This window comes from Aethalodelphis obliquidens, unplaced genomic scaffold, assembly GCF_003676395.1.
Source record: "Aethalodelphis obliquidens isolate GAN/ISIS:26980383/991018 unplaced genomic scaffold, ASM367639v1 scaffold55, whole genome shotgun sequence".
NCBI lineage: Eukaryota > Metazoa > Chordata > Mammalia > Artiodactyla > Delphinidae > Aethalodelphis > Aethalodelphis obliquidens.
Window position 1 is genome coordinate 379009 of NW_020837999.1, and position 61261 is coordinate 440269.

Sequence of the window (61261 nt, forward strand, 5' to 3'; positions counted from 1 at the left end):
TCTATTTCTCATTCCACCTATTATCGAAGTGCCAAGCGTCCACATCCAGAGGTGCTGTGATATTGTGGAAAAGCCGCGGACTGTAAGCTAAAAGACCTGCATGTACTTCAGACTCTGCTCGTTATGTGAGCTGAGTCCACCTCTCTAGGCCTGGGTCTCCTCATCTGGAAATGGGAATATTTTCTTAGCCTGCCACAAGGGTCAGTTAGACCATTACATGAAAGATTATGTTTAGGGGATACTGTGGTCATATTATTAGAGAGTTCTTTGAGGATTAAATACAGGTAATATATAGGCTTTTTACATTCTAGAAATATCACTCCTTTCCTCTTTTTATCCTCTGTCTCTTACCCTCACCCTCAATCTTTCCCATTTCTGACTTGAACGGTAGGACTTTTTCTGGATTAAGTTTCTATAGAAGCAGGACCTTTGTCTGTCTTGTTCATGGTCATGTCCCCATAAGTGCTGTCACACAGTAGGTCATCAACCAACATTTGTATAATTAACACACAGATGATTTGAAAGAGCTCCTTCCTGTCATGCTCGTGAATCACTGCCTATGGTGGTGGCCCAGACTGAGATGGAGACATTGCCCGGCAGCCATCTGGGAGTGCTGGCCCCTCGCTGGGAAAGCAGTTGCTTAGGGCAGAGAAGCCTGGTGCTTCCAGCCCACAGGTCTTTTGGTGTATTGCAGGCAACAGAAAGCAACTGCTTCCCCAGTAACATAGGCTCCCTAAACAATGAAAAACTCCTTCTACTCAGTTGATGTCTCTTACACCTAGTAAACAAGTCCAGAACCATGGTTTTATCTTTCTGGGATCTTGTGTTACAGGTTGGGATTGTGGTGAAGAGGAAAAACAGGTAAACCTGAACAATGGATCTGCTCAGCTGTTTAATGGCCCTGAAACTCTGACCACATCCTAATGAGACTTACCAAGCTAGTAGAGAGGAAAAACAAAAGTAAAAGAAAAAACGTGAACAGAAAAGAAAGGGAGCAATGCTCAGAAGGGAAGTAGGAAGTGAGGAAGTTACCCAGAGGGTCTTTCCGGAATGGCTTCCAACCCCTCAGAAGGCAGGTGACATCAAAATCCTACACACGTGAACTGGAAAACTGTACAGCTAGTCCAACCCTCTGACAAGTCCTGGGTTTAATAAACACAATTTTCTGCCCCTGGCTTCTTAATCATCTCACCAGAAGTTTTAGGAAGACAAGCTCTTTCCCTGAGGCTGCCTCGGCTGAGGAGTTCAGAGCAAAGAGAACTTGGGGTGCTCACGAGCATCACTGTGCATCACTGCTAATGCAATGATGAGAAGTAACAGGAGCACCATCAGCCCCTCTAGAATCCTTCTCTTTCCGATTCTTTTAACCAAAACACTGACAGATCCCTGCTGATCTTTCAAGAACCTATACTCTACCAGCTCTTGAGTGATTCAGCAACTGAGTGACACTCAGCGTTCTCTCCCAGTAAAAACAGGGGAAATAGTTAGTGTCATCAGATGCTAGGTAGAATAGAGAGAGAGAGGGAAAACAAAAGCACTGCCTGCTTTCGGCAGTGGCCTTTAAACCTTTGTTGGTCTCAGACACTGCTTGCTTTTTGCTGTTCCTGTCTTGACCCTGTTCCCAACTTTCGAATATTTATGGAACACAATTATGGGAAAGACACAAGGAACACAAAGAGTAATCATATCTGGTCCCCCAGGAGGCTCAAAATAAAAAGAAGTCTTTGCTTATTCCCTGGAGCTTAGAGTTCTCCCAAGGTCCATGAGAAAGAGTCACACAAAGTTCCCAGGACTTGCCCTGGCTTCCTATAATGCTTCAGTCCTTATGTCTGATATAATACGTATCATGTAGACTGTCCTGACATTTTTAGCTTAGGCCTATCTTCCCTGCTGCTCTAGCACCCAGCCCAATAGCTCAAAAAAATGCTCGTTGAATAAAGGAGAGGTAGAAAAAAGCCTAAAAGAAGATCCTGAGGGGCAGCTGTTGCTTGATTAGCAAACCTCAGCGCCAAGCCACGGCTGCATTGTCATCACGAGAGCACGGAGGAGTTGGGAGACAGAAGCTTAAGCTAGTTCAGGGAGTTGGAGGACAGGCCCAGACAAGAAAGAGGAAGTAGGAGTAAGTGGGAGAGATGAGTGGAGGCAAGGCCACCAGGCAGGCTGGCTTCAGCTCCGGCTCAGGGACCGGGGCTCGCATCCCGGCTACTGGACCTTGCGCAGAATCCCAAATTGTGCTGAGGCTCAGTTTCCTCAACTTTAGAAACAAATCCTGGCATGTATTTCACAAGGCTTGTTGAAGAATTAGATGAGGCTCTGTTTACAATGTACCAGATAGGTAGGAGAACATACTAGTTTCCTTCTGCAGCAGGCTGAATAATGCCCCCATCCTCACCCCAAAGATCTCCACATCCTAATCTCCAGAACGTGTGAATATCTTACCTTACGTGGCAAAAGGGACTTAGCAGATAAGATTAAATTAAAAATCATGAGATGCGGAGATTATCCAGGCTTATCTGGTGGGTCCCATCACAAGGATCTTATAAGAGGGAGGCAAACAGTGTCTAGAACTGGAAACAGAAGGAACAGATTCTCCACTAGAGCCTCCAGAAGAAATGCAACCCTGCCATCACTTTATTTATTTATTTTAACATCTTTATTGGAGTATAATTGCTTTACAGTGGTGTGTTAGTTTCTGCTTTATAACAAATTGAATCAGCTATACGTATACATATATCCCCATATCCCCTCCCTCTTACGTCTCCCTCCCACCCTGCCTATCCCACCTCTCTAGGTGGTCACAAAGCACCGAGCTGATCTCCCTGTGCTATCCTGCCATCACGTTAATTTTAGCCCATGAGACCCACTTTTGGACTTCTGACCCCCAGAATTATAAGAGAATAAATTTATGATGTTTTAGGGCACTTAGTTTGTAGTAATTTTGTTATAGCAGCAACAGGAAACTATACATCTTCCATTTCCCAAAAGAAAAAAAGAAGACAATAATGAAATTAATATTTGACACCTTCTCAGCATCTCCTAGCACCTTCTCTTCTCAGATCTTTGTATTTCTTTCTTCCTTTCTTTCCTCTTTCACTTCTTTGTTCTTCCCTTAACTCTTGTGCCACTCCCAGAGACCCCAATAGTCCCAGAGATCTCTCACTAGCACTGGAATTCCATGGCAGTGTATTTATTTGTTCCTTTGAATTTCTGTTCTTATCTTGTTCCAAAACTGCATACTGTACTGCAGTCTGCAGCATTTACATTAAAAAGTGGGCATGATGACCACACTTTTTAAAGTCATATTATCTTAAGTGCAAATTAGCAAAAACCATCCAGAAGGGAATTCCCTGGCAGTCCAGTGGTTAGGACTCAGCCCTTTCACTCCTGAGGCCCCGGTTCAATCCCTGGTTTGGGAAGTATGATCTCACAAGCTGGGCTGAGTGGCCAAAAATAAATAAATAAAATAATAATAATAATAAATAAGAAACAAACAAAATCCAGAAAACTTCAAAATACACCAAAAACTCAGAGTACTAAGATAAAAATCACTCCTCAGAGAAAGCCACTGTTAACATTTTAGTATGTGTCTTTTCAGTGCTTTTGCTATGACTATATATGTACGTATACAAACACACTTTGGGAGGTTCATTTTACCAAAACAAGGTTTCACATCCTAACATTATTTGGTAATTTATTTTTCACTTAACAATTTCCCAATACCAACTTGCAATTTTTTTTTTTTTTTTTTGGTACGCGGGCCTCTCACTGTTGGGGCCTCTCCCGTTGCAGAGCACAGGCTCCGGACGCGCAGGCTCAGCGGCCATGGCTCACGGGCCCAGCCGCTCCGCGGCACGTGGGATCTTCCCGGACCGGGGCACGAACCCGTGTCCCCTGCATCGGCAGGCGGACTCTCAACCACTGCGCCACCAGGGAAGCCCCAACATGCATTTTTTATGGTATAGCTTTAATAGTCCTTAAGTTTTTAAATAAATAGATTTGATAACAGTCAAGATCTTAAAGGACAAGTGAAGACTGCTCGACTAAGCTGGGAAGCATTGAAGTGGGGAGCATCCTGTGCACGCTCCTTGGGAACTAGCTCTACCTCTGAGCAGCTGACTATCCTTGAATCTCAAGTTGTATTTTTCAGAGTGGCTTGTGTTTATCTTGTTTACTACGGATCCCTCTAATTATGTCTTTGGCTTTTTAATACCTGCTTTATTATATATATCTTAAGGCCCTTCTGAAGAATCTGACCCATTTGCAAATGGAACAAGTCATCCTCAAAAACCAAAAGACAAATTATTAAGTTAGCAAAAGGGTCTTATTTGTTAAATATATTGTTTTCAATATACCGTAATTTTTTTTATCATGTTCAATAAGTAGTTTCCTCTGGGCTGTTTTAAAAAATTCAGTAGGGGTGTGTGTGTGTGTGTGTGTGTGTGTGTGTGTGCGCGCACTTATGTGCACATGCATGTCTGTGAAATCTGATTTGAGCCACTTTCTGTGCTTAGGTAAAATCCATTCACCAGGGCTTCCTGGAGCCTGTGCTCCACGATGGGAGAGGCCACAACAGTGAGAGGCCCACGTACCGCAAAAAAAAAAAAAATCCATTCACCAATTTGGGGGCAAGGCTAGCCCTTATACAAATCGGCAGGAGAGTACTGTAACAAAGAACATGGGTTTAGGAGTCAGACAAACTTATTTTCAAATAGGGCTCTCACTGCCTGCCTATGAGACCTTGGGCAAATTATTAACCTCTCTAAGCCTCAGATTTCTTGTGGAAAATGGGGATAAGAAGCAGAGCTGTTGTGAGGATTCAATGAAATCAGCAGTGGTGGAACCAAGAGGTGACTTTTCACTTGGGACTTTAGAGCACCACTATCATGCACATATAATCATGGTCCCAAATAAACCCCAAATTTAAGAAAATACAGTGGGTCTGCCATGCAACCTCAGTTCAAGCCTCCTAGCCCTGTTGTCCAAACAAGTTACATTCTAAAACCTGCCCCATGTAGAAATTTTGGAGCCACTTCTGAAGAGTATGCATGTATGTTACTTAGCATAGTGTATATTACTTAGCACAGTGTATATTGCTTAGCACACTGTATATTGCTTAGCAGAAACTTACATAGTAAGTAAATACTAGCAATTGCTATTACTATTATCGTTATTCACTAGTTTACCAAGAGAAATTGTGATTTTTCCTCCCCTGTGCACTAACAAATTCATAGAGGAGGGTAAAGTCATACCTGCCCTTCTACGATGGTTCAAATTCACTGTTATGTCAAGAAGTTCACTGAATTCCAATAGAGTATTTTAACTTTTAGTACTCACTAATATCCATTCATTCATACACTTCTAACTTGAGTTATTCTAAAAAGGATTTAAAATTGCTAACCTTTGATGTACTTTTGCATATGTCGTCACTTGGCTTTCTCACTTATCTTTCTTCAATTTTTCTTTTCTTTTTTACTTTTTATATTTCTGATTATCCAAGTAAATAGTCCATTGTAGAAAACAGCCAAACTTTAAGTACATTTTCTTTTTCCTATGTATAAAAAATTTCTATGCATAAAACTGTTTCTATATATAAAAATGAACAGAATTGAAATCATATATATACAATATTGTCTTGCTACTTTCAATACACGTCATTACACACTTTTAAACAGTTTTAGTGACCATCAGATGAATGTCCCATAAATTTTTAGTCACTTCCTTGTGTTGGATATATAGATTGACTAAAATTGGTTTATTTTAATCCAGTGTGTAGATAAGGGTGGAGGTGATGGTAACAACTAAGGCAAAGAGAGAAAACATGACCAGTATGTGGATATTTCCTGTGGCTGGTGCTGGGAAATGTAGACAGCCATGGCCAAGTCAATGGATGCCAACAAGAGCAAGTGTCTTCTGGAGTGTTCCAGGAAAGAACATGTATCTCAGGGCTTTTAAAAGATTGGGATAATAATTCACCATGTCCCCAGATTTTGCCTCTAAAGTATTTCTCAAATGTATCCCTCCTTTCCGTCCTCCAGTGAGCTTATTTCAGGACACCCTCATCCCTCCTCTGGATGATGACCTCCTAGCTGACCTTTCAGCCATTGCTGCACCTGTGTCAAATGCCAGTATTATCCTGTCAATTCCCTCAGCTGCCATGATCTATAGTACAGTGTCCACAATTCTTAACAGCACAATCAAGGACCCCCCAATAAACTGGCCCTGCCCTTTTCCAGCCTTAGTTCCTGTGGCCACAGTCCCATTCCTTCCATTCCGGCAATGCCCCCTGCTGTGGCTCGCCCCCCCCCCCCCCCCCCGCCCCCCCCCCCCCCCCCCCCCCAGGCTGCCCTGCTGTCTCCAGGCTGGGTTGTTTCTGTGGCAACATTGTGTAACTGGCTTGGCTCTCCCACCAGTCTGAGAGCTCCTTGAAGTCAAGGACCAAGCCTGTATATCTCTGTGTCCTCAGTGCCTAGCACACAGTAAGAATACAACACGTGCCAGCACTGTTCTAAGCACTTCTCAGACACTGATTCATTTAATCCTGATGACACTCTCTATGAGGAAGGTGTTATTATAGTATCCATTTCATAGTTGAGGACAATGAGAAACTAAGCTTGCCCAAGACACAACAGTCAGGAAGTAGCAGAATTAGGATTTGAACTCAGGTAATCTGTCTGCAACTATGGCTCTTAATCACAACTCTCATCTTCTCGATTTCTGTGTGTTTATTGAATGAATGAAAGATGATCCCTTTTCAGTTCCCCAACTCAATATGTTCAGAACCAAAACAGTTCTCTTCCAACAGCTTCTTTGTTCCCCCATACCTGACCTCCACTGCTCCTCCAGGGTCTCAGAGAAGACTGGAGTCTTTGGCTTTCACCTCTCTCCTCCTTAACCCTATTCAGTCTTTCGTCATGTCTAGGTGTTTTGTTTTTCCTTGGAAACATCTATCAGATTCTCCCCACAATTGCTGTCATCCTAGTCTGGTTTTCACCCCTTCAGACTAGATGACCACAGTAGCTTCTGGACTGGTTTCCCTGACTTCACTGCCTCACTCTGCTGGGGCTTTGGGGTTTCCATGCATTTCAAATTAACCTTCACAACAGTCCATGAGCTAAATATTATGATCCATGTTTTATATATGAGGAATAATAGAATAATAGAACTCAGGTTCAAACAGGGTTTGTCTGGCTTTGAGCACTCTCCCATCTCCAAAAAGACTGGTGACTTTAAGCAAGTCACTTAACATTCCAAGAGCTTCAGACTTCTCACTCGTAAAATGGGGATAACAACAGTAATTACCTCATTGTGAGTGCAACGGAATAACTTAGCACAGTGCTTGACATACAGGAAGTGCTCAATGATAATCAGCAATTAAAGTTCAAAAACCCCACAGCATATCTAGCATATACGTTTGATAACTGTTCTGACCAAAATGCTTTCTGGAATCGCTTTTGAACCATTTAGCCTGGAAGAGGTTGCTATACCTGGCCCTTTCTTTGTCCGTCAAAAGTTCTCTCTCTTGGGAAGCACCGTATGCTGTATGAAAAGAACGCACAGCAAAAGAAAACACACCCCAGTCTGGTAGACAGTGCACAGATTCTCTGGCTCTGCCCTGTCCAGGTTGTGTGAGCACAGGAAATCTTGAAACCTCTCTGAAATTCTCCCATCTACTAAATGGGAATGGTAATACCGCCCCCCCCCAAGAATATTGAGATAATGCACATACAGCCTTCAGCGCATTGCTGGATATGGTAAGACCTTCATAAAGGAGTTGTTCAATATTATCATAGTCAGATAATGTATACGAGCACGCTTTATTGTAAGTCGAGGACGAGATGGATTTCTAAATCAACATGTTATCAAAAATCAAGTATCAAAAGTAGAGGAAAGGTGAAAGGATTGTGCAAAGCAGGTACTACGGCGTATCTAGGAAACCCGACAGCCTTTCCCGCAAGGGAACAAGCAGCTCCTCCCCCTTGAATCCTGAGGGGCGAGGCGAGAGAAGACCCGCCCTCCCCCACCACCCCCAGAGCCCCGTCTCCAGGGTCTTGTGACAAGGTGCCCATGCCCCGCCGACAAGGGGCGGGGCCGGGTCTGGTCACGTGAGCATGGGTGCGGAAGTGGTGCGGCGGACGGCGTTCGTGACTGGCGGAGGCTGAGCAACCCGGGGGCGGAGCCAGGCGGCCGGACGCGCTGGGAGGAGCCGGGGGAGGGGGCGGCCGCGGGGCCGGGCAATAGAGTCAGGGATTCGGTCTGCGGTGCCGACCAAGTGCTGGACCCGCGGCGGGCCAGTGCACCCCGGCCTGCGCGCGCAGAGGCTCCGGGTCCCTCAGGCCGAGGCGCCGGCGGCCGCGCGAGGCGGGTGGGGTGGGCAGCGTTCGCCGGGCGCGCTGTGCGCGGAGCAAGCGTGAGGCGGCCGGGGGCCGGGACGCCATGTCCATGGAGGACCCCTTCTTTGTGGTAAAAGGGTGAGTGTCGCCGAGGGCTCCACTGGAGGAGGAGGTGGCCGTGCTGCCTGCCCGCACCTCCCCGCTCTCCTCGCTGTAGGGGGATGGGAGGCAGGTAGAGTCTGGCGAGGGGACAGTGGGGACGACTTAGCCTTGAGGGCCATGATCAAGCGTCCAGAGACATCCCCTCCCCGTCCTACCTGGACTTTGAAACCCGTGACCCCAATTAAGCCCCTGGGTAGGGGGTCCCCGTTGGCCTGTGCGCTGCCCTACAACTTATTTGGAGGGGTGGAGGGGTTCAGCAGCTCTGCAGGTGGGAAGGGAGACAGGCGTCCCAGACCAAACTACAGCTGTAGTGGAGAACGGGGCCCTGCTTCGAAGGGGGAAAAACAGCATCTGGGCAGGAAAAGGGAAATGGCCCTCCTGAGCTTTGTAGTTGGCGTGCACGGGGGTGAGCTCCCATTGTCCATTGAGTCGGAGCGCTGGCCCGCGGACTGGTGAGACCACAACATACCCAGAGGCGTCTGAGCACGTTTGCAGGCTGGGAGGCGGGGGCGCGAGGCTCCGGAAGACAACTCAATTCAGTGGGGGAGTTTTTACCGAGTAATGGGAGGGGAGGAAAGCAGCCGTTCAAACTCAGTGATGATATTGGAAGGAAAACAAAATGAAATCAGCCAAACCAAACTTTCCTTAGCTTTCTGTTAGCACCGGGATTTTCCCACAGTGCTAAAGGAAATGAGTGGTTTCTTTTTAACTCCCTGATTTCATCCAGGCTATTTGACAGGTTTCCCCCGTTTCTTCTGCCTTTCAGACTAGAACAGCCTTAACTTATTTTTCCCTATGAGCTGTCGTGACTCCATCTTTGATTGCTCAGTCGTTTGGAGATAGAAACTTTATTTGCACCGTTACATAGGCTTTATAGCCATTAAACAAATTCAGGAAAGATCGATTCTGTTGTTGTTATAACTTGTCAGCTTTTTTAAAAAATGTCAAACAAACGTTAAAATTCTGAGAACTGCAAAGTTCCGGAAAGATCAGTGCTGATAACCATATAAGTGTCCCTTTGCTTTAAACTAGTTGCTGCTAGCTTCCTATTTTTGTAGGGATAAAAGCTGACCAGTTGCTTGAGTGTGTGTGTGTGTGTGTGTGTGTGTGTGTGTGTGTGTTTTAAGGGTTCCTCTCAGAAAATTTAAGTGGTACTTTAGGTGAAATACTTTATTATGAATGATACAGTAAGATATATATTTTTTAACATTTCCCTAAAAAGATTTTCCTTCACCTGACTTTAATTTAGATAGGAAAATGCTGAGTTTAGATTATTAGTAATATGTGGCTCTCTATCTGGAAAATGTGTTGCTTATTAGGAGGATTCATTTTTAGGGGTTGTTTTTTTTTGCGGTACGCGGGCCTCTCACTGTTGTGGCCTCTCCCGTTGCGGAGCACAGGCTGCGGACGCGCAGGCCCAGCGGCCATGGCTCACGGGCCCAGCCGCTCCGCGGCATGTGGGATTTTCCCGGACCGGGGCACGAACCCATGTCCCCTGCATCGGCAGGCAGACTCTCAACCACTGCGCCACCAGGGAAGCCCTAGGGGTTGATTTTTAAGTGTGAAAGCTGTGTGTTTTTTCCCTTGAATGAATGTTCTTAATGCTTAGGGTGCAAAGGTTATCTCTGGCAGTGGAGGCCATAGATAATCAGAATTTTTGGTTTGATTTTTAATGGAATTTGTGAAAATGCTAAATTGCTCTGCCATCTTGACTTTTTTTTTCTTGCTAGTATCCAATACAGTTTGCCAAGGCTTGCTCACTGATTAGATATCACTGCTTTATTGGAACATTGGCCTGGAGTGTTGGTTGACTTTTACATGGTTTTAGCTCATGTCGTTAAGATGTCAAAACCTTCTGCTGAGGAAAAGTAAAATTAGCTATACGAGTATCTCCAGATTATGTGACGGAATATATGGGGAGCCATTCATGTAGTTCTGTTTATTAAAAGTTTTGAAGAAACGAAATTGAGCTATCTGTAATGAGGTGGATAGACCTAGAGTCTGTCATACAGAGTGAAGTAAGTCAGAAAGAAAGACAAATACCGTATGCTAACACATATATATGGAATTTAAGGAAAAAAATGTCATGAAGAGCCTAGGGGTAAGATGGGAATAAAGACACAGACCTACTAGAGAATGGACTTGAGGATATGGGGAGCGGGAAGGGTAAGCTGTGACAAAGCGAGAGAGAGAGGCATGGACATATATACACTACGAAACGTAAGGTAGATAGCTAGTGGGAAGCAGCCGCATAGCACAGAGAGATCAGCTCGGTGCTCGCCTAGAGGGGTGGGAGGGAGGGAGACGCAAGAGGGAAGGGATATGGGAACATATGTATATGTATAACTGATTCACTTTGTTATGAAGCAGAAACTAACACACCATTGTAAAGCAATTATGCTCCAATAAAGAAGTAAAAAAAAAGTTTTGAAAGTGCACTGCACAGTGGAAAAATTAAAGATGCCTAAATTGTGGCACTTAGCCTAGGAGCTGATAGTCTAATCTGAGAAACAGCTCACCCCAGAATTAAGTAGAAATGACAGGTGGAAATGATTTAAGTGCCGAAGTGAATCCTACAGATGATTAACTCCCCCAGTAGTTCAGAAAAAGGCATCTCATTAGGAACAGTTACAACTGGAACAGCTTTGGAGGTAGTAGTAGGTCTTGAATTAAGTTTCGAAGGTGGGGAGCATTTAGATAATTCAGGCCTGTGTCTCTTCTGGACTCATCAAGGAGAGTCTCTTATTGGTCTTCCTGCTTCCAGTCTCTTTCCTCTTGCATCTGCCTTGGTTCTGTTGGATGAGTGCTCTCCAGAATGCAGGGTGAGCCACACATTCCATTTTACATTTCCTAGTAGACACAGTAAAAAGTAAAAAACAGGTGAAGTTAATTTTAATGTCATCGTTAACCTAGTATAGTGAAAATATTTCAAAGTGTGATTAATCTAAAGATTATTAAATAAGATTTTACCCTTTTTGTACTGTCTTCAAAATCTGGTGTGTATTTTTCACTTACAGCACATCTCAATTTGGATGCTAAATTTTCATCAGGAACACTTTTTTTTTTTTTTTTTTTTTTGGCGGTACACGGGCTTCTCACTGTTGTGGCCTCTCCCGTTGTGGAGCACAGGCTCCGGACGCGCAGGCTCAGCGGCCATGGCTCACGGGCCCAGCTGCTCCGCGGCATGTGGGATCTTCCCGGACTGGGGCACGAACCCGTGTCCCCTGCATCGGCAGGCGGACTCTCAACCACTGCGCCACCAGCGAAGCCCCATCAGGAACACTTGATCTGTATTTAGAGTTCATTAAACTTACAGTTGAAAAAGTATTCAATAGATTCACATACCCAAATTGTTCCAAATATACTTCAAAAATTTTCGGTAACTGAATTGCGTATCAGTTTTTAAATTTAAATTAATTAAAATTTAGTTCCACAGTCACACTAGCACGGTTCAGTAGTCACATGTGGCATCCATATTGGGCAGCACAGGTGTAGCTTTTCTAGAACCCAAGCAGGAGTTCCCTACTTAACATCACTGAGTGGCTGCCTGTTGCCTACAGAATAAAATCTCAGCACTTCCTGACCTCCTTGACATAGTCTTCCTCTACCCTCCGCTCACTCTGCCTGCCCTTAGCACAGAGCTCCGGCTTCACCAGACTCAGTACAGTGACGGTGGCCGCAGGACTGGATGCTCTTACTCTACATGCATCCACTCTGCCTGATGCACCCACTTAGCTTTCAGGACTCAGTGTCAGCATCTCCACTGCCTCCAGGAAGTGCTTCCTGTGGCACCTGTAACACATTATTGCACCTCTTCCTCTGGCTGTCTTTCATTACTTGATTGTGAGCTCTGAAGGTTGGAGAACTGTTTGTTTTTCCTGTATTTCCAGCCCAGCACCTTGAATATATAGCATAAATGTTGAATAAATTCTCTTTGGTGGTTGTGGTTAAGGAGTGGTGGTTCGTGGGTGGGAACCCTACCAGCAACGGCGGGCATTGTGTGTTTAGAAATCATCAAGGAGAGCATCCCAGGTGCAGTAGGAAGTTTATTTGGAAAAGTAATAATAATAATAGCTAACATTTAAAGGATGCAACTCCTATGTCAGGCGTCACGTGCTAAGTAAGCACTTTATAAGAATTTTCACTTTATAAGAACAGTTTTGTGGTGTGGGTATTAGCCCCATTTTACACATGAGGAGCTGAGGGAGCACAGAGGGGTTGAATTACTTCCCCAGGCTCACCCAGCTAATAGGTAATGGACCCAGGATTCAAAATTCAGCTGCCTAGTTCTACTCACACTGTTAACACTTCTACAGGTACATCCACAGGTACAGGTAGAATAGGGTCAAGAAGAGTCTCTAAGAGGCCATTGGAGATTTTTAAAGCAGGGAAATGACATGAAATTAGGGTTTCGGGAATATTGATTTGGTAATAGTGTTGGATGCATCAGTGTGTAGAAAGATTAAAAAGGAGACCAGGGCTTCCCTGGTGGTGCAGTGGTTAAGAATCCGCCTTCCAATGTAGGGGACACAGGTTCGAGCCCTGGTCCGGGGAGATCCCACGTGCCTCGGAGCAGCTAAGCCCGTGCGCCACAACTGCTGAGGCTGCGTTCTGGAGCGTGCGAGCCACAACTACTGAAGCCCGTGGGCTTAGAGCCTGGGCTCCGCAGCAAGAGAAGCCACTGCAATGAGAAGCCCACGCACTGCAATGAAGACCCAACGCGGCCAAAAATAAATAAATAAAAATTAAAAAGGAGACCAGTTCGAAAGCTGTTTTAATTTAAATATGCAGTGATTAGTGCCTGAGTGTTTGAAGCTCGTCTTGTGAGGTTTTGACACTCTCGATGTTTTCTTGTTCAGAGCAGAATCCCAGAACACGGGAGAAAACTACCACAGTTGGGCAGATGTGGCCCTACCTGGCACAGACATTCACAGTGGTATTTTCACTACCAGAACCCCTAGCTCTACTGAATCAACTCAGGCCTGCCCCTAAGTTGTAGTTTGTCTAGTTGACCCTCTCCTGTGTGTTCTCACTGGGTGAGCTTGATTATTCCCATTGTGTCAGGTGGTCCCTGTTTATCTGTGCATGTCCTGCACCCCCGTCACTCTGACCCAACTCTCTCCTGTGTGTTTTTCTGTGTTTTCTACTAATTGTTTGACCTCCCCCATGCTATGGGGTGGATATCTTCCCCTTTTTTTCTTTTCCTTCACCCTCCTTAAAAATGCCTGCCTCTTCTTAGCCCTCTTTACTCCTGTCTCCTCACAGCCCTTCGGTCGCATGTCCACTTGGTCACCGGGGCCCATCAGTGCATCCCCTGGATCTCTCTGGAATCCTCTCTTCCTCTCTGGTTTTGGTTCCTCCACCCTAGTTCATGTCCTTGTTCTCTCGCACCTGAACTCTTCTAAGCAGCTTCTTCACCAAGCTTCATTTGCACTGCTGCCAGACGTGACCTCGGAGACACGTTCAGGTCACAGCTCTATTCGGAATCCTTCCTTCTGAAATACTTACTGAGTGTCTGTTTTCTGTGTGCCAGGGGCTGAGGGGACAGCAATGAACAAATGACATCCCTGTCCTTACGAAGCTTATATTCTAGAGACAGACAGTAAACAAATGAACGAATATATGGTATGTCAGGTGGTGATAACTTCTGTAAGAAGAACAAAGCTGGGCGTAAAGGGAAAGGAAATGCATGTTCTGGGTGTAATTTTTCTTTTTATTTGACTTCCGGAGGCAGTGAGGTTTGGTGAAAGAACTGAGCTTTGTTAATCAAGCTGACCCAAGGTTGGGATCTCACTTCTGTCAATTACTTGGTGTAAGTTGTGGCACATTAGTTATCCTCTCTGAACCTGTTTCTTTATGTACAAAATTGGCTTAACAATGCCTGCTTTATCGGTTATGAGGATTAAATGAGTTAATGCATGTAAGTTGCCTCAGCACAGTTTGGAGTATGTATCAAGTGCTCAGTAAACATTCTCTTTTAACTGTCTATATATGTCTCCATCCAAACAGGCTGCCCTTTCTGAGAGGAAAGACCATGTCTTACTGGTTTTTTTTTTTTGGAGTAACATTTAAAGTGATATATGCTCATTTTAGAAAACTTAGGAAGTAAAAATATAAAAAAGGATTAAAAATTCATTGAAATACCACCATCCAGAAATAGTTACAATTTTGGTGTTTTTTTAATCTGTTTCTATTAACAGTTTTATGTAATACTATCCATCAGTTTTTGATCTCTTTTTTTTTTTGATATAAATATATCAGTCACTGTCCTGAGAACATGACAGAGATTGTCTTTTTAATCCTTATGAAGTAGGTACTAGTATTATTATCATCTTACAAATGGAGAAAATGAAACTTAGAGAGTAAAAAAAAAACAAACTTACAATTCATAAGCCTGTAATTGGAAAGGCCAGGATTTATATAAATGGGTATTATTGTTGTTATTAATCATTAAGAAATTGTGATCATACTGTCTCAAATCTTTTCATCTGTATTTTTTTATATCCTTAAAATGCTTTTGGTGGGGAGGCTTTTTAATCACTGTATTGTATTTTGTTATATAAATGTGATATAACTTATCACCCAGGACAAGGTTTATGATGTACCTAAATTTTTCACTGTTACAGTTAATATAGTGGCAAGCCTGCTTGTCACAGGTCTTCATTGCTGCTCCTGATTATTTCCATAGCCTGTAGTCCTGTAGCAGGTTTGCTAATTTAGAGGGGGTGCACATTTTCAGAGCTTCTGATGCATGTTGCCAAATTGCCCTCTAGGATACACCCCTAACTCCACTCGACTCACTACCCCAACCCCCAAAAGTTTGATGGGCCCATTTCCCTTGACCCCTTGCCTGTACTGAGTCTCCTTTTAAGAAATCTTAATTAATTTGCTAGGTGAAACATACCATATTTGAATCATGTTGTTTTCATCATTATGTTCAGTAGGTGTTACATAGTATTTGTTTGATGAGTGAGCCCATATTGAGTTTTGGGTTCTGTAGTTTTTTTCCCTCTCTTGTTTGCAATTTCTAATCAGAATAAGCCACTAAGAAATTGAGTGGTGGAATATGAGAGTACTTTGGTACCAAGTGAGCCTCTCCTATAGGTAAAAGGCATGAATGTTGTGGTTCTTTAATATTTTGCTGATTTGGAGGCGTTGTGTGCCCGAACAAGGACAGTTTTATTTCCAGATTCTTAGCTGTGGATCTGTGTTGAAATAAAGGCGTAAGTAAGCAGATGAGCAAGATAGTGTATGTTACATTGTATTATTCTCTAACCATCTCTGGTCTGTGTGTACAGCCTTTTAAACACTAGATTATGAGCTCCTTGAAGGCAAGCATTGTGCATTTTAGTCACACTGTTGAAAAAACTGTTTATTGGTATAGTCACTATGAAAAAATTATCCTTATTTAGCGAGTAATTTTATCCAGTAAAATTGAATGTAAGTCAGGTCTCATTTTCTACTTTTTAAAAATCAACCAGATGTTTCTTTCTTTTTTTTTTTTTTTGGCTGTGCTGTGTGGCTCATGGGATCTTAGTTCCCTGACCAGGAATCGAACCCGGGTCCTCAGCAGAGCGTGGAGTCCTGACCACTGTACCATCAGGGAATTCCCCAATCAGATGTTTCACTGTAAAAACCACTTTGCAGATATTTGTTATATTAAATTAGGCATTTATTGAATGCCTAATAACTCTATTTGGCTCCTGAAATTATAGTCTGGTTTGGAGAACACTGTGCAGATATGTGAAACAGTGTAGGTGAAAGACAATATGCTTTGCGTGTAAGAGTTTGGAATAGAGCTGAGATACTGTGGAGACTGAAAAAACTTGGAAAGACCCCCAGGGGGAATGTTGGTCAGTGACACTTTAGTGAAGCAAGTAGGGCCTCAATCTGGGCCTTGAAGGAAATATCTGCTTTTCATTTGCAGAGGTGTAAGGACTCTTCCAGCTGGGGAAGCAGTGAGTGAAAGTAGAGCCAGGAATGAGGAAAGGGAGGATGAGAAGAAGACCTGCCAAGTGAAACAGATTTTGTTTCAGTGAGAAATCAGGTTGGAGATTAAAATCGGCCAGTTTTGGGGTGGAGGAGGCGTGGAATACCCAGCTGAGAAGTTTAAAGTTAATGTTTCCTATCGTAAATTCTTAATCAGGAGGTGGTTTTAACTAGCAGTTACTATGCACTTGCCTATGGTCAAACAACTTCTGAGGGCTCAAACCCAGGTCTTCTGATTCCACAAAGAAAATAGATTTGTCTGGAGCCTTTGCAGAGATGGGATTGAATAGGTACCGGAAGACCCCTCATGCTCTGGGTCAGCAGAACTAGAGGCCAGAAGACAAGAATTCTGAGCCCCCGTTCTCTTATTTGTTTAATGAGTGCAGACTAGTTATCATGAAAGTTCCTTCTAGATCTAAAATCCAGTGATGCAACTTAAGTAGAGGTTGTGCAAGGTGAGAAGTAAGAGGAAGAGTCAAAGATGATGCTTGTCTAGACAAGTATCAAATCTTGGAAAATAGTGTCCCTGTTGACTAAAATGAGGAAGTTAGAGAAGGAAGCTTTTTTTTTTCTGTTTCATTTTGTTGTATGAATATTTACTGTTTTGTAGGGAGGCTACGATTGCTTTGGTTTTAGGCAAATGGAATGATCCTGTAGGCAGCTAAAAATTTAGGAATTAGTCCTGGGTGAGAGGTTAGGGTTGGAAATGCAGTGGGGAGTCCTCAGCTTCAAGGAATCTTTTGAACCTGCTAGTATTGGTGAGCACCTAGAAGCTATAAAAATAGTGCTGAGAAATACTGGGACCAAGTGGAGGAAGAGGAAAGAGAAAATTAGTAGAAGCTAGAAGAGCACAATGTCACAAAAACAAGGAAGTGAGAGTTTCAAGAAAATAGGCTGTGGTGTCAAGTACACTGGAAATGAGGACGAGTTCAAGTCACCCATGACTTTGACCTGCAGTGTCATTGGTGGCAGTAGTGGTATCCCAGAGGCTTTGTGAAAGCAGCAGCAAGTTGAAGTCAAAATTGTATATAACTATAGGAAACTAAGTGAAGACTTTTTTTTCCCTCCAGGAGAATTATTGCGAAAGATATTATCACAGTGAAGTTGAATTTGGAAATGGCAGTAAGGTCAAGTGCAGGGTATGTGTGTTTTTCCCCTTAAATACAAACGATGTGAGTGTGGAAGTCAAGCAGTAAAAAGAGCTTCTCACCTAGCCCAAGGGGTTGGTGGTAGAACAGGTTGGTGGGATATGGGGTAGAAGGGTGATAGGGTTGCAGAGGTTTGCCCAGCCTAGGTTTTTCAGGTTTCATTAGTAGAGTGGAAACCATCTGCCTTCACTAGCCTCTCAGGGTGTTGATGAAACAGGGACCCCACTGTAAAGAGACATGCAGGATGGGTGCTGCCCCAGGTATAGGTGTTGTGGCTTATTGTGTTTTTCCAAAGGTGGCCGCCCCAATATATATCCTGTCCTATTTGCTTTTCTTAACTTGTGAAGCTGGCATTCTTCTATCAAGCTGGGGTCCTCATTCCTTTTCTTTGAACCCAGGCAGACCTTTGTAACTGCCTCGACTGACAGAATGAGGCAGAAATGACACTGCTTGACTCCTGAAGCTTTCGTCACAAAAGACAACCAACCAATTCAGCTTTCACCTGCATCTTTCTGACTTGGGACATAAGTCCAGCTCTACTGAAGCCACTCTGCTGGAGCACGCACGTGGAGAGACAACGCAGACACAGAGATACTACCGAGGAGCACCTGCTTCTGCGGCCCCAGCCTGGCAGTCTTTCAGCTGAGGCCCCAGACATTGTGGAGCGGAGACAAGCCGTCTCTTCTGCGTTCGGCATGAATTCCTGACCCACAGACTCCCCATAAGAAATGGTCGTTTGATGCCATTAAGTTTTGGGGTAACTGTTATACAACCACAGTAACTGGAACGGATGCCAGTTCAGAGCCTATTAGCATGGTTAGAGAAGAAAGGAGAAATCAAAAGGCTGATGGAGGCTGCAGCTATGGTTATCCTGCAATTCGTTGGCCCAATTGAATGACAGATTCCAGGAAACAAAAGCTCCCTAATGGCTAAAATACTTCTTCCTCCCATCTTACCAACAAATTTAGTGAGATCCAGATAAGAAATTATTTTATGGACACCTGGATGTATTGCCTGAAGCCCTAAGGGTTGGTTGGGATGGTGAGCCTTTTACCATGGTGGAACAGACTGGAATGTTATATGGCAGGGGCTCAACTAGCAGTGACCAGGGGTTAGTGCTGGGCTGGCTTCAAAAACAAACTGGGGGGGCTTCCCTGGTGCAGTGGTTGAGAGTCCGCCTGCCGATGCAGGGGACACGGGTTCATGCCCCGGTCTGGGAGGATCCCACATGCCGCGGAGCGGCTGGGCCCGTGAGTCATGGCCGCTGAGCCTGCGCGTCCGGAGCCTGTGCTCCGCAACGGGAGAGGCCACAACAGTGAGAGGCCCGCGTACTGCAAAAAAAAAAACAAACAAACTGGGGGACTTCTGTGGTGGTCCAGTGGTTAAGATTTCGTGCTTCCAATGCAGGGGATGCGGGTTCGATTCCTGGTCGGGGAACTAAGATCTCACATGCCACATGGCGTGGCAAAAAACAAAACTGGATTGGTTAGTCCTGCCAGTGTCAACTCTTTATTTATAAGGAATGGAAGAATCTGGTTTTGAAAGCTTAGATGAAAGCTTTATTTTTGCCTGAAAGATACATTCTTCAAAGATGTGGACTGTGTTTTCATTTTTGACAGTTGCTTACTGGGAAAGAAGCTCTGTGTTACAGGTGGTCCCATGGGCACTGGCATGGCTTGCAGTGAAGGACCTTCATTCTGGTGGTCATAAGGAGTTCATATCCATGAGGATATGATGGGTCCCATCATTTTGATGGGCCGTTTGGTGGACAGCAAGGGAAAGAGGCTCATCTGTAGTATTTCCAATGCTGTGACTCTTGTTACTCATGAAACGTGTAAGACAAAACTGACTTTGGAAGCATCTGCAACAGATATAGGAGCAGAACATCTGCTTGACTGTTGTAGGAGATAGCCATCTCTCTCCTTCAGTGGACTGAAAGATTTCTCTGGGTCAGGAGCTAAACCTGTAATTCCTAGGAAAGCAATTAGCAAGTTTTTGGTGAAATGGTGTCAGACATGATACCCAAAGCTGTCTGTGAGCAGATTATTATTTACCAAGAAGATTGCTAAACTGAAGAGCTCCAAAAATTCAAGGTATACATGATCCCTCATAGAAAGTTGTGAGTGTCAGACTTTAATCATTCCCATTACGCACTTGGAAGAAAAACCTGGAAAGAGCTGCACCTAACTCTACAGGAAATAGGCAATATCTTGTGATTTTGACCTTTCTGGAGAGCACAGATGAAAGTGGATCACTGTTGACTAAGGAGTCGGCGGCTGCAGCTCTGCCCACAGCGTGCAGCGTGCTCACGTGGGCTCACTGTGTGGTGAGCACTAACTGTGGAGTAGATGATGCTGGGCCTGCCTGTGTGGGAAGTGCTTAACTAGCCAATTCATGCAGAAACAACTCCCTTACCTTTCCAGGGAAAGTAGGTGAAGAAAATTCCACCAGCTCTTCTCTGTTGAAACCCTCACAAATATCAAACAGCTGTCGTGGTTATATACTCCTCTGTCCTATTCATCTGTTTCCTTGGAATGACAGGTGATTCTAAATATTTAGTCCCAGATATTTACAAATAGTTCTGAATTGAGCAGGTTATCTCACTAGGTAGGGTCTTGTACATTATTACATTGTGTCTTGTATTTCTTGAAACTATTCAGAAATTCTAAGTTCTTTGGTATATTCTGGTTACCATTAATATTTGGCTTAAAAATGGGTTTTGTCTGTGACACACGTTTTCTCTTCATTCATGCCTTCTTTTTCAGGGTAATGCTATGCTGAGTTGATATTGGAAGAAGAAAAATTGGGAGATGTTTTAAACTTTGAGGGACCCCGTTAGTTGCTTTTAAGATAGATTCCTTGACACACTGCGTGTTCTGGCTTTTCAAGATCTGAACCATTCCTGACAGTTCCCACCTTTGTGATCCCTTAAAACGTGTCTTAGAAATGTAAACTAAGACTACTTTGATTTTCTCATGTCTGTGCTATTACATGAAAACTAAAAATGAAACCTCTTTTAAAAATAAGAGATTGAGAGTGGAATAAGCCAGGTCACTGGCCAGGCCTGTTGGGTTTTGAATGTCGTCCTGGGAATGCTTTGCAGCATTTTTCTAATTCCTGCCATTTCTTTCATTTCTTCTTTAGGACATGCACAAGTTCTTGCATGCTTAAGGACTCCTTGATTTCACTCTGTGCTGCAAGAATTGAGTCTACCCACCTGCCCCTCCTCCCCCTCAAGTCTGAAAGTGTGGCCCTTGGATCCCAAGGGGGTCTCAATATCCTTTCATAGAAGAGCCCCTCAGCTTAAACTGCTTTTCATGATACTACTCAGATGTTATTTGCTTTTTTTCATCATGTTGACAATAACACTGATGGTGCAAACTGCTGGTGCCTTAGCCTAAATCAGGGCAGTGGCACCAAACTGTACTAGTAGCCATTGTATTCCTCCCTCACAGAGGAAAAGAAAAATGAGAATCATATTCCTTCAAGAATGTTCTTCATGAAACAGTTAAAAAAAAAAAAATTTACCAAATCTTGAGTCCCAAGAACACCTTTCCTCATTTTTTAAAAAGTTATAATTTACCTACAGTAAAATTGACCCTTTTTAGTGTATACTTCTGTGAAATTTGACAAATGTGTATGGTCAGTAGCGACCACCTCCACAAATAAATTTCAGGACAGATCCATCACCCCTAAAAGTTTCTGTGTCCCCCTTCCCCCATGCCCAGCATCTGGCAACTACTGATCTATTTTCTGTCCCTATAGTTCTGCCTTCTCCAGAATGTTACAGAAATGAAATCATACATTGTGTGGCCTTCTAACTTCTCACATTTTGCATAATGCATTTGAGATTTGTCCATATTGTTGCGTGTATTTGTGGTTTGTTTCTTTTTATTGCTGAGTAGTATTCCATTGTTCAGATATACCACAGTTTTCCATTCCTTAGTTGAAGGACATTCGGGTTGTTTTCAATTTTTGGCTGTTACGACTAAAGCTACTATAAGAATTTGCAGGTTGTTGTATGAACCTGTGTGTTTTTGTATCACCTTGAAGTGGGGTTGTTGGGTCATAATGGTAAGTGTATGTTTTGTATGTTTTTTTTGTTTTTGTTTTCTATAAATTTATTTTATTTTTGGCTGCGTTGGGTCTTCGTTGCTACGTGCGGGCCTTCTCCAGTAGCTGCAAGCAGGGGCTACTCTTTGTTGCTGTGTGTGGGCTTCTTATCGCGGTGGCTTCTCTTGCTGCGGAGCACGGGCTCTAGGTGCGCGGGCTTCAGTAGTTGTGGCTCATGGGCTCTAGAGCGCAGGCTCAGTAGTTGTGGCACACGGGCTTAGTTGCTTCACGGCACGTGGGATCTTCCCGGACCAGGGCTTGAACCTGTGTGCCCTGCACTGGCAGGAGGATTCTTAACCACTGCGCCACCAGGGAAGCCCCTGTATGTTTAATTTTAAGAAACAGCCACACTGTTTTCCAAAGTAGCAGTACAGTTTTGCATTTCCACCAGTAATGAATGAGAGTTCCAGTTACTCCACCACCTGGTCAGCACTTGGCATTGTCAATCGGTTGGTTAGTTGTGTGAAGCCATTCTAAGTTTGTAGTGGTATCTCATTGTGGATTTAGTTTGCATTTTTCTGATGACTAATGATATTAGGCATCTTTTCATGTGCTAGTTGTCATTTGTATGTTGTCTCTAGTGAAGTGACTGTTCAGATCTTTTGTCCATTTTTAAATTGAGTTTTCTTAAGTTTTGAGAGTTTTTTTAAAAAAAATATATTGTAGATACAAGTCATTAATCAGACATGTAATGCACAAATGTTTTCTCCCAGCCTTAGTACACATTTTAATACTCTGTGGGACGAAATGAGAGAGTGCATGAAACACTTTGGCTGTATTGTGAGCTAAGATGGTGACTCCAGGGAAAGCACTTCTGTGATCCAGCTGTGAGCTGAAATAGCTCGTTTTCTCCTCCATAGAATCTTATTTTTTCTTAAAAGAATGACTCGCAAACTGGTTATTGAGATTTGCATATGTTCACAAATCTCAAAATGATCTTGAGATTTTCTCAAAAATGAATGAGGTGAACCTGTCACTTCTCAGAAAACAACTGACAGTATTTTTGTGGATGATGAAATTAGAGCCTTTTTTAAAAAAACAGAATTTTGGAAAGCTCGTATCAACTGCTATCATCTTACAGATTCCCAGTAGTTAAGTTTTTCTGATGGAATTGGTGGTGATATTATTATATGATTTTGGATATTGTATAATGAAATGAGTCAGCATTTGGAAGATCTTTGATGCTCAGTAAACTAATACTTTACAAATGACCAGTACGTGATGCTGTAAAATCATATGTGGGTAGAACATCCCTTCACAATACAAGATGGAGCAGTGGGTTGTAATGTATGAGAATATACAGCGTCTTTGGTACAGTTTCAGCTTCCACGTTGCAGCTAACCTTTAAGAAACTGCCACTTGTTGAGTTTTTGTATTGTGTCAAGAAAGAATATCCACAATTATCTGAAAAGACTGTTAAAATACTCCTCCCTTTTCCAACTACCTATCTGTATGAGGCTGGATTTCCATCATATACTTCAACCAAAACGTGTGTCAACAGACTGAATGTAGAAGCAGATGTGAGAATCCACCTGTCTACTGTTAAACCAGATATTAAAGAGATTTGCAAAAATGTGAATCAGTGCCACTCTTCTTACTAAATATTGTTGTTTTAGAAATTTTTGGCGAAAACATTAACATATCATAATTTCATCATTATGTTTAATTGGTAAATATTTTTAAATATCTGTTTGAATTTCTAATACAGTGAGTGGCAATAGATAGAGTCCACATTAATCTGAGTTCTTTGGAGTCTTCAGTAATTTTGAAAAGCGCAAAAGAGTCCTGAGACCAAAAAAGTTTATGGATCACTGCTTAAGAGTTTAATTCCGGCATCCTAGTTGTCTACTGGTGTGGAGAACGTGGTATACCCTAGCCTGAGGCTTCTAGTTCTCGAAAAGGAATTCAGATTTCCTTTACAGAACTGATAATTTTCATATTCTTTAGAATGAGATATCATTTTAGATACCTTTTTAACTCTGTCTTCTGTTGTCATAGAGGACATTCAACACTTACAAATAAACCAAGTACTTCATATTATGGCAAAATGTATACCTCTTTCTTTACCAAATCAGCCAGAAACCTCAGTATAGAGTAAAAATAGCAGATTGACATCTCACTTACTTAGTCCTTCTTCTTTTTGTCTCAATAGAGTTTCTCTTTGGCGCTAAAAGCATAAGACTGATGTGAGAGGAAAAATGAGGGGACTTGCCTAACCCGTGAACTGGTTATGAACATAACCTTGGTAGATTCATTGTTGGCTGCGTAGCTCAGTGATTTATTCAGCTAGTCCCAATGGCTGTATTCTCTATTTAACATTCAGCTTTTTAGCTCTCATCAGTATTCACAGTTCAAGATTTTGTAAGTCACCTTTCTTCATGTTGTTAGTGCTGTCTCCTCTGGTACTTGAAATGTCAGAGGGAATAGGATGCGTGCAATTTCTGTTTTAAAGCAATAGGTAACGAACACACTGATTGAACACCCAGAAGAACTGGTTAAGAAATCATAGAAGGATCAAAACAGATCTCTTAGTTTAGGAGCATGAAGGTTATAATCTTTGTACACAAGAGACCATGATTATAAAATGAGTCCTTTATGGCTTTTATATGTGGTAGTGTTAGATTATAATATTTAAATGGTGGATACTGGCCCAATGGCAGGGGCAGGCGAGGAGTTTTTAAGACCTTGTGACTGTATCTAATCTAAAAGCAAAATAGGCCGTCGCTCTTAATGGCCTAGTCTCACTCCCTAAACATGAAGCACACGAATCTGCTGTACAGAGTTGCTTAATCCAGGAAAGTAGATAAATTTAAAGCTAATAATGTTTAGGAATCTTCTAATGAGATGTTGGATTTTAAAATGTCTCAGATTAAAATAGTTGCCTTCTAAAAGACTAGCTGTGTAAGAGTAACCTTTCCTTCTATCCTTTTTTACCCCTCTTCCACACGAACCTCCCCAGGAAAAGGAAAGTTGTTTTAGAACCTTTTCTTCTGAATATAAATTACTTCACTCCAACTGGCAACATGTGTGAATGTTAACGGCCCTTTAGTTAATTTATATTATAGCTTCTTAGACTACTTTTAAGGACAGTCCGTTAGAAAAATTAAATTTTGTCCTTCACAAACAGACTTGGTAATTATAGCTGCTTAAGTAGAGGCTGTTTTATTTTGAAATGAGCTGAGAATATAATACTCAGCCTATTATTTTAAAGTTTTGAACTTTGATATTTGTCCATGAAGAGCCTTCTGTAACGACTTAAAAACACTTTGGGGAATGGTGGTTGCTGAGGATGGTGTCTGATCGTAAAGGTTCACCTAAGTCTTATAAGTTGCTCATGGAACATGCTGTCTCATATCTCTCCTTTCCCTTCACCTGAATACAGAGAGGTACAGAAAGCAGTCAACACTGCACAGGGATTGTTTCAGAGATGGACAGAGCTCCTCCAGGACCCATCCACAGCCACGAGGGAAGAAATCGACTGGACCACCAACGAGCTGAGAAACAACCTCCGGAGCATAGAATGGGATCTAGAGGACCTTGACGAAACCATCAATATCCTTTTCTGCAGTGTCTGTGCCACATGAGGCAAGCAGACAGATGGACAAGTTTCATCTAGATGTCTCAAGTACATAGATTAGATATTGCCTTTTATCGTTGATTGATGTTGCCCTTATTCGTACCATGACGCACTTAAAATCGTTGACCAGTAATCTAAGGTAGAGTAGTCAAATCCTGCAACGTGAAGGTGGCATAGTGCAGTGATTTTGAGCTTGGACCCTGGAGTCAGACTGGATGTGGAGTCCATAATTTCTATTAATCACAATGACCCCGGGGCACCTTTTAAATTATTAAAAGACAAATGTGTTCTCTAAAACTAGTGGAAGAAAATATGTGAGGGAGTGGGATCAAAAGCACAGTTACAGGGAGATATGTCTTCCCTCGAGGTAGGAGGGATGAGAAAAAGATTGGGGGAGATAGAGAAATTGTGAGATAAGAGGACAAAAGTTTTAATAGATATTCGTCATTCAGCAATAGTTATTGAGTGTGCTATGTGCTGGACATTTTGTTAGTTACTGAGATTGGATTGATAAGCAAAACTATACCAGCCCTTGTAGAATTTACCGTGGGAGTATAGAGGGACTTGGGGGCGGGAGAAACAGACATTAGTCAAATATTGACACAAGTGTATACTTGCAGATGATAAGAGATAAGTACAGAGAGCCATGTGAGTGACACGGGGCAGCAGAACCAAGCTGGGGGTGAGGAGAGCAGGAAAGCTTCACAAAAGAAGCCTTGATCTCTAGGTTAAGAAGCAGAGTTAGCTTCTTGACAGAAGTGGAATGAGTTGGAATGGCAAATGAAAACACCTTGCTGTTTCCCAGGACAAAAGCTGTCCTGGGAAAGGTGATCTGGAGTCAAAAAACGTGCTGGCAGGCATCTGGAAGAGCCCAGCTCAGCTGTGGTCAGACACCCATGGGTTTGCAGTGAACCCAGGCAGGTCATCTCTGCCTCAGGGCACAAGGATCCTCATCTGGCTGTGGGCAGAGAAAGTTTGAGAATGATTAGTGCCAAGTTGACTATGTGTTCAGAAACGCTGGGCCAGATTTTATTGCTGTGAGAGATTCTGTGGTTTCACATGATGTTGGTTGTTAGGTTTTCGATGATGAAATTGCTTTACCTTGACTTTTTGACCCACGCATAGTCGAAGCAAATCCTAGGAAATTCAACCTCGATGCAACCGAATTGAGTATAAGAAAAGCTTTCATCACAAGTACTCGGCAAGTCGTCAGGGTAAGGGATGTGATCTTACTGTGTAATTTGTGCAAGAAATAGCCAGACTTCTCTGAACTCTTCCCTTTAATTTAAACTAATAGGTCAACTCTGAAACTCCTTTTTAATATGAATTAAATGCCAGTTTTCTACATATTTCTCTGATTGAAAAGAAATCTGTTTTTAGTATCGGTCAGCCTTTTTTCTCAGAGCAAAAATGAGAGAGTAGGCTGCTGGCTTTGGGAAGGTTACTGTAATCTTCCTGTCCATACCTCTCATTCCTCCAAAGCAGTTATCTTTTTTCCTCTTTACTTCTTAGTATACTGTATTTCTAGACAAAAAGAAGAACTGCTATTGTAGAAACCATTTGCTTTCCTGATTGATTGGTAATCCCTTTGCATTGTGAAGGGTACTCTTACTGGGTTTGGATGGCGGCCTCTTCCACCATCTGAATTGCTTCTGGAACTCTTGCAACCCATTTACTGACATTTCCATATACAACGGCTTGACAGCCTTTCGGGAGTTATCCAGAGCAAGTAAGCATCTATCAGCGTGTAAAAAATCAGTCCAAGGGAACAAATCTGCAGTCTCAAATTATTTAGATAATAACCTATTATTAAAAAAACCTAAGAGAAAATAGCATTTAAGTGAAATCTTGTATCGTTAAGATATGTTTGTATTTTGAAACTATATGGCTAAGCCAGTTGATTAGCATAACTAGATGTAGGAGAACCACCTGTCTTTAACATATGTACTAGAAAGCAGCTTCCTTGAATAAAAAGACTTGGGATCATACCAGTGCTAACATATGGCTTTTTAAGAGTCATCTTAGGCGGGAACCTTGGTGTGTGCTTGCCAAAGACTCCATGTCATGTGATTTCCTTTTGAAATTATTTCAGATGGTAGGTTATCACTGCACTTTAAATATTCTTGTTCCTTTACTCATTAGTTGCCTTTCTGTATCCATGTACCTAAATTGTTTAGAAATAAACCCACATTGTAATGGGGGCAGTAACCTTTTTGGACCTAGGTGCCCCATCTATACGATGAACATTTGGATTAGACGCTCCTAGTCTCTAGCCAGTTCAGAGGCTATTCTGATAAGGAAGCCCTGTTGTTGGGTGATGTATTTTTTTGGTAAGGTAAATAATTTCCCAACTCCTTATTTTATAAATGTAGTATGTGCTTTTTAAATTTTTTGTGATAGATTTTTCTGAAAATGGCTTCTGTAGATGTTGGTATTTAAATGGTGCCTTGCAGTGAAGCGTATATTCTTGACTTTAACCATTATATTTGTTTTTCTGCAAGGTAGTACTTGTAAATTCTGCAAATTGAAATTCAGAGGTCAACATAGTAAAAGTTAAGTGAGTTGGTGTAATTGGAAGTATAATCCAAAGTTCATTTTATAATAATTGAAAAGCTTTTTAAAGTACATTCTTTGAAAGAAGTATTCCAAATCAAGTCCATACTTCATAATGTTGCAGTCCTTTTATAGTTGAGATCTAAACTGTACTCAACTGTGTGACCCAACTGAATGTTTTAGAGTTTTTAATCATTCTTCTAATTTATGACTCCTTTTTGAAAGCTGTTACTATTTGCTGGTGATGGGTTAATAGTACCTAACTGAGTTTTTGCTCATCTGATTTTAATAAATTCTAATTGAGGTTTTGTAGAAGAGAAGTGGTAATTGATGCTAACTTGATTTTTTTTAAAAACATTGTGTTGATTCAATATTATTGCATTCAGCTGAACAGTATTTGTATCCAGAACTCTCTGGGTTCCACTTGGAGGACACTGATATTATGGGATCAGAGAGTTAGCAATTTGGGGAAATGAAACACAAGACCAAGCCCAGATTAGGAATTTGTACATCACAAGTTTATGTAAGCTCCTGCTACTATTATCAGTGGGTTTTCATTTAGTTGCTTAAAGGAATACCTTTTGATCCACAGTGTATGCCAATTGTGCTTTCTCCGTCTTAGGGCATTATACATCTGTTGTTGCTGTTCTGCCTGAAGAACTAAATCTTTCTCTTGTGTTTGTTCTCAATTAACGTCCACTGTTTTTGCTTTTTAATAAGTTACTTTTGTTTATCTTCTCAATGTCCACTGTGTTTTAATAAGTCATTTTTGTTTAAAAAGTTTTGTATATGTTTTTCAAAACGTCTTTTAAGTTCGTACAGTTTTTATTAAGTTTTGCTGGCAGTTTTTACTAAAGAAAGCAAAACATTCTTGTTTTTGTTTATATAACCTTGGTATTTTTGAGGTCATCATTTTTACATTTGTGGAGTCACGTATACATCAGAGTTTTCGCTTGTGAAATGTTCGTGTTATGGAAATCTATTGCAGAAGTGACGTGGGGTTAATTTAGTAGTGAAAGGTTTTGCAGTGAATGGCAGAACAGTGAGAGAGGTGAGGAGACCTGAGTTCTAGGCTCAGCTGAGACCTTAATACATTTTCAGCGTGGCAAGTCATTTAGCCTCTCTGGATCTCAGTTTTATCAATTAAATGATCCTCACTAACATTCTCCAACTTTGTTTAAACTTTCAAAGGCAGTCAGAACTATAGCACCGCCTCCCCAAAATCCAACCTCTTAAAACCCAAGAATTGTTGGTAGTCAGTTATAAGTCAAGATAGAAATGGCTTTGGTTAATCAAAAAGGGTGAGTCATACTCTGTGGTTACAAATGACACTGGGATGGGACTCCTCTGAGTGGGAAGCACTGGGATTTACAGTGTGCCGTTCACTCAGCTTGGAAGATGGCATAAAATGGGAACAGGAGCATAAACAACCGGGACCGTTGTTGTTCTTTTGGCAGGTGAGCCATTTTTTATCGATGCTAACTGCTGTCTTGACTGCTTGTTCTAAACTTCTTGTATTAGAAAGAAGATGAGGAAATTCCCTGGCGGTCCAGTGGTTAGGACTCCACGCTGTCACTGCCAAGGGCCCGGGTTCGATCCCTGGTCGGGGAACTACCCACAAGCTGCACAGTGTGGCCAAAACAACAACAAATAACTGTTTTTTTTTTTTAAAAAAAAGATGAGTAATTATGTTTTTGGCATGACAGGTGGTTAAAAAATGCTCAAAACTGTTTAGTGACATAGTTTAAAATTCCATATCCTAATAAGAAGGTAATCTGTGGTATGGTATCTGGCAACTTTTACACTACATAAAAAAAGTACCATCCTGAAAGTGAAGGCCATAGCTCTTTACCATCTGCCATGGCCCCAAACAGGATGCGTACCACACAGCTGTTGAGTTCACTGACCATCAGAGCTAACATATACCCCCACACACATATTTTATTAAACAGAAAATTTTTAAACTGGAACTTTAAACCGTGTATTTCATTAAAGTAACGCGTGCTCATTTCAAAGAAAATTAGAAAAATTTTACAAGAGGAAAAAATAGAAAAACCTAAACTCAAAATAAGAAACGTAAACACAAAACTTTGTTGTGTTTTTTTTTTATTTTTATTTTTGTTGTGTTTTTTACGTAGTTGTGATCATACTATTATGCAGTCATAAGCATTTTTTATTTTAATTTTTAAAATTAAAAGTAATTCATACTATTTTTAAAATGCAGATAATTTTGATTAAGAAAGGTGAAATGTCCCTCCATTCTGTAATTCCACTCCCTAAAAAAAAATCACAATTTTAAGTATTTTTTCTAGCCATTTTGTAGACATTGAAGTACACTTTTAAAAGAAATGACATTAGTCTGTAATTTTTTTCTATGAAAAAATATTGTGGACATAGTCTTATGTCAGTACAGATATATCTAGACCAGTGCTGTCCAATAGAAATACTAAAATGCAAGCTATCTTTAATTTTCTAGTAGTCATATTTTAAAAGTAAAAAGAAACAGTGAATTTAATGTATTTTTTAACTTAGTATATCCAGAAGATTATTATTTAAACATATAATCAATATAAAAGTAATAGAGATTTTTTGTTAAATTTTTAAAACTTTTTTTTACTAAAACTTCTAAGTCTGGCATATATTTTACGCTTAAGGATATGTCAATTCAGAAGTGAACTTTTCATTGGGGATACTTCATCGCATTTAGAGTTTATAATACAGTTGAAAAGGTTGATTTGCACACCATGTATTTTCCAGACATGTGAAAGTTTTCCAGTAATTGAATTTAAATCCAAATTAATTAAAATTAAATAAAATTAAAAATTTAATTCCTCAGTTACACTGACTTCATTTCATGATCTCAATACGTAACCGTAATTGGCTAATAGTTATTGGATAGAGTAGATTTAGATTATCCTTGTTAATGGTTGCATACTTTATCAGTCCCCACAATGACCCTATAAAATATTATACAGAAGAAACAGGCACTTAGAAAAATTGAGTAATTTGCACAACTTTGCATAGTTACTAAAAAGCGTAACTAAGCTTGAACCCAGGTCTTTGGCATGAAAGACTATGCTCTCAACCTCTTCTCTAACCTGGTTCTATTATGATCTGTTTGATCATTGACCCTATTGGTAGATATTAGGTGGTTGTTAATTTTTGGCAATTGCAAATCATACTTCAGGAACCATCTTTGTGAGCATACCCTGAATATTTAAGTACTAAAAAGTTGAATGAAAATGCACATTTAAAACATTGGTTAATATTTTCTAAGTATCCTGCAAAGAGACCTTATCAATGATATTTCTAAAAGCAGAGTGCAGATTCCGTGTTCCTTAATACCTATATCAACACTAAGTAGTGTTCATCTTTTTCATCTTTCCCAATCTAACTGGGAAAAATATCCTTTAACTTGCACTTCTTTGATTATTAATGGTTAGTGCATCTTTTCATGTTTGATCATTTGTGTTTTTCTGTGAATTGTCTGTTCACCGAACTCTCTTCCTAAGTGTAATGTCTAGTGCACGATATTACATTGTGTATAGGTTTACCGTAAGTTACTATTCCCTTGTTTGGATATGATGCTTATTTCTACTTTTCTTTCATGTTGTAAATAACACTGCAGTTTACATCTTTCCATATCTATTTCAGTTTATATTTTCTATCATTTCCTTAAAATAAGTCCTATTAGAAAATATCAAAGCTCTTAATGCAAAATGCCAAATTTATTTTCAAAGGGTTGGTCTAGTTTACCTTCCAGCCATTGTTCAAGAGCAGTAGTTTTCTTTTAAACATTTTTATTAAGTTATAATAGTACAGAAAAGTGCATGCACCCCAAATATACAGTTTAAAGAGTTTATAAACTGATCCCAACCATGGAAGCAGACCCAGAAGCATTCCAGAGCATTCCCAGCACCCCCCAGAAGCCCCCTTGTGTGCTTTTACAGTCATTACTGCCCCCCTCACTGTCCTACCTTCTAACAGCAAAAGCACATTCTACAGACAGTGTTCAAAGTTCAACTGGAACTTCAAAGTCACTTTTCCCATACATGTGGGCTGATATTTTTATTATGCAAGTAATGTTCATTATTTTTTAAAAGGCTACTGTAAAATGTATTAAATGCATTTTTAAAAAGCATATATTATCCCACTAGTGAACAATTCAGATATTTGCTTTGTGTAGTTATTAATATATATTAAATAAATGGGATTGTACTATTCATATTGTTTGAATATCAGAATATCATCTTAAACTCCAATTTAATTGATAATTAGAAAAGGAATCCTGCAGTCCAGGAGATAACAGCATAATGGTCTCCTTTGAAGGCTTCTAGAATTTATGGGGATCGAAGCTTCTCGAACAGCTTCTCACCTGGGAGACTTGTTAAACTGTTCCTTAGAGTCTGACTTAGTAGGGCTGGGTGGGGTCCAGGGACCTGCATTTTTAACAGCACCTCAGGTGACTGACTCAGGTAGATCTCAAACATTTAAGAAACATGGCTTATATCACTAAGTTTCCCTTGTTTTAAATGTACCAATACCTCCATTTTTATGGTGAATACTTTTTTTACTAAGAAATTTTTCTCAGTTTCTGTGGGTGGCTTTCTTATATATATATATATATATATATATATATATATATATATATATATATAATTTTTTTTTTCTTTTGAGGTTTGTGAACAGATAAAATTTAGAATTTATGGGTCAGCTGGACCCCAGGTAGAGCACCCTCAGAAATCCAGTGGGTGAACGACACCCTACTTGCCCAGTGTCATTTCCAAGGGCTCACATACCCTCTTGTTGAAGGCCTCCAACATCAGGGCACTTGTTCCTAGAGGCACCTTTCCCATCGTGGGCAGTACTTTAATGTGTGGCAGTAAGATGATCTCTTTACTTCTGCTTTGCTTAATTGCCAACATTTTTCCCACAGAATAACCAAAGTGATCTTTTAAAACGTGAACCAGAATACTCCATGGCCCTGCTCAAAATATTTTAGGGGCTTTCCATTGCCTTAGAGCAGGGGCCTGCAGTCTCTGGCCTATGAGATCTAAGAATGGTTTTACCTTTTTTAAAGGGTGGTTAAAAAAAAAATCTGACAAAGGCTGAATATTTAATATCTACTCCTTTACAGAAGAAGTTTGCCAACCACTGCCTCGGAATAAAATCTAAGCAGCCTGAAGGCCCTGCGTGTTTTGGCCAGACGTGTCTTACATCCTCCCTCTGACACCCAGCACACAGTGGCTCCTTCAGACAATCGGGCCTTCCTTCTCAAAAGCTAAAGCATTGAGCCTTTCCTGCCTCCAGGCTTTTGTGCTTGCTGTTTCCTCTGCCTGGAATTCTCTGCCCTTGCTCTTTCTGTGGTGGGCTCATTCTCGGCCCTCAGGTCTCGATCAAGTGTCACCCCCATCTTTCTAAAGTGGTGTTCACCCACTGGATTTCAGCCCCGTTGACTCCCTTCCTTCCCCAAATGCACGTCATCCTGTTGAAGTGTGTGTGTGACTGCTGTTTGCCTCTTGTCCACCATGATGTGAACTCCGTCAGGCAGGGACACTGTCTGTATCGTCACTGCTGTGCTCTGGCACACGCTGGGCATCAGTCGGTATTTGCTGAGCGAGGGATCAGGCAGTTTGAAGGTTGCAGCAAGGTGGTTGTCATTCAGACTTCTCATAGTAGGAATCCGGAAAGCTGTGGCACTGTCTCATCTACCATTCACTTGTCGTGGGTCTTGGAAGAAGTTTTTTAAAGCCTAATACTTCAACATTTGCACCTCTAAAATAGCCTACTTGCCAACAGGAAATTATAAAGTATTTTGGCATCCTTTTTTTTTTCAAGAAAAATTGTATTATAATAATCATGTACTCAGCTGAAATTATTTTAAAGTATATTGGGTTGTAGTTAAATATGATGCAAATGGCTCATATTTAATAAAGTGTTTTATTTTTAAAATTTTTGGCTGCATTGGGTCTTTGTTGCTGCACGCGGGCTTTCTCTAGTCGCAGTGAGCGGGGACTACTCTTCGTTGTGGTGTGCGGGCTTCTCATTGTTGTGGCTTCTCTTGTTGTGGAGCATGGGCTCTAGGCACACAGCTTCAGTAGTTGCGGCACACAGCTTCAGTAGTTGTGGCACATGGGCTCAGTAGTTGTGGCTCACGGGTTCTAGAGCGCAGGCTCAGTAGTTGTGGCACTCGGGCTTAGTTGCTCCGTGGCATGTGGGATCTTCCTGGACCAGGGCTCAAACCTGTGTCCCCTGTATTGGCAGGTGGATTCTTAACCACTGCACCACCAGGGAATCCCCAAGTGTTTTTAGATTAAGTAATTCATTTTTCTTTGCATACAAAATTATTTTTGATACCACTCTGGAAAATACTGGTGTTAGAAATAGTCTATACTTCACATGAACGCAACTCAAATAAAATACGTTACCTGTTTATCACTATTTGAAAATATTCTCTGGCATGTAATGGTAAATATACTTTATCATAAAGTGCATGGTTTTTTTTACATGTATTATACTTAAAGATGCTAGCCCTTGAACACAGCTTTTGTTTGTATACCTCAGGGTTGCCATTTACTGGCTATGTGACCTTGAGAAAGTATCTTAGTCTTTCTAGATCTTAGTGTCCTCAATTGTAAAATGAAGGTAATACCAGCTTCACAGGGGCATTGTGGAAAGTCAGTGATCATATGTGTACATGTTTAACAGTGTTTCCGGCCTATGGTAGGTACCCAGGAAGTACTTTCTCTTTCCTCATATTTAAATTTAGTATCCAGGTTACTTCTTTTTAAGGGCATGTCCTTCTCTTTATTTCCTTTATTTTTGAGACTGAAAATAGAAGTCAAAGAATGCTGTATTTTTGTTTAAAAATTAATAATAAATTATGCATATTTTGCTAGTGTGCAAAATATTAACCATGATTTTGTTTAAGGATGTTCATTTGTTTTCTGGTGTTCTATTTATCTCATTAGGACATGAAGGATCAGATGTCAACTTCATCTGTGCAGGCATTAGCTGAAAGGAAAAATAGACAGGTGGGTAAATGTCAGAATATACAGTATCAATCAAAGAAAATACAGAGATATTTGGAATTTAAAAATTCTGACTTCGTGTATCATGTATTCAGGCAGAAGACCTTGTGCGCTGAGCCCGTAGTGATGCTGGCAGGCAGCCTCGCCTCCGCTCCCCTCCCTCACACCCTCTGGTTTCCTCCTCTGGGCTCCGGTTGCACCCTCTGCGTACCTTAGAGCCTTTGCTCCAGGCCATTTATTCTGCACCTGTTGCGCGTATTCCGTGTACCAGGCGCTCTGTTAAGAGCTGTAATTGCTTACTTTCTCTGCTGGACCTCAAGCTCCTTTGTGAGTTACGAGGGATGGTGTCATGGTCTTTTTTCTTTTTTTTTATTCTTTTTATTTCTAGCTGCTATTACATTGCCTATGCATAGAACTCACTAGACATTTAATGATTGAAATTTTATGTAAAGCATTTGAGGAAACTTAAATGTGTGTTAATTTAATGTGTGTTAAATCTTTCACCATTTTAAGTATCTTTTGTTCTTTTGATGTGAGGTCCAGTTTTTATAAGTTATTACAAATAAATTATGAAACCTAATTTCAGAAACCAAAGCCCAGATATTGACACATCAAAAATAAAAGCTACAAGAGACCCAGTCCTTGAATTTATGAGACTGTTAACTCAAGAAATCAGCTCGGCATTTTTTTTTTTCGGTACACGGGCCTCTTACTGCTGTGGCCTCTCCTGTTGCAGAGCACAGGCTCCAGATGCGCAGGCTCAGCGGCCATGGCTCATGGGCCTAGCCGCTCCGTGGCATGTGGGATCTTCCCGGACCGGGGCACGAACCCGTGTCCCATGCATCGGCAGGCGGACTCTCAACCACTGCACCACCAGGGAAGCCCAGCTCGGCATTTTTAACTAACTAGGAATCAGTAGTTTATGATGTAAATGCTCACTTTATACCTGTAGGTGTTTCTTGACCCACTTAATTCTGAAAACAAGTATTATAAAAGCTTGAAAAGGGGAGAGGACTCTCTAAATACCACCTAACTTAATCCTGTTTCCTTTCCCTGCATCTCATTTTCCAAGTCATTGTTTTTTTCTTCCCATTTACCCTCCTTGCTCTTCTCAGTGCAGCTAGGAAAGCCATTAGCTAGCCATCCCATCTGGCACTAACTCTTAAGAGAAGCTAGTGAACGGCCGCAGGCTGGCCAAGTTTTGGAGTCCCCTTTTCGTTTCTGCTTCAGCTTACAGAAGTTGAGTGACAGTTACCTGAAGTATCAGTAGTTTCGACAGTGAATAGTAACACCTATCCTCTATTACTTCTATTTGTATTTTTATTCTCTAGATAGTATATTTAAACTAACATAAATAAGTAAAATGTGTGTTTATACGTAGCCTTTCCAAGTATGGCTGGGAATTTTGTTTTGGGCGGTGAGTAAAATGTCTCCGAGTCACAGGGTTTCAAGGAAAAGCGGGGCCAGGGTTCTCTAAGCACTCACACAGGCACAGTCCACCTCGATTCTTCATCTAGCACCAGGTGCTCCTTGCTTAGCCAGGACCTCCTGCTCTGGCACCTACACACAGGCTGGTCCTTGGTGCTCCGGGCCCTCTATCTTCTTTCCCACTAACCAGACTCCTGGAGGTCAGACTGAGGAAATCTAAACTGCCTCACAATAAAGCACAGATGACTCTTAGCAGCATGACATATGTCCCCCCAAGAGTAGACCACAGGTAAGCTAGAAAAAATAGCCCTGACTGTGACCCCGGGAGCTCCAGTTCTCTGCCCATAGCCTAATGATGCACTGTAGCCTTTCTCTGACCTTGAAAAAATTATCACTAGGCCCCAGTATCCTCCATAGAGTCCTTAGAGCCTTCGCATCAGAACGAGCAGGACCTTTGAAATCTTGACAGCCCTGCAACCAGTTTGGAGCAGAGCCACCCCCAAAAAGCCTTGGGTCTGCCTTATACCAGAGACAGTTACCATCCAGACTCTTGACTGAGGCCCTGGGCTGCTGGAAGCTCTCAGGCCTCCTGATTTTCTTCTCATAACTGCCTCAGAACCTAAGATGCATCCTGAGCTTCCCTGAACTTAGCCTCAGGTGTGGCCATTTGACTGAATTCGCATCTGAAAGTCAGGTGAGGCTAATGTCAACATTGAGGGGCTATGGGAGGGCTTTTCAGACAGAACCAAGTAGTCAGGTAGGCTTTTAACAGTTCCAGAGCTAAAAAGTACCTGGTGAGAAGATCTGACAGCTCTTCAAGGAAGAAGAATCCTATTCGCCAGCGTCTTCCGATTCTTTGTGCAGGGCTGGTTTGAGCAGTCCTTTGGCCAAGTCAGAAAGGCTTGTGGGCATTCCAGGCAGGGCCAGCTCACATTGCTGGCTGGCTTCTTCAAGGAAGGAAAACATTCCCAAACTTATCCTTTTCTGGCTACAAACTTCCTCAAATTCACACTGAGAAACCTGACCCTGGCATCTGGGGGCCCAGGTTGAGAACTGACTTCAGGGCCAACGCTTGCCTGGGTCATCAGGGTCACGTACCCGCTGTGACTGTGCTGCCGGGTGAAGCAACCCCCAGTTCTGTCTGGGAAACCTGTAGCCTTTTAGTTCACCTGAAGGGCATTGGGATTTATCTGTGGGTTACACTGAATACACATCGATGGTTCTTGCGCCTTCTGTGTGTGAGGGGCTGTGACTTAGCTGCTTGTCATTTTAGGGAACGCTTTCCTCCCCACTCCCAAAAACCAAAACTTCCCTGGGTCATACTTAGATAGAAAGGACTCTAGCTGTCTGGAATCAGTTAGACTAGAACCTACAACAGGTCGCTGGTGAACTTCCAAGGGTGCTAGGAAGAGCTGGCCCACAGAGACCAAGTGCCTTTAGATCTACAAAGCAGTACACAGATGGGTGTTTGTTGATTTCAAGTTGACACTTATTGGCATTTTAATGGGACAGAGCCCATTTGTGAGTCCCGTTGGGAGAGCTTGGAAATAGAGAGTACCCTTCCCGGCATTCCTTAAATTGTACCCCACAGGCACTACCCTACACCACTACATAAAAGGCTGACCCCAGGGAGGCCAGCTTATGAGCACTGGGAGAAATCTTTGTATCATGGTGATGGGGTATTTGTTCAGAGATAGTAATGGTTTGTTTCTTCTGCCCTGCTGCCCCCTGCCCCACTCTTGCAGGCCCTGCTAGGAGACAGTGGCGGACAGAACTGGAGCACTGGAACGATGGATAAATATGGGCGCCTTGACCGGGAGCTCCAGTTGGCCAATTCCCATTTCATCGAGGAGCAACAGGCACAGCAGCAGGTACCTGAGAACCACCAGCCGAGCACAGGGAGGTGGGAGGCCAGGTACCTCCCTCCCCGCTCCTCTGCCACCCCGGGGGCTTGACAGGCAGGATGGACCAGAGCTCGCCCTGCAGCTGCCTGAGTCTACCTGTGTGATGATTGCATATAGAAAGGCTGTTTAAAACGTCCTTCAGAGCATGACAGTTTCCAGAGAACCAATCTTGATTAGATTTCTTAGGACAAGCAGACCAGACACCCGAAACTGACAGAGGAGGCCATTGATTTAAAAACACAGCAGCCTCTTCCCCAGCCTCCACTTCTGTGCTGGGCTTTTTGTTCATTTCAACAAAGGCACTTCGAGAAAAATTCAGTCCTTGTTTTTTCATTGAAATTTTTGGTTCCATTATATATAAAAATGATTGCTTTGGTGGAGGTTAAGGGGTAGAAGGAAAGTGAGGTTGATTACACTTGTATTGTTGCTTTTGATATGTAGTTGTATTAATAAAAGGAAGCTAATAATAAAGTATCTGGGGATTTGAGGATTATCTATCCATCAAAACTACTGGTTCTTAAATACTGTGTTTTATATATTCAATGTAGGTTATGTGTTCTTTTGTTCTTCTTCTATTAGCATGTCTGCTTAACCATTTGTCTACTTACATTGCTATTAACCAAGCACACTTTTTTTTTTTTAATAAAAAGGCGACTACGACACAGTTAAAAGTAACTATGGCTCTGAAGTTGTCTGCTTGCTGTCACAGAGCCTCCTCTAGTTGTCCTTGAGGAGGGAGCAAAGGACTCTGTGTGCGTAGTTTTCCCACATCTAGAGATCTGCCAGACGTTCTCTTGTAGTTAAGCTGTGGCCGGCTGTTGCCGATTGAGACCTTGACCCTGGCAGCGGGCTTCCTCTTCCCAAGCGTCCCCATGTGTCTGTGGTCACTGCACAGGTGCTTTCGGCCATTGTCTGTCCCTTGTTGGACTTCAGCCAACCAGGGTAAATCTCTCTGGGTGGTTTCAAGCCCCGCTGACTGCTCACAAGCTGCATCAGCAGGGGAGATCAGTAGCTTTACAACCCAGCCTTTTGAGCAGCGTGTTCTCCGAGGCAACGGTCTGGTCCTTTGATTTCTGGGCTTTGCTTCTGAATGTGAATTGTCCCGAGTTGGCAAGGAAGCTAGCAGCTGCTAGAGTGCTGGGCTTGGAACCAGGTAAGATGGATTTTAATTGCTGATTTCCCATTTCTCTGGCACCAGCTGATCGTGGAACAGCAGGATGAGCAGTTGGAGCTGGTCTCTGGCAGCATCGGGGTGCTGAAGAACATGTCCCAGCGCATCGGAGGGGAGCTGGAGGAGCAGGCAGTGTGAGTACCGAGATGCCCCTCTTGCCGCAGAGAAATGGCGGGAAAAGCCGTCTTAAGGACCCGTAAAGAGCCTGACAGTTACATGGCTAGTAAAACCAAAAGCTATTTTGCTTATAGCTGCATCTTTATTCTGTTTCACAGAATGGCCTCTCCAAAAGAAGCGAATCTGTCAGATACAATTTTCAACAGGGTTTAGGCAAAGTTATTAACATTTTTAAACACCTGCAAAAACAGGAACAAATTCCTCCAAACAGGTATTTGAAGTATTGTTGTGAATGGGAATGTGAAACTGATACAGCTGTGTAAGCTCTGTGGAGATTTTTGTCCCAAAGAGGATAGGACACGGGCTAACTTAACATCCCATGCCTCTCCCACTACATTCAACTGGACTTTCTGCTCTGTATCTTTAATTTTAATTTTATGGGGAAAAAAGTATCAATTTAATTCCAACTGATGATAAATTCTTCCCCCACAAAAAGAAAAAGAAGAAAACGCAAGAAAATATAACTGGACTTGTTTTTCCTTAAGAACAATCTCTTTGTGCACTCCTGAAGTATGACACCAAAAACAGCATTCTTAAATGCTACCATATATATGTAATACCTTTACCATTTCACAAATACCTTTTCTGAAAAAAATAATCGTTCCACTAGGATATTTCAGAAACTCTCCTACCTCGATTTTGTGTTCAACGTTATGGATTCATTCATTACAAATTCAAATTGGGCATCTTGTTCTACTGGAAGGCCCCTGGGTATCCACAGAGGAGCCCAGAGAATAGACAGTGTCCCTGCCATCAGAGTTTACTGGTCACTGGATGGAACAGATGTTGCATAAATGGTGCAAGTCGTTAAGTGATGACAGAAGTGGAGAGCTAGGCTACCGCGGTAGGGGATGCGTGGTGCCTTGAGGGCCCTAATAGCCTGAACTGCAGACCTGACTCAGTCTAAAGTCCCTGAGAAGAGAAGAGAGGTTTAACTGGGACCAGAAGGATGAGTAGAAGGTAGCCAGGTGGGGTGAGACTGGGTGGGAGAAGCGGGGGAGGGGGGAGGGCCTACCGGAAGGAAGAAAGAGCCCTGTGACGATTTCAGGGTGAAAAAGTGCACAGAACAGAGAGGTTTAGTGTGTCTAGAGCATGGGGATTGAGAGGGAGGTTGCAGAAGTGAAGTCAGGGAGGCAGAGAACAGATCAGGGAAGGCCCTAGAAGCCATGTTAAGGAGTTCGGACTTTTTATTCAAAGGGCAGTGGGAAACACAGCCCCAGCGAAGGTTGTGTTAGTAATGCCGTGGTCAGGTTTATGTTTTGGGGGAAGCCCATCGTTCTGTGGTTTAGATGATGAACCACGGTGGAAAAGACTGGAAGCAGGGAGACCAGGTCGGAAGCTGGCGGAATAAGAATCTAGGCATGCAGTTTAATTTGTCTAAAATGCATTCTTACCCTCAAATGTATTGTGGGGATGGGAAAGGACGAATTACTTGAACAGTTTCCCTGGTTGGGTAGAGGTAGAGCCTGGCAGACTTCTGGTTACAGATGGTGAACTGAACACAACCTCTTATCTCTGCTTTTTCTCTAAAGTCCACTAGAACAGGAACAGAGGGAATTTTTTTTTTTTGGCGCACACGGGCCTCTCACTGTTGTGGCCTCTCCCGTTGCGGAGCACAGGCTCCGGACGCGCAGGCTCAGTGGCCATGGCTCACGGGCCCAGCCGCTCCGCGGCATGTGGGATCTTCCCAGACCGGGGCACAAACCTGTGCAGACTCTCAACCACTGAGCCACCAGGGAAGTCCAGGAATTTTTTTTTTAACGGCATAAAATCTATGGGGACATAGAGCTTGGAATAAGAAGCAATGACCTTTACATTTTAGATACTGCAAAATAGATGAATGGTTACTCACTCAACAGACCTGAGAAAGCCCAATCTTCGGCTAGCCAGAGGGGAAAGCCAAGGAGCAGTGTGATTCATGCCCCAAGCCCCCGAGCTGGGAGAGGAGCGTTTCCTCACTTATGATAGTGTAAACCCTGAATGTTGACCTTATCAAACTGTGACCCAGTTATATTGGAAGGAAGGAAGGGGCAAGAGAAGTGGGAAGGATGCTGATGTGGGGTATGGAATGGGAGGAGGGCCAAGCCCTAGCTTTTCATTGTGCGGAGTCAGCAGGGTCGGGATACTGAGGTGCCAGCGTGTAGCTTCAAAAACTGGAGAAAAAGCACCAAGAGAACAGTGCGAGGGGCTGAAAGCAGTGGCCCTCGGGGATGCGAGACAGCTGTGTTTTTTTATAAGAGGCCTTGTAGGTCTGTTTAGCTCTACAAACCGTATATGTGTATAACTCTAATAAAAATAGTAAGTAAATTAAAAGGAAAAAACATGGGTCTTGGACTTAGACCTCTGCTGTCCAGTACAATAGCCACCAGCCATCAAGTACTTGAAATGTGGCCAGTCTGAACTGAGAAGGGCCCTGAGCGTAAATGCATACCAGATTCTGAAGACTTAGTATGAATAAAATGTAAAATTACATGTCAGAATGATAATTTTTAGGTATATTGGGCGAAATAGGTCGTTAAAATTAATTCCCCCCCCCCTTTTAATGCGGCTACTAAAAAATATTAAGCGGCATATGTGACTCACATTGTATTTCTTTTGGACAGCGCTGAGTTAGTTGGAGCCGGGCTAGAAACTTGGTTAGTGGGTGGTTAGTGGGTGTACTTGGGCTGGAGGTTGGATGGCTTACCCATTTTTGTCTTCAGTAAGAAAAGTAGCTCAGCATTTGGCCCTGCCCGGATAGGTCTGCCAGCTGCAGGGCCCAGATGCTACCAGGATCTAAAATGAGCAGCAAATGTCTCAATTTGAAAATTCAGGTGAAGGGACAAAGGCTTGTTTATTTAGTTGTCGGCATGGAGTTTCTTTAATGATTGACTTCATGAGGAGTTGGTTGCCGGGATCCTGCAGGGCTCTCAGGTGCCTCATGTGGGCACAGCCCAAGACCAGTAGTTCTAGCTGCCCTTGATGCTGCCAGGGGAATAAAGCGTGGTTAATACGCCCACCGGTGCTAATTGGTGTGTCACGTTCCAGCCTCAGGATAATCACATATGAATCTTAAGTTGAAAAGCCTGGAATGCTTAGTAATTTATGAAATTAAACACCGTTGGTATAAGTATTTTGGTGTCTTCTTTCCCACCTGCACCTTGGACAGCAACCAGTGTGAGCTTGTCCTCTGTGGGTGTAGATGAGGTGCACACACTGTCAGGAACTCAGCCCTGAGGCCGCCAGCTTTATGCTAAAGCACAGGGTGCCTTCAAGGAGGTGCTTATTTGATCAAAGTGTATTTCTTAACTCACACTGCTGTAAAGTGCTTTGTGTATGACAGGAACCCTGGCAGGGAAGCTGCGCTGATAGGATTGCCCCATTTTACAGATAAGCAAACAGGGTCCCTTGTCCAAGGAAGCAAGTGGCAAAGCCTGGTTGTCTGGCTTCACACCGCGTTCTTTCTGCTACACTGCACTGCTGCTGAGTTTGTATTATTGTATGGTCAGGTCCACACTGGCCTTGTCTGCAATTCTGAAATCTAGAAAGCTCTAAAAAATTCAAAATTAAAAAAAATTTTTCAGCAAACTCATGTTACAGAAAAACCTAACCTGAACTGACTGCAGCTATGACTCCTCATAGTTTTCTTTGCAGAAATAGTAACTTGTGTGTTTGATTATGGGGACTGTCCCAGACCCTGCTGGGGTCTTGGCTAATACACAGTGTATGTAACTTACTACTTCTTTAAATTTCCAAAGTTCTGAAATCAAAAACATACCTTGTCCTAAGGATAAAAGACTGGGGGCTTGACCCCAACGTTGCCTGTTGGATGTTTGCTAAAACTGAGGCCCAGATCCATGGCCAGTGTATCTGGAGACTGTGCTGACCAGCTGCCTCCTGCGTCTGCTTGTCTTTCTAGTATGTTGGATGATTTCTCTCACGAGTTGGAGAGCACTCAGTCTCGGCTGGACAATGTGATGAAGAAACTTGCAAAAGTATCTCACATGACCAGTGGTATGTATGCGCTTTTAAGCTCGAGAATTCTTACTAAATTCTAGAGACACAGTCTAGGGGGTCTCTCACAGGTGTGCCCATTCAGATCCCTTTCCTCTGGCACATTTTTCTCATGCTTTGGGGTCAGGGAGTAGAAGACCAGCACGCACGGGCTTTGTCTCCTGCTCGTGGCCTTCACCTGGGAAGTGCCTTTGTGGTCCGCACCGTGCAAGGCTGATGGTGTCGGATGACGTTCCTTCTGGTGGAGTAACTTTCTTTACAATTACAAAATCCTTCCTTTTTTTTTCCTATTTCCTTGCCAAAATAGGGAATTCATTTTAAAACAGTAATTAAGAGCCAGTTACTGTTTCTCCTGGACTGACTTTTCACCGAAAGAAAAACCTCTACCATTTCAGAATAAGATGGCCTTGCAGATCTCATTTAAACTGTTTTTATTTAAATTTGTAGTAAACTATTCCAGCAAATTTGCACCAGGCTGGAGATAAAGAAGCAACATTTTTCAAATTAGTTACTGTGTAGGAAGATGTTTTCCAGTGACTATTCTTTTTGTTACTACAACCCATCTTCCCTATTATATGAGAAATAGTACCTTTTTAAGTCAAAAGAAAATCCAGTATCTTTTTTTCCCTTTATTTGTGGGAGTCTCCGGGTGAAGGGAGGAACTGAGACATTCTTCAAGGTCATTGTGAGGATTAAATGAAATAATAATTAGTGTACAAGCGTTTAAGGGTGTCTCTCATGTATTAGTACATAGTAAATGTTTGTTTGAAAAAAAATAAAGGATAAGACAGGTGGAAGATGGCCCTGGGGGCAAAGGACCTGTTATATTCAAGACAAAGGGAAGCTCCTAGCTTCCCGGTTTCCTTCATTCTCTCCAGGGGCAAAATCTTCATGCTTCTAGCAGGCTCTTCATTGCCTGCGGCAGGCACCAGCTTAGTTCATCTTCCACACACCTAGAGGGAGGTTTGCAAAGTCCTCTCCTGCTTCCCTCTGTTCTCTCCTCTTCCACCCGACCCCTCTTTAAAAAAAAAAAAAAGCGTTTTACTGAAGTATTATATAACCAATTTCAACCAGATCTCTCACTAGTTTATGTATTAGTCGCAAAGTCAAGTAGCTACTTCAGCACCAGTTTTGTTTGGAGAAGAGCAGCGGAACAAAGATGCACTGTGTCCTTGTCCCCAGCATTCTGGGTATGAATAATTTAGAAAAGTACTTGCATTGTGATAAGTGTTTCCGTGTGTATAAATAGCACTAGGCCTGCTTATGCCTTCTCCTACTTGCTCCCAGAAGAAAAGTTTGGGGAGCAAAGTAAGAACTTCAGTTATGTTTGTCTAAGAAAGAGAGCCAGGAAACAGAGCCTTTAGCCTGAAAGGCCCTTAGGTTTGGACAGCTTGCCTGTGGGGCTCATTTTAATCTCTGTTTGCTCCCCAGAGAATTGCTCGGGGCCTCCTACTTGGCGGTGTTGGCTTCAATTTGACAGCGAGGCAATTTGTGTTTGTCTCTGTTTTCCTCCATAACTTTTAGGAAAGTTCACTGCTTTTCAACCAAGCCTGTGCATAAAGAGTGTCAAGACACGCTGAAGTTTGATTAGGCAGTAACTAAACGCCCACGCTCCACAGCCCTGCAGAGGCGAGACCTCCCCCCCCGCCCAGTGCTGGCTGCTTCCTGGGCAGAAATCACCCAAGACGCCATGCTTACTATTTTGAATGACCCAAGAGAGACTAATCTTGTCAATCTCCTGCCCTCAAAAAGTATATTCTTTTGTGTGGATACCAAGGTTTTCTTCCCCTCACTTTCCCAAATTCTGTTGTTCATCTTTTCTCTTTAGGGGAAGAGACTATATTGGGAGGGGGAAAAACCTGTGGAGTCCCCTTTTTCCCCCTGACTTTTTGAGGCAGGTCCTGAGCTTGCAAAAAGCTGGTTTTGTGACTTGAGGTCACAAGAGCCCTTGTGGTTAGTACCCACCCCTTCTGGGGGTAAGTCTGCTAGGGTAACAGCTAGGGGTTGCCCAGTTCATGCTTCCTAGAAGCAACTTAACACTTCAGAGGAAAGTGCATTTAAAAGAGCATTCCTGGGTTGTGCTAGCTTGTGTGATGGCTGTCCTCCTTGATGAAAACCCCTATTTAGTTCAGTTGCAGAAGAGAAAGTGAGTGGAGGTGGGAGGAGGGTTGGGTAGAGGCTGACGGGAAGCTGGATCAGTATTGGAAATCCAGGTCTGAGATGGCAGGATGCCTCGTTAGGAAGCATTTACCTTGACTGTATCATCCTAGAATATAGACTAATCATTTTAATGAGAGGGCTTTTAAATTGTCATAAACATTTTAAAATAGATGAAAGAATGCTAGGTACTTGAGTTTTCTGGACCACTGAAGTGATAAACAGATTAACACTATTATCTTTTAATACCATAATCTATTATCTATTACTCTTAAAGGCCAGCTCTGCTTCCCCACACCTTTTGGACTAGTCTTGTTTCAGAAAAGGAACAGATGGACTTGAGGTCTTGGCCCTAGTCCCCAGTTACTAAGTGAGTTTCCGGCGTGTGTGATGGAGAGCAGGATGAGCCACTGGGAGCTCCTTGCTTCACTCACTACTGTTTGGTAGCGCTTCTCTTGGCCGGTTCTAAGACTTTGCCGTCCGTGGCATTTAAGTAACTGAAGTACATGTTTTGTGGACTTGGCGCATTGCTTTGTGGAGAGTTCTGCAGTGTATTTTCTTAGATTCAGACCTTTTTATAATGTGATTCTCAGTAGCTCTGGTGTGCGAAAATCTGCAGGCTTTCAAATAAACTTTCGGTGAATCAGTGTATGTACCTTTATATTTCTACTTAAATGGAACTCTTACTTCCAGCAGTTGAGCTGCATTGTCACAGGCTTTATCTCAGCCTGACCCTTCGTGCAAAACAGCAGGGCTCCTCTGTGGAGAGGCTTGCTCTTCCTACATCTGCCCAAGTGAAGGGTGCGTCCTGACGACAGACAGCATCCTGTGCCCCGACTGTGGGCCCGCAGAGGGTGCAAGGGTATTCGTGCTGTGTAGTTTTCCCAGCAGCCCTGAGAGTTAGGGGGACACAGTCAGGATTGTGGGCGGGAGCCTGTGTGGGCCCTTCTGTCCCTCGGGGCCTCCTTGCTCTCAGCCATTTAGATGGATTCTGGCTACTTTGTTTACTGCACCTGTTCTAAATTGTGAGTAGGGCAGAAAGCTTCAGAAAAGACATTCCACTTTTATTTATAGATAAGCTGTGTCAGTTACTTCAACACAGTTACTGGTTAAGTGATCTTTCTTGCCCAGGGGTGGTGTGAAGTTCATCACCCCGGTGATCACTGCAGCTTGCTTTTTCAGCTCATTGTTTCCTGAAGTGACCAGCAGTAGCTTTCATCTCCTTTCTATCCTTCCATTGTGCTCATTAAGAAAAGAACATGATTACTGTTTAAATGATTTGATTTTGGTGGGAGATTAAAGCTGACGAGCTTTGATCTGTAATACCAATGCCAACATCTTTTCCAGGGATGTGGTAACTGCCAGAAGAGAACCGTGATCCATAGATTTTAATTAGAGACTTGAGACACAAAGCAGGTACTTGTTACAAGGCTGGCTTTCAGGGGACGGGCAGGGTTGTGAATGCACGTGCAGTGCAGGCCAGGAAGAGCAGCGGTAAGAGTCCAGGTGCCCGGGCAGGTTCAGAGCAGCGGTAAGAGTCCAGGTGCCCGCGCAGGTTCAGGGCCTCTGCCCATTCTGTCTGCATCCAGGTGTTGCCTTAAGTTTCCTGTCACTGTATCTTGGGGGACGTCGAGTCCCGGGAGAGCTGACCCTCGTGTCCTGCCTTCCAGATCGGCGCCAGTGGTGTGCCATCGCTGTCCTCTTCGTGGTCCTCCTGGTCGTGCTCATCCTCTTCTTAGTGCTGTGACAGCGTGGCCCCCGGCTCGCTTCCTCCTGCACAGGAACCTGAGGGGAGAGGGAGAAGCAGCGCACGGTGTGCCCGCCCCTCGCGTCCCTCGCCTGGAAACAGCCTGCGCTGACTTTTCTCTCTGTGACCCCACCATGGAGATCAGGTCCTTCAGCCCAGCTTGGGGAGGGCCGGCGGGAAGAGGAAGTCGACGACTGCACACTCCTGGTGCCCCCTGGCCTGGATCCGAGGACAGCGGGCCCTGCTTTGCCCCCCTGGACCTCGCTCCCCCTGGAGGGCCTTCGAGGAATCCAGAAAAATTCGCAGACTCGGCTCGTGTTGGCTGTTGCTCCTTCCATCCGTCTTGGCAGCTCCTCCTGCCCCCCACCCCCGGCTCAGACCCTTCCCCCGCCAGACAGCACGCGCTGGCCCATCCAGGGGCATCCATCGGGGATGTGGGCCCCTGGGTGGGTTTCACATCCTGTCGCGGCAGCGTCCCTTTGCCCCTGAAAGCTGGCGGTTAGTGGGGACAGAGGGCTCGGAAGTAATTTGTGACAGAAGATGCAGTGACTGGTTTTTCAGGGATAAGTGCTAGGGTGAAAGTGCTTCCCCGAGCACAGTTTTTTGTGGTAGGAATAACCAATGGAAAAGAATGAAAAGCACTGGGCTTTGGGGGTGCTGGCAACTTGTGGCTTGAATGGAAGGGAGGACAGGGCAGCAGGACACAGCTGGAGAGGGCGGGTGAGGTCACCAGGGTCAGGCCCTTGCTGGATTCATGCCGCTATCCTACAGCCTCCTCCCTAGAGGTGCAAGTTGCATTTCTAGAGTGACCCTTAGATGAGCAGCTCACGTGAGTGGACTGAGATCCCGAGGTGGTGGCATCGGCAGTTATTTTATTCCTGCAGCACTCTGCCTTGGGGGCTGGGGGGGGGGGGGGGGGCAGCACGTTGATTACATTTACTCAGAAACTATAATGTCAAGAAGGCTAGTTCTGGACCAGATTTTTCTTACCCTGTGAGTGATTGCAAGGATGGGTAGGTGAACTTGGTTCCTTTTTCCCTGAGATGACAGTTCAATTTTATCATCCATTCAAATAACTGAGCCAATCGAAATTTAAATGACAGACACTTCAGTTGGGTTTTAGTAGCTGAAACTGCTGAGACACTGTACCCTTCACGCTTCTGATGACTTTTAAAATGCCTCCCGTGTACACATGTATATAGGATATTTTTATAACCTCCCTGATGAAAACCTAATATTGAAGTAGCAGCTGTGCCCAGAGCCAGCACTTGGCAGTGGAGGCTGTAGGTCTCTCCTCACTATCTTTTTTGCACTTGGGAAGCACAGCAACATCTGGGTGGAGTTCTAGCTTTGACTTCCAGCTCCCCATCTCTTGGGGCCCACTCCTCAGCACGCTTTTTTTTCTTGTTTTGTTTGTATCGTTTGTTTGTGTTGGGCTTTTGTTTTCTGTGTGTGTGTGTGTGTGTGTGTGTGTGTGTGTGTGTGTGTGTGGTTTGTAATGATGTACTTGCCTAGCTAACCTTTGAATTGCACTTTTTAATAAATATTTGTAACAGTTTTTTAAAGAAGGGTATTATATCATGGTAGGTAAGGAAATCTGCCTGTTGATGAAAGCTAAAAGCAGGTTTATAAAACTAAAAGGGTGATTGACATCCACGTTTACACTCAACTCTATGTGACATATAAGTTATTTCTTTTCAAATTAGAAAAAAAGTGATTATTACAAAGGGCTTCAGGTGTAGGATACTAGATTATTTGTTTTACAGAGTTTTGAGACTTTGTTAAGATAGCCTTCTACAAACTGAGGACAGGGCTGGTCCTTAGATTTGCATTAAAATGTACACGTCTTTTTAAATATCCATGTGGACCTTGTCTCAGTACTGTAATCCCCACTTTCCACGTGACACGAAGCAGCCGGCTTCTTGATGAATTACAGGGTTGCCCTGTTTAAACGCCATGCCATTATCTGGGTGTTACCAGTTTACTGTGCCCCTTGAAACTGACGTGTGTCAGCGGGGCCTGTTGGGAACACGCTGGTCATGAGTGAGTAAGTTTCTCCCCAGGCTTCAGGGACCAAGTGCTGTGACGCCGAGGCTTAACCACTAAATGTGTGGGGCTATTTAGAGTCGGCAGGCTCGCTGATTTAAGGTGTTTGCTAAACAGTGGCTGTTGTAGACCAGACTGGGCTAAAGCCGAAGAGGAATCTGTTTAGAAAGAAAAATTGCTTAAAGTTCCGTCACTACGGCATTCTCCCTGTAGGGCCACTGCTCTTTCTGGCCTCGGAGGAGCCGTTCTCCGATAGGCCGCCTCTTCATGTGTTTGTCAGAGCTGCTTGGCCCGAGATGTAACCTCCGGCCTACGTGACCTGATCCTGAGACCCACCCTGTTGTACCAGGACTGAGCAGTCACTACAGACCAGTGTTCACTTGAAGACCATGCCCACGGCCCAGTCAGACTCCAGACTGGCAGAGAGAGCATGCCAGGGGCTTAGGTTTCCTCATCAGTGATCCTGATGCTTTGGGTTCCTTGCAAGTGGTCCCCTGACCCTGAGTGGTGGACTGGGGTGGGGGGGGGCGGAGTGGATGCCCGCGACACCCCTACTAGGCTTAGAGGCACTTCCTGTAGCCGTGGGGCTTTCTCTCTCCTTCAGCCTCTGTACTTCGTGCTGTACTCGTCATTGCTAAAAAACTGGCAGAATATGACGGCTAACAAACAGAAAGAGCTCGACTTCTGTTTCTTGGAAGAGCATTTCTCCTCCACTGGTTTGGTGAGGTGGGGTGTAGAATGGGGTAATGAACCATGGAGAGCATTTGCCAGAGTGGGACTCCAGCTGGAAAAGCGAAATACCTTTAGCTTTTCGTCCTGATTTTTGATCTTGTCTTTGTGAGAACCGTGAAGAATCACAATGCGCTCTGTGTGCCGCTACCGTGTGGCAATTGGAAGTCGCAGCATGTATGTTACATGAGGATCTTCACGCCAGAGTCGGGGGAGAAACTTGGTAACTTGCCCATTATTCTCTGCTTTTAGCCAGAGTTAAACAGACTGATGGGTCTGGTAGCCAACAACTTGGCAACTTCCACTCCTTCTCACCTCGTGAGATTAAGGGCTGCGAAGAAAAATGTAGTCTTAACTCCAGCAGAAATCTGTCTCCGCTAAGTGTTTTACCTTCTGTAAGTGAAGGTGGCAGAGCCAAGATCTTCCTTTTGGTAATTTCCCTGTCAAGTGAGACCATTACCACCTTTCTAGAGAACGCATAGCATTTGAAGATCTCAAACCAACTGATAAATAGGAGTTGTTTTCCCACTCTGGAATTTTGACCATTTGGCGTTACCTTGTACACAGGACAAATTTGTAAACAAAACAAAATTCGGACTGTCTGGAAAGCTGAAGTTCTAAAACACGGAACGCACTACCGTCAGTGCTCCCTCTTCTTCTAACTCTCGTTGGCATTTCTTCCACTCCCAGGTTTTTTAAGATTTTTTTTTTCTTTTTGAAGACTGTTCTTTGTCCATCAAGAGCAGAGAGAAGGTGAAGCCAAAGGGTCCTCAGCCCTGCAGTCAGGTGGCGCTGTCCCCGACCACAGTCGGGACACGAGGACGGGGCCCCGAGGGGCCGTCAGGCGCAGCGGCCTCTTCCTCCAGGGCCCTGCTCGAGGGGCAGCTCAGCCCCTGGGCTGCCCTGGCAGGAGGTGGTAAGACTCTGTCCTGCCCAGCTCCCATCCTTCACAGAATATGCTTGTGCTGAAAACAAGGAGCTGCTGCCTTGCAAGGCCCGTGTCAGTCTGTTACCTATAAAACATGTGCCGTCCCACCACGTCTGCCTGATAACGCTCACAGGGAGGCTGCTGTCGCGTCCAGAACCCCAGGAGAGTTCTTAGTAGAGAGGACAGCCCTTCAGAGCCTAGGACGGCACTGTTGTGAACCTGGAGACCGAAGCCGGGTGCCGGGTCCCCCAGGCTGGGGCCGAAGCTCCAAGCTAGCGGACTTCTGGGGTGTTAGCATCCCTGACGGTAGCCTCAGAAGGACTTATGGTCACTTCGCTCAGTAGTCCTCTTGTTCAGAGTTGAAACACTTTCAGCTCCCGCAGCAGACATGGGAGTCACTGGGTGGGTTGCAGTCCAGACTTGGCACCGGGGAGCCTGCACCCTGTCTGGACCAGGCTGACCTCAGTGACATGACGTAGTCTGGTAGTGGCTTGTCACGCTCCCGCCTCAGCCCAGCCACTTGATGTCTTTTGCTTTGGGACAACCACTGGCGCTCTGGTCACGTTGCTGCGATCTCCATGCGCTGAAAGTTCTTTGTTATATGATATTATAAGTCTCTTTACTAGGACAGAAGCTTGGGGAGGTGAGGATAAAAGAAAAAGAACTTGGTTTCCCTCCGACATAAGCTAATGTGTTGGCGCTGTCTTCCTTCTGATGTGACCTTTGTCCAGAAATGCCCTTCCCCGAGGCCGTGCAGATGGGAGCTGTGCTTAGACTGGGATTGTCCGATCACCTGCCCTACTGCCGGGGTTTCACATGAACATTTCATGGTCCTGGTTTGCCAGCTGCAGCCAGACGCTTTGTGAGAAAGTATATTTTACCTTTTTTTTTTTTAAAAGGTTATGAGTTATCAAACCCGGAAGCCACTTGATTATCCAGGGGTGTTAGAAATAAGACCACCTGGCTTTGCTGTCTGCTGACCGGAGCTCTTGAGCCTGTTCCCTGGCGGCAGCCCAGCACTCCACTCCAGCCCAGCTTTCCGTCAGCCCCGGGGTGGGACCGAGTTCAGGACGGTTCTTTCCTGCTCTGCAGAAAGTAGGTTCTGGCTGAGACCCTGCTACTGAATGGGAATTGTGACGCCACAGTTAGTCGGTTCCGGGAGAGACAGCCGTCCTAATCCTCAGGTAGATAGTGCGTCTGTGCCCTGTTGTCTGTGCGAGGTGAGGAGAGGCCAGGCAGGTGTCCCACTAATAAGTTACTGGAACTGCTCTAAGTGCCATGTTATGACGTCCTGGCTGACCCAGGCTGGGAGAACGCGCAGGGTTGGGGGGTGGCCTGGAAACCCGGAAAGGGCCAAAGAAAGCAAGCTGTAAATGATGATGGATTTGGTTTTTGTAAGTGGAAGTAAGCTTTCACCGGCTCATTTGTAATAAAAAATTAATGTAATTAAAAACAGAGTGTGTAATACGTGGCAGTGCTCAGCAGGACTAAACGATTGTTTTTTCCTTTCAAGGATAAATAACCTTACGGCGTTTTATTTTTAATTAACTAGAAGGTACAAACAAAAGAAGTGAGATCAAGGATTAGAAATGCAAAACGCCGCGGTGATTTCCAGATGGTGCTCTCCCCGCACCCAACACGAGAACGGTGCCAGAGCCCTGGTGCCAGCAGTTCACAGCCCCGCTGTGGGTAGAGCTTGCTTCTTGTATGCAGTGGGTCTCCAAGTGTGGTGTGGGACCGTCAGCGGCGGCGGCATCCCCTGGTAACTTGCTAGAAATGCAGATTCGCGAGCCCCGCCCCAGACTCACAGACTGGGGTGGGGTGAGTGGGCTGTTTAACAAGCCCTCCAGGGGATTTGATGCACAGTCAAGTGTGCGAACCACTGCTTCTGCATCGTGGAATTTAGGCTACAGTAAACCACCCCTGTAAAATGAAACAGCTTCATGGCCTTCATTGTAATCCTGACATTAAACAAATGTTGATGACACTATAAACTTGAAAACTTAAAAAAAAACAAAAACGTGTTTAAAAAAGCCTCAACTAGCTATCCTTAAAAGTGATATTTTTACACCCTTAAGTTTATCAGTAATGTTTCTTACTTCTACTCTTGAAATCATGTTACAACTGCATAAAGACTACTGTTCAGTATTAAAGAGAAATGGAGAGACCATGAACTTTGTCCTGGTTTTTGATTTGGTTGGTTTTTATTTTTAGTTCTTTTCATACCGAAACAGAGCTCCCTCCCCTCCTTCCATCCCCATTAGTAAACATGGATACGTGCATATGTCTGGGGTGGGAAAAGTTTGTGCCTGGTGGAAGATGTGAATTCTAAACTGTTTTCTCCGGCTGAGTGCGTTATATGAATTCTTAAACCCCCAAGCAGCCATACTATTCCTTTCCAATATCATACGACACAGTTTCAGTTGGAATGAGGCACCTGAGGGATCAGAGAGACTAGAACACAAAGGAACTGAGTCCCGTATTTCCCTCTTGCTGAAGTGTTAACCAACAAGGATAGTGCCCATCCCAGCTGGTAGCTCTGCGGGACAAGGCGACCGGGCTACGTGAGCTCCTTAAGGGCAGGGATCTTCCTCATTCCTCTTGCCATCATCACCCTTGCTCAGCCTGACTGAGCACCTTCTGTGTGCCAGGCACTGTTCTTAAGTACTTGCTGTTAACACATATAGCACTGGAAATGGCTGTGTGAACCAGAGAGGTTTTTTCATCTAATATTATCATCTCAGATCTGCACATGGGGAAATTGGGAAACAAGTAGTTTCTCAAGGTCCATCCACTGCACCACATACTGTGCCCCCGCTGCCTCACATAGAAATTGGCCCAGCAGTGCTTCCCGAGTTCTCAGCCTGACGTCCCCCTAATAGCCAGAAGGGGCAGAGGCGAATCAACATACCAACCAGCCTCGACAGAGGAGTGAGTGCTTACTTTGAGAGTTAACGGTGACTATTTCAGGAGGAGGAAATGGTTCCATGTATCTCCTGATAAAAGCCCATCACCTCCCTGTCCCCCAGGGGCCAACGTGGACCACGTGGCGTGGACAAGGGGAGAAGCGCATCCCCACGGCTCAGCAAGAGTGCTGTTGTTCCCAAGGTCCCACTGGCTGCAAGTCTTACACAGAACTCTTGTTGGAAGTGCTAAAAGACGAGGCCGAGGCCCAAGGCAAAAACGGAACTCACAGGACGGGAAGACCCATCCGCGCCATCACAATGTTTTCACTGTCCAAGAGGACACGTTCCAAGTCAGTGCGCCCCCATCCCTGGAACATCGGGGTGTCAGTTGTCTGCGAACAGGGCCCCCACTCCAGGATGCCGACAGCCAGAACGCAGCGGTGGCTCCTGTTTGGTGCAGGCAGAGCCTGAGCACAGACGTCCGCGCCACTACCTCTCAGGGAGGGAGCGATGGGCTCCAGAAGCCGACTTGGACATGTACTCGCAAGGCCACCCTCCCTGACCTCTGCACTGCCGCTTCCTCCCTCCCGTTCTCCGTCCTCCCTCAGGGACACCGTTAAATACTTCGTGTCCATTCACAAAAGCTCACGGGACTGGCCGGCCTTTGGGAAGCGGTTGTCAACTCTTCCAGGAGCAAATTTCTCAATCTTTGTATCTCATTAGTAGCTAATACTTCTGGCCAATACTTGATGAGAATCTGATGTGCCAGCAGGTCTTTGACCAAGGCCTTAGGGACACGTTGAGGAAGTAAAACACTTTTTTGTTTATTCTCACAACCCCATGAGGGAAACACTCTTTTTTGGGGTTTTGATTTTATAAGTTTACTTATTTATTTTTGGCTGCCTTGGGTCTTCGTTGCTGTGTGCGGGCTTTCTCTAGTTGCGGCGAGCAGGGGCTTCTCTTGTTGCAGAGCATGGGCTGTAGGCGCGCAGGGCGTCAGTAGTCGTGGCACATGGGCTCAGTTGTGGCGCGCAGGCTCAGTGGTTGTGGCACATGGGCTTAGTCGCTCTGCGGGCATGTGGGATCTTCCCAGACCAGGGCTCGAACCCGTGTCCCCTGCATTGGCAGGCGGATTCTTAACCACGGCACCACCAGGGAAGTCCCAAGGGAAATACTGTTGAGGCCCATTTTGTACCTGAAAACTAGGGCATGGAGCAATTCAGGAATTTGCCCAAGGTTACAATCAGTAAGTGGTAGAGTCAGAATGGGAACCCAGGTCTGACTGGACCATTATGCAGCCTCCCTGAAAAGTCACCATCCAGGTTTCAGGGGTGGCAAGCACATGTTTCTTTCAGCAAGCCATTGTTCTAACCAGGAAACGGTAGAGTAAAGCCGAGGAGAGGAAGAGGGATCAAATAACCTGCAGTACAAGTTAGCAGCGGATGAAAGCATTGAACTAGAAGTGCCGAAGATGATGATGGACACCAGCCACCTTGGACTAGACCGTAACTCGAACCCTACAAGCCTACTGCAGAGTTCAAGAAATCTGATCAAGGACCTCAATCAAGCGTTTCAGCCTTGCTGATGAAATGTTCTGGAGCTTTTGTTTATTTGGCTGGAAATGCGCAAAAAATAAGTGAGGCAAACATTATATAAACTCAGAAAAGCCTGGAGACAGTCTGGGGAGCACAGGATGAGAAAGTTGTGGCATCTGAAGGCTGCTGTGAGCTCCCGTGGCTGCCAGCATTCCTTGTTCCTGAGATAACACCGAGCTGGAGGGAGGCTAGTGAGCCTGGGGCTGGCTCTCCTGGGAAGTCTTTCTGCTCACCAGGTGCAATGGGGCCTCCTGCCTGGGGCTCCCATTGTAGCCCTTGGCACAGGGTTTGTCTCTGCACAGCTGTAGCTGCCTCCACCCTGGGTATATGGGCATCGCAAGGGCAGGGCAGGCCTCTCCCCAGTACCCGGCATCTGGCCAGACCCATAAGGGCAGCTTCACACTGTGAGTTGGGGCCTGAGTCCAGATTGCAGAAGGACAAGACAAAGGCGGGCCCAGCAGGCAGCCCAGCATCCACAGGAGAGCCCGGATACCCTCCAGGCCTGGCAGGACAGCTGTTAAGCCCTGGCGCCGTGGGCAGAGTGTCAGAGCCAGTCCCAGCAGCCCCTTCCTCGGGGCCCAGCACTCCGACCTAGCCAAACCCGCAGCCTAAGAGAGCTGGGCAGAGCTGCCTGCCAAGGAAGGCTGTTGCCATTTCTAAGCAGGTGCTCTGGCTCTATAGGAAAAGGAAAACTCAGAGAGGATGATGGGGAGGGAGGGAAGGAAGGGGACCAGGTGACAGCCCAGCCTTTGCAATAGCTCTGGAGGCAGCCTGGAGACTTGGGGTGGGAAATAGGTTGGGCAGATTAGGGAAGTCCAATTGTTGCCAGGTAAGTTTGGTGGAGGATAAACAAGCAGTTCTATGGGAAAAGAACCACAATGAAGAGCCCTTGGTACCAGATTCTACGGGAGCTAAGGGGAGGGAGCCACAGCATGCAGGTGTTGAAACTGAGCAGGACCCTGTGGGGCTCCTGGGCACAGAAGCCTTTCTGTCCCCCATTTCTTGTTTGTAGGGAACAGACTCCAGCCTCCATGACCTTCCCTGAGTTCCAAAGGGCAGATTCGAACAGCTGCTAATCATAGAGGGGAGGGGACACAGAGACAAGGGAGGAGCGGCCAAGAAACAATAGTGCAGCCTTGGGGCAGGTCCTGGTTCTGCCTCAAGGGATACACATAACAATATCTTCGAGTTCTTTACAGAACTAAAAGCCCTAACAAATGGAAGATGTTAGCATTCTTCATTCCAGAGAAGACACCCTGAGGCCAGATTAAAGGAACCAGGAGATTACCTGAGACCAGGTTAAAGGAGTGCAGGCCCTGCACACACCCTAATCTTATCAGCAACCCCACCCTTGAACCACTGCTATAAAACTCCTCACCAAATCCTCCCGGATTGGGACACACAGTTTTCAAGGCACGAGCCTGCTGTGTCCCCCTTTGCCTGGCAAAGCAATAAAGCTGTTCTTTTCTACTTCACTCAAAACTCTGTCTCCGAGATTCCATTCGGCACTGGTGCACACGTTTTCAGCATCAGTGTCAGGGAATGCTTCCCAGGGCAGGCACCTCTGACATTTTTGAAGGCTGTCTGGGGTTGGTGGGTGGACAAGGGGAAGATAGCTCCAACAAAGGCCCACAAATAAGCTAAATGAATGGGTGGATGAACGAATGCGTGGAGTTGGGGTGTGGTGGAACCAAGAAACCAACAACTGAAGCTCAAACCAATAAATGTTCACGTGGGACTTCTGCTGCCAGAGGCCAGCTTGGAGGACCAGGAAGTCCAGTCCAGTCACTGCATTCCACCCCCAGGGCACAGGCCTCCTCTAGATGACAGGGATGTAGGAGCAAGGAGGCCTCTTCCCCCCCCCCCCCAGGGGCCAGGTGCATTCACACCAGCCTCCAGGCCAGGTTTCATCAGCTTCCAAGTTGGGCAGCGCTGGGCCCTGAGGACAGAATGGAGGGGCCAGCCTCCCGGCCTCAGCCCCAGGGCCTGTTCTATGCCACCCTCAGAGCATGGCCAGAACACACTTCAGATTACAACTCAGGACACACGTCTGAAGAAGTGTTTCCCACACAAAACCTACCCTTGCCTTGTGCAAGGAAGCCGTTATTTTTTAATGTTGGTCTTTCTTTAAAAGATAGATTTTGTGACCCACTAGTGGTTGTGCCTGCAGTTAGGGAAACACTGTTCTGTAAAATGATTTGCCCGCCCTACTCCTCTCCCCCCGCGGGGAGGTGGGAGCGCCAGCTCCATTTCCCTGAAGCAAAACCCGAGCCAAGCCCCCCACGCCGTCATGGTGAAGGTCACTGCGGAGCCGGGCCTCGCGAGCTGCTCACCGACGGAGGTGAGCCCCACAGGGTCCCAGGAAGGTTAATGGACGCAGGCGGGGAGTTGCAGAGGTCCAGGTTCAAATCCTCCCTCCGCTAATTACTTGCTGTGTGACCTTGGATCACACCTTGGACGGAGTTTCGGACTCCTAGTTCGTAACACGGAGATAAGTAGTCCCTCCCTCGCAGCGTCGCCGTAAGCATTAAGGATTGTGACCATTATGTCCCCAGCAGAGCTCTGGAATACTTGAGGAGGCAGAGCAGGGTGGGAGACGGCACAGCACCTGCGCGTCCCTGAATTCCCAGGTTCACCTTGATTTCCAAAATTCGAGCGGTGCCTGCTGTTCCTCCACGCGACAGCCCTCGGGGCACTGCGCGCACCAGGTCCCCATTACTGCACCCCGCCACGCGTGCCCGCCCCTGCGTCGCCTCACTGCCCCTCCCGCCGGCTCCAGCTCGTCCCCCATGCCGCGCTCGGCGCGCCGCCACCACCGCCTTCTTAGAGCCGGGCGCGCGCTCCGTGCAACTCCAGGCTGCCCTCTCTCCCCCGCCCCCGCCCCCGCCCCCAACGGTGCGTTCCTCGAGGCTAAACTGAGGGTCGTCTTCCTCCCGGCCCCGGGCGCCGAGCCAAGCGTCCTGGGTGTGCGGGGTGTGGGGCGTGTAAAACCCCCAACAACCCGGCCCCGTCAAACTCCAGGCTCCAGCCCTCCTGCGGCTGTGAGCGCGCCTGCGCCCGGCTGGACGTCCCCAACGGGGCAGCGTCCGGGCGCATCCCTGGCCCCACCGAGACGAGCGGCCGGAGGCGCGGAGACGCGGACCGAGGCAGGCGGCCTGGAGCGCAGACCCGCCCCAGCCTCCTGCCGGCGCGGCGGGGGCCTCCGGGTCAGCGGAGGGGCGGGAAGGGTGCGGCCGGTGCAGAGCCCCACCCGGCCGACCCGACTTGCCCGCGACACCCGAGGAACAAAGTAGCCTCGCGGGGAGGGCGCGGTGGGCGCCGGGTAGTAGCCCGCACAGTCGCCCCCTGGTCGCTGTCCCGCGACACACCTCGGTCCCCACGCCGGGGGCACCCGGCCGCACCCTGCCAAGGAGACGCGCTCTCGCCTCCCACCTGCCCCTCCGCCACCGAGAAGAGGCGCCCCTGAAAACAAACAAAAAACAGAAAACCAATCAGCGTCGGGGCGCCCTGGCCTCCCAGGCCTGCCTGGCGAGCACCGGGCCCGCGGTTTCGGCTGGAGGCTTCGGAACTTGCCATCCCACCCCACCCCACCCCACCCCGCTCCCGTCATCCTAAGGATTTGACGTCACGCCTGAGGTTAAAGTTGGGGCCACTTTCTGTACCGTGTTGTTGCAGTGTCAGGTGCCTACCTGTGCGAAGCGAGGTCTGGACACGTAGCGTACCATTACACTGCCACCGGAGGGGCAGAGAGCCGACTCGGGAGAAGTCCATACCTTTACACATGCTGTTTATTTTCCGTGTCTGGGCGTCCTTTCCCTTACCTTCCTGTGAGTTCCTCCTCGTTTTACAAAACCCAGCGTGGACGCACTTCCTCCCACTGCGTAAGCCTGCCTTCCCCCGCCCCCCCACGTCTCCCGCCCCGCCCCTCTCCGCTAACCACTTAGGCTCACCACCGGGGCTAACCAGGTGCTTCCTCTCACTGCCCCACCAGGCCAGGTGGGAATGCTTGATCTGCCCCTAGCCTCTGGCCTGGTAAGGTAGAGCCCGTCTTTCTCATCTCTCTGAGCTCCTGTCTGGCATGTGGCCTGGCGCCTAGTTAACACGAGGCTCTAAGTAAGAGCGTTCTGATGGTCCTGTGGGAGGCGCGGATGATGCAGGGCTGGACATAGCTTTCTAGGTCAGTAGTTCCCCAGGCAGAGCAGATGGGGAAGGTCACACAGGAGGCTGGAGAACCCAAAGCCCCCTCCCACCCGCACAAGTCAGGGCCCAGCATCTTACCCCAGGAAGGAGGGCCTTCTGCCTCTGTGGAATTAGAGCAAGGAAGGTCTACTTCACACACAGCTCACAGTGCCTCCCTCCCTCCCCCCCATCCAGCCTTTGCTGGCATGGGGGGAGCGAGCTGCATCCAGCCTTTGCTGGCATGGGGGGAGCGAGCTGCAGTAGGAAGAGTGGGCGCTGAGTCAGAGTGCGGGTCTGAATGGCCTCCATTGCTGCTAAACTTGGTTCTCCATCTGCGTAAATGAAGACAATAAATGGGACATCCCAGGCTGGACTATTTTAAGGACAAAATAAGATGTGTCAAGAGCCTGACCCCCCACCTGGGATGTAACAGATGCAGCTGCTCAGTACCCCCTAGAGACCTTTCCCTGCCCAGTCCCAGCCCTAGCACCCCACCCCCGCTTCCATTTCTTCTCAGCTGAGGCAGGGTATCGGTATCGTCATCCTCACCAGACAGAGAAAACAGAGGTGACTTTTGCCCCAGAAGCATTTTTCAACATGAAATTTCCCCAAAGTTTTATGACCACAAGGCCACAAGCTGGGGTACAGAGCCACTAGGGTTTCCCCACCCGTGTAGTTTCTGCTGTGGGACTATTTCTATGCTTTGGGGGCCCCAGGCTGCTCTCTGAGGTGTCCCAGCACCCTCTTCACATCCTGAAGGCCCAAGCACTTGTTCCATTGGTCCCCCTGCTCACCTGCTAGAGCCTCCCCAACCCCCCTGCATCCCACCCCAGGCCAGCCCAGCCTCCCCGTCCTGCAGTGCTGGGGGGCTCTGGGAGCCATGCTTTCCCCCCACCCTCCAGGGACAGTAAAGAGGGGTTTTAACTGGCTCCTGCTGATGAGGCCCGAGGAGGGGAGAACACTCACTGCACACACACTCCACAGGATTGCCTGACCCCTTCCCCCATCCTCTTTCTCTCAGGCCAGGTGTCTCCTTCAGCGACCTTGCCTGCTGAGAGGTGCAGTAACACTCACTCTAACCTGATTCTGTTGTGTTTTCAGCACAGCCTGCACCCAGCCAGTTGTAAAGCAGCCCTGGGCTGCCCACTCCAAGCCCCCCCCACCCCCACTGCTCCTATCCGAGGCCCCTTAGCTCCATTCTGTCTCCTGCTCCGAAATGCACCTTGCCCAAGGCTCCTCCACCAGCCAAAGGATGGTCTCTGCAGGCTTCCGCCTCAACCCTGGCGTCACCCCAACCCTCCCCCTCTGGCATGCCAACACTGCTCACTGCTATGCTTGTTTCCTCCCTCCCCCTCCCCTCCCCCTCCTCCATCCCAGGCCCCTGCCAGGCTAGTGAAG

At 45.2% G+C, this 61261-nt stretch overlaps 2 protein-coding genes across 5 annotated transcripts in view; one reads left to right on the plus strand and one right to left on the minus strand.

The window, feature by feature from the left end:
• The window catches only part of LOC113609272 (major histocompatibility complex class I-related gene protein), an 11185-nt gene extending 9856 nt beyond the window's left edge, over positions 1-1329 (minus strand). Inside the window, 1 exon segment of the mRNA XM_027086450.1 lies at positions 1275-1329. Within this exon segment, the coding sequence (XP_026942251.1) occupies positions 1275-1329 (55 nt within the window).
• A 6895-nt stretch (positions 1330-8224) lies between these two features.
• Positions 8225-53357, plus strand: STX6 (syntaxin 6). 4 transcript variants are annotated; one of them, XR_003428509.1, is made up of 9 exons: positions 18028-18740; positions 25125-25294; positions 26439-26533; positions 34844-34906; positions 38077-38202; positions 39434-39540; positions 43482-43576; positions 45101-47251; positions 47289-53357. XR_003428509.1 is itself a non-coding variant. In XM_027086142.1 (8 exons), the coding sequence occupies exons 1-8, from the start codon at positions 8434-8436 to the stop codon at positions 47478-47480; spliced, it is 768 nt and encodes a 255-aa protein (XP_026941943.1). In that variant the 5' UTR covers positions 8225-8433; the 3' UTR covers positions 47481-53357. The 4 variants fall into 4 exon arrangements, 3 of the variants coding, with proteins under 3 accessions (XP_026941943.1, XP_026941944.1, XP_026941941.1); XM_027086142.1 differs by lacking the exons at positions 18028-18740; positions 45101-47251 and adding an exon at positions 8225-8468 and having other exon boundaries at positions 47404-53357; XM_027086143.1 differs by having other exon boundaries at positions 45101-53357.
• The last annotated feature ends 7904 nt before the right edge of the window (positions 53358-61261 follow it).

Excerpts from the sequence above, each read along its gene's own strand:
- STX6 (XM_027086140.1), top strand. The coding sequence starts at position 18,685 with ATGGTGGAACAGACTGGAATGTTATATGGCAGGGGCTCAACTAGCAGT. Across the intron at positions 25,295-26,438 it reads GGACCTTGACGAAACCATCA|GCATAGTCGAAGCAAATCCT; the intron begins ATATCCTTTTCT and ends TTTTTGACCCAC. Across the intron at positions 38,203-39,433 it reads AGCAACAGGCACAGCAGCAG|CTGATCGTGGAACAGCAGGA; the intron begins GTACCTGAGAAC and ends CTCTGGCACCAG.